The sequence below is a fragment of the Anser anser genome (genome assembly GCF_964211835.1).
Source record: "Anser anser genome assembly, chromosome: 1".
NCBI lineage: Eukaryota > Metazoa > Chordata > Aves > Anseriformes > Anatidae > Anser > Anser anser.
The window spans coordinates 104,599,104-104,669,592 of NC_139720.1; the positions used below are offsets into that span (position 1 = coordinate 104,599,104).

Below are 70,489 nucleotides of genomic sequence, written 5' to 3' on the forward strand. Positions count from 1 at the left end.
GAACATCTGCGTACAATGACACTTCTACAATGTCGGAACTCCCTGCACCCTTTCATGGAGACCACACCGTGAAGCAACACAGACTGCATTTCAGGATTTTCTTGCCTTGCTGCCTTGCTCTTTCTATGAAGGTTTCACCTGCATACAAAGGAGTCTTAATGTGTGGCTGTGAGATTCACGACATTCTTGACATTTTAAGCATTAACAACTGCATAGACCTGTATGACTAGGGTAAATGAGAGCCTGTGGTGGTTTTACACAGGTGGGCAGCCAAGTTCTACCACAGCTGCTCTCTGACTCCCCCTCCTCAAAGTGGAAGGGGGAGAAAATATGACACAAAGAGCTCAGGGGTTGAGATAAGGATGGGGAGATTGCTCAACAATTATCGTGATGGGCAAAACTGACTCAGAGTAGGGAGATAGTAAGATTTATTGCCTATTACTAACAAGCTAGAAAAGTGAGAAACAAAGGAAAGAAACAGCAGTGTGCCCTGGCAGCCAGGAGGGCCAGCCGTATCCTGGGGTGCATCAAGCACGGCATCGCTAGTCAGTCAAGAGAAGTGATTGTCCTGCTCTACTCTGCGCTGGTGCAGCCTCACCTCGAGTACTGTGTGCAGTTCTGGGCACCACAAAACAAAAGGATGTGAAACTGTTGGAGAGTGTCCAGAGGAGAGCTACAAAGATGGTGAAGAGCCTAGAGGGGAAGACATATGAGGAGCAGCTGAGGTCACTGGGCCTGTTCAGCCTGGAAAAGAGGAGGCTGAGGGGAGATCTCATTGTAGTCTACAGCTTCCTCACGAGGGAGAGTGGAGGGGCAGGCACCGATCTATTCTCTTTAGTGACCAGTGATAGGACCCGAGGGAATGAAGTCAAGCTGCAGCAGGGGAGGTTCAGGCTGGATATCAGGAAGAGGTTCTTCACTGAGAGGGTTCTCGTGCATTGGAACAGGCTCCCCAGGGAAGTAGTCACTGCACCAAGCCTGTCGGAGTTTAAGAAGCATTTGGACTGTGCTCTTAGTCATATGGTCTGAATTTTTGGGTAGACCTGTGTGGTTCCAGGAGTTGGACTGGATGATCCTTGTGGGTCCCTTCCAACTCGGGATATTCTATGACTCTATGGTTCCATGAAACCAAAAATGCCTTCCCCCCCATCTGCCCTCTTCCACCTTGTATTGGGTATGGCTGGGATGTTAACTTTCCCTGCAGCAGCCAGTGCTGTGCTCTGCACTTGCAGCTAGAACAGCACTGGTATCACACCAGTGTTGTGTCTGCTGCTGAGCAGTGCTGGCACAGCATCAGGACTCTCTCTAACCCTCCCAGAGTCAGCAGGCTGGGGGTGGGCAAAAAGTGAGAAAGGAACATCACCAGGACAGCTGACCTAAACCAACCAAAGGGATATTCCATACTGTATGATGTCACACTCAGCAATAAAAGGTGGAAAAAGGAAGAAGGGGGAGGGGTGGGCTCTGTTGCGAAAACATCTGTCCTCCCGAACACCGCTACGTGCATTGAGACCCTGCTTCAAAGACATGGTCAAGCATAGCTCATTTGTGGGAAACAGAGAGTAATTTCTTTCTTCTGCACTTTCACACAGCCTTTACTTTTTTTGTTGGTTTTTTTTTTGGTTTTTTTTTTTTTTTTTCCATTTTCCCCTCCCTTTTTCCCTTTTCCTTTTTTCCTTTTAGTTAAATTGTTTAATTAATAATAATCTTTCCTTAATAATTATTTTCCCTTTAATTAAATTATCCTTATCTCAACCCATGAGTTGTTCTTTCCTTTACTTCTTCCCCTCCTCTTCTGAGGAGGGGGAGTGAGAGAGCGGTTGTAGTGGAATTCAGCTGCCTAGCAAGGTAAAACCACCACACACCTCCTTCCCCCAGGCGGTGCGGGGGAATGAGGGAATGGGGGTTGTGGTCAGTCTATAGCACTTCATCTCCACTGCTCCTTCTCACTCACTCTGTGCCCCTGCTCCACGTGAGGTCCCTCTCACAGGATGCCGTCCTTCCTGAACTGGTCATGCAGGGGCTGCCCACAGGCAGCAGCTCTTCAAGAACTGCTCCAACATGGGTCTGTACCATGGGGTCCATCCCTCAGGAGCAAACTGCTCCAACCTGGACTCCCCACGGGCAGCAGCTCCTGACAGACCCACTGCTCCTGCATGGGATCCTCTCCACAGGCTACAGGTCCGGCCTGGAATCTGCTCCGGCAGGGGTCCTCCACAGGCCGCAGCCTCCATCAGTGCAGGTCCACCTGCTCCACTGGGGGCTCTTCCATGGTCTGCAGCATGGAGATCTGCTCCACCATGGTACTCCATGGGCTGCAGGGGGACAGCCTGCTTCACCATGGTCCTCACCACAGGCCGCAGGGGACTTCTGCTCCAGTGCCTGGAGCACCTCTCTCCCTCCTTCTTCACTGACTTTGGTGCCTGCAAGGCTGTTTCTCACTCCTCTCTCTCTCCCAGCTGCTATGTGACAGTGTTTTTATTTTTTCGCTGTCTTAAATATGTTCTCACAGAGGCGCAAAAAACATCGCTTATCGGCTCAGCTCTGGCCAGCAGCAGGGTCCTTATCTAACATGGGGCTCCTTACGACTGCACAGGAGGGTCATCCAAGACCTTTTGCTCTTCCAGAAGCATTCATCTTCAGCGTCTCTCATAATCTGTGACCATCCTTCTAGGTCCAGATATTATTTCAGCTGCTTTCAGAACCACAAAACCACTGCTGGAGGGAGGTCCTGCCCATCAGGGTCAGTCACCCAACAGACAGGTTCCTGCCTGCCTTCCCAACATGGTCTGTACTCCAGTCTCCCTTTGAAGAGTTTTTTGCAGTGTCCAGCTGTGCAGCCTAGGTCAGCCTATGAAGATACTCCAGCAGACAGGAAAAAAAAAAAAAAAAAAAAGCAGCAAAAAGCAAAAATCAGTCTTGTTACAACACTCTCTAGGTAGGGTCCAGGGAGGGCTGGCAAACTTGACTGTACTCAAAAGGAGAACATCCATCTTTGGCCTGGTAAGATGTTTCCTGTCCACATTTCCCACAGAAATGTAGAAACATGGAATAGTTTGGATTGGAAGGGACCTTAAAGATCATTTAGTTCCAAGCCCCCTGCCATGGGCAGGGACACCTGCCACTAGGCCAGGTTGCTCAAAGCCCCATCTAACCTGGCCTTAAACACTTCCAGGGAGGGGGCATCCACAGCTTCTTTGAGCAACCTGTTCCAGTGCCTCACCACCCTCTGAGTGAAGAATTTATTCCTAATATCTAATCTAAATCTACTGTCTTTTAGTCTAAAGCCATTACTCCCTGTCCTATCACTACACTCCCTGACAAAAAGTCCCTCTCCAGCTTTCCTGTAGGTCCCCATTAATTGCTGGAAGGCTGCTCTATGGTCTCTCTGGAGTCTTCTCTTCTCTAGTCTGAAAAACCCCAGCTCTCTCAGCCTCTCTTCATTGGAGAGGTGCTCCAGCCTTTTAATCATCGTAGTGGCCTTCCTCTAGACTTGCTCCAACAGGTCCATGTCCTTCTTATGTCGGGGACTCCAGAGCTGAAAGCAGTACTTCAGGTGGGGTCTCATGAAGGTAGAGTAGAGGGGGAAAATCATGACCCTCAACCTGCTGGCCACAATTCTTTTGATGCAGCCCAGGATACAATTGGCTTTATGGGCTGCTAGTGCACATTGCTGGCTTGTGCTGAGCTTTTTGTCAATCAGCAACCCCAGGTCCTTCTCCTCAGAGCTGCTCTCAATTCATTCTCTGACCAGCCTGTATTGTGCTTGGGATTGCCCTGACCTAGATGCAGGACCTTGCACTTGGCCTTGTAGAACTTCAGGAAGTTCACACAGGCCCACCTCTCAAGCCTGTCAAGGTCCCCTGGATGTCATCCCTTCCCTACAGCATGTCAACCACATCACTCAGATTGCTGTCATCTGCAAACTTACCGAAGTTTGATTCAATCCCACTGCCCATGTTACCAACAAAGATGTTAAATACTGGCAGTTCCAATACTGGATATGGAGGAACAACACCTGTAGTCACTGGTCTCCACCTGGACATCAAGCTGTTAACCACAACTCTTCGAATTTGACCATCCAGCCAATTCCTTATCCACTGAGTGGTCCATCCATCCAGTCCATGCCTCTCCAATTTAGAGACAAGGATATTGCACAGGACAATGTCACATGCTTTGCATAAGTCCAGATAGCTGACATCAGTTGCTGTTCCTGTATCCACCGATGCTGTAACCCCATCATAGAAGGCCACCAAATTTCTCAGACATGATTTGTCCTTAGTGAAGCCATGTTGGCTTTCACCAGTCATTTCTTTGTTTTCCATGTGCATCTGGTCCATGTTCTTGCTAGGCACAGAGATGAGGCTGCCTGGCCTTTAGTTCTCCAGGTCTTCCTTTTTCACTTTTTTAAAAATGGGTGTTATGTTTCCCATTTTCCAGTCAGCGGGAACTTCACTGGACTGCCACAACTTCTCAAATATGATGGACAGTGGCTTAACATCTTCATCTGTTAGTTCCCTGGGTGCCCATGGATGCATCTCATCAGGTCCCATGGACCTGTGCACCTTCAGGTTCCTTAGATGGTCTCAGACTTGATCTTCTCCTACAGTGGGTGTTTTTTCATTATCCTACTCCCTGCCTTTGCCTTCTGTAACTTGAGCAACATGGCTAGAGCTCTTACTGGTGAATACTGAACCAAAAAAGTCATTGAGTACCACAGGCTTCTCCATATATCAGGTAACCTTGTCTTTTGCTTCCTTCAGGAGAGGGCCCACATTTTCTGTAGCCTTTGTGCCCCCACAGGTGCAGCACATCTCCTTGCTGTTTAGTGCAAGTGGTCTGCAGCTTGGGGACTCCAGAAAGGACTGTCTGGCTGGCAGAACAGGCTGCAGGAGCTCAAGAGCTTCTTGGTTTGCTTCTGCCCTGGGACTCAAGTGCTCAAATACCAGAACCCAACCTTGGACACTGAGCAATCCCTTTGCAGACTCCTCCCCACTAGACTGTGCCAGTGTCACTGTTTAAACAAAGTGGCTGGCCGAGAAGGACCTGGGAGTATTGGTTGATAGTCGGCTGAATATGAGCCAGCAGTGTGCCCAGGTGGCCAAGAAGGCCAACAGCATCTTGGCCTGTATAAGAAGCAGTGTGGCCAGCAGGTCGAGGGAAGTGATTGTGCCCCTGTACTCGGCTCTGGTGAGGCCGCACCTCGAGTACTGTGTTCAGTTTTGGGCCCCTCGCTACAGGAAGGACATGGACATGCTCGAGCGAGTCCAGAGAAGGGCGACCAAGCTGGTGAGGGGTCTGGAGAACAAGTCTTACGAGGAGCGGCTGAGGGAGCTGGGCTTGTTCAGCCTGGAGAAGAGGAGGCTCAGGGGCGACCTTATCGCTCTCTACAGTTACCTTAAAGGAGGCTGTAAAGAGGTGGGGGTTGGTCTGTTCTCCTACGTGCCTGGTGACAGGACGAGGGGGAATGGGCGAAAGTTGCGACAGGGGAGTTTTAGGTTGGATGTTAGGAAGTACTTCTTTACCGAAAGGGTTATTAAGCATTGGAACGGGCTGCCCAAGGAGGTGTTGGAGTCACCATCCCTGGAGGTCTTTAAAAGACGTTTAGATGTAGAGCTTAGCGATATGGTTTAGTGGAGTACTTAGTGTTAGGTCGAAGGTTGGACTCGATGATCTTGAGGTCTCTTCCAACCTAGAAATCTGTGATACTGTGATACGGTGAAAACACTTCACTGATGGGTACTCCCTCCTGTTGGTGTGAAGTAGTTGCTGTCCCCCAGCCTCCTTCTTCCCACTTTGCTGCCTAACACTTGCAAGGCATGTCTGGGGCACAGAATGGCATTGCAATGGCTTTTATTGGACCATTAGACCATAGTGGTGGTTTTGGCAAGAGTCTTGCCTTTCCTTGGTGATGTGGAACAAGAGTTTCTTCTTACTTAATGGTGACACTCCCACATGCAATCATTATGGCTGATTTATTAATATTCCTTTTTTGGGGAAGTGAGACAACTGACTTCTTTCTTTGGTGTGCCCCTGTCTTGCAGAAGGTGATTTCTCCCAGGAGCTTCTTAAATTCAAACTCTCTATTGACAGCCTGGAGAATAAGCCATGGAGAAATGTTCCTTGTTATGCTTGGAAATTTCCCCATCCACGGCTGTAGTATCATATGTCAAGTACTGGAGCACAGGAGCCGCATACACAAGGGGCCCCAGCCCCAGCACCTGATGCTTATTTCCCTTTGCACAGCTGCTTGTTTTTGTGGCTCACAGATGAAAACCATCCCAGTCCTGGAGAAGAAACTCAATTTGGTCGTTACTTCCTCCTCTTCAAAAGTGCCTGCAGAAGACAATTTCATGTCCCATTTCCTTCTCAGGCATTTTGAAAGATAATAAAGCAATACTTGCTTAATAATAATACTCTGTAATAATACTTCCTTTTCTGGTGGAACTGGTTTGTCTAAACATTCTTTTCAGTGGGTAGCTCACTTCTGTCTACTTGGCATTCTTACCTATCTGTGAATTGCTTTCTCTGCTTTCTTTCTGTACCAAGGTTGTACGATGGGTGTAAGACCCATGGACTTTTATGGATCCAGGTGGAGCAGCAAATCCCGCACACATTCAGGGTCGGTTGGGAGTTTGTCATTCCAACCGTCATGGTCCTCCAGCTCAGGGCACCCTGGGTCCCAAAGCCCATCATCAGTGTTGAAGACAGAGGCGATGACATGCCGTGGGAGGGACCCCACGTGGAGCAGGGGCAGAGTAACTGAGAAGGAGCGGTGGAGACAAAGCACTATAGAATAACCACAGCCCCCATTCCCCCGTTCCCCTGCGCCACTCGGGGGGAGGAGGTGGAAGAGGGCGAATGGGGGGAAGGCATTTTTGGTTTCTTTCCTTTGTTTCTCACTTTTCTAGCTTGTTAGTAATAGGCAATAAATCTTACTATCTCCCTACTCTCAGTCTGTTTTGCCTGTCACAATAATTGTTGAGCAAACTCCCCATCCTTATCTCAAACTTTGAGCCCTTTGTGTCATATTTTCTCCCCTTTTCCCTTTGAGAAGGGGGAGTGAGAGAGTGGCTGAGGTAGAGCTCAGCTGCCCACCCGAGTAAAACCACCACAGTAACCTACTACATTATTCTTGGATATGACAATTTTTTATTCTCTCTCTATATATATATATTTAATGAAAGAGTGGAGGACTTCTGTGGGAGTTTGTATGAAGGGATCGTATAGGTACTAGTTGTTGCCAATGAAGAAAAAGCTACCAGAAAACAGCAAGACAAGGAAAAGAGTAGGTGCTGAGAGGTACTATGCAAAAACCTCCCAAGGACTGATAAACTGTGGAGTCCAGGAGTTCTGCTGAAGATGCAAGACCTGGTCAACCTAGAACACCTGCCAAATCTGTGCAAGGCCACCAGCACATACCAGCACCTGTAACATGTGTAACACTCAGACCCCTTCAGAACAGTGGGAGCTGATTCCAACAAAGGCTACAGGATTTTGTATACATCTGATGAAACTCAGGGTTCAGAAGGGACTTTCTGAACATCTGTCCAGAAGCCACTGGTGTGTCAACATGACCTTCTGCTGGATGTACTGCTGTACGTGGACTCCCTACTGTTGCTCCAGTCAGGTAGCTATGAATAAGTGTGTGAACTTATTCACACACAAGCAGATGAATGTGTTTTGTGAATAGCAATCTGCCATTAATAATAACAGCTTGTCCCTGGAAATAAAAATTGTTAATTAAAATAAGGTGTTCTAAATAATGTTGTCCGGGATCTTTGTCTCTATCAAATATGTTTATATATATATTTAATAAGTGAAAAGGGAATTACAACAGAACTCCTTTCCCACAGAAAGGCTGTTAAGTGCTGCAGAAACTCATTGTTTGCCTGAGAAGCATAGCATACTGAATCAGTTTCTCAACTTAAATGCCTCAGGGCTAGGACAGCCAGAAATTTATCCTATCCTTCAGCTGTGAAACGTGGGTCAAATACCAGTTCTGCAGTTATTTTGTTCTTTGAGCTGAAATGCAGAAAAGAGGTTTCCAACAACATACGTCATGTTATAAATACCTACACACTAGGAAGTGTGCTAACTTGCTCTGAGAAAAACAGGAAGTTCTTCATATTCAACAGCGTTCAGAAAACACTGGACCAGCCTGTGAAGAAAGGACTGAAACAGAATCACACAGAATGGCTGAGGTTAGAAGGGACCTCTGGAGGTCTTCTGGTCCAGCCTCCCTATTCAAGAAGGTACACTTAGAGGAACTTGCGCAGGACCACCCTGACAGCTTTTGTTTATCTCCAAGGCAGGAGACTACACAATATCTGTGGGCAACCTACACCAGTGCTGAATCAACTGCACAGTAAAGAAGGGTTTCCTGATGTCCAGTGGAGCCTCTTGCATTTCAGTTTATGTCTATTGTCTCCTGACGTGTCACTGGAAACCACTGAGAAGAGCCTGGCTCCATCCTCCTTGCAACCTCCCTTCAGATATTTATATATTATTGATAAGAGCCTTTGGAGCTAATGGACCATTTGTGCTAAATGGATTAGCACAAAGCTAATGGATCATTTTAGGTCTTTAAAAACATGCATGTTTTACCAAGGGCAATGACAAGTGCATTGTCATTTACAATGACAAGCTTCCCTAAAGAAGCACACGTGAGGGGAGGAGGAGGGTGGGAATGCCAAAAACAAAACAAAACAAAACAAAACAAAAAAAAAAAAAAAACAAAAAAAAAAACCACCACCACCAACGAAAAACAGATCAGGTTGATTTTCTGTATTTTTCCTTATGAATAGCAAAGTTGTTGGTGTTCTCACTGAAGTATCTCATTAAAGTTTGAGACAATATTTGCTACAATAATTGTTCCAGATGTGTTCTCTATATCAGATCAGTACCATTTAATTAGCTAATCTAACATAAGTACATTTGCAACACAAGCAGAGTTTGGTTTCCAGGAACCTTGGCTGCTTTTTCAATATTTTATCTTAAAATATAGTTTTTGGATGTTCCAACTACACAGCTGACAGAATATTCAAAAGATCTACTTTTTTTTGCTTGTTTTAGACTGGTCATTTTGATTTTAGCATTGATAAAAAGAATAATTTTTAGGTTAATTTTCATAGTATGTAAAAGGAGAAATGAAAGACTAAAATCTCAGTTGTGCGGGTCCAGAAGTTGCACTCCTAACACAGGATAGACTAGTGTACATAAGCATCATGCCCATTACTGTTATTCAATCAAGTGGTAACATATGTGCGTTCTTCATTTTTGTTAAATCGTACAAACTGTACTAGCAACTCCAGTCATCCTGTTTTCAACATGCGCATGCAAGGTTTCACAACTACAACAGCGTTAAACAACGTAATGAACAGGGGTTAAAACACCATGAGCAATCTATTCTCCTGTTCCTGTTTTCATGAAAGTGTGTACCTATCTGCCTTTCTGCTCTAGTCAGAGTCACTGACATTTCAGTATCATGTTTTGCTGTTGCTCTAGAAGGCATTGTCTTATGGTCTTGGTTATGACAGCTGTTACAAACTTTGCCCTAGGACAGTCTTTGGGTAATAGAAATCACAGACTCACAGAATCACAGAATTGTAGGGGTTGGAAGGGACCTCAAGAGATCATTGGGTCCAACCCCCCTGCCAAAGCAGGTTCCCTAGAGCAGGTTGCCCAGGTAGGCATCCAGATGGGCCTTGAATATCTTCAGAGAATATTCAGAGATATTCAGAGACTCCACAATCACCCTGGAAATAATACAGCAAAACACTGCCCTACCAGGACAGCAAAGAATCACTGTTCTCCAGAGAAGTGTAGTGACCAGTGGACCCAGGGGAGGCACAAAACAATGGAGCATCTGGCTGATTTCTCATAAAATGTAATGTGAACTCCCCCCTTGGCTAAGTAGGTCCCCCTGTTACTTTTTTTCCCCTGTAGGATTGTTAGTTCACCTCATAGAAAGGTAGTTTCTACAGCTGTGTCCATCCCTGTGAGGGAGATTTATGAAACATATTTTCCTGAAGAATCACTTTACTGTGCAGACTCAAAATCTGAGTGTTACTGTATGCTTTTCCTCATGTCATTGATCTGGAGAAGAAATGAGAAGTGAAGAAATGTATTCCAAAAATGGAAAAAAAAATGTGTCAGATTACTGAGCAAAAATAATCTTCTAAGATGTGGCCCTTGTCAGTAGGTCCTTCTAGTTCAGTATTTTCTAGTCTGAAACATCTAAAATGAGGCTCCAACATCAAACAGAAGTGCTTAGTTCTTTTTGACAACAGTGCGTCTTGCTAGCTTTAAGATACAAGTTCACATTCTGGTTTACTATTGGCACATTCTGGTAGGATACAGAAAATAAAGCATGATCACAACTCTGCTGCTGAATACAGCTGCCCAAATTAATGGACAGCCAAAAGGTTTAAAACATGTTATTCAATTCTTTGCTTCAAGGCTGAACCTGAAGTAATATGGAATTAAATGCTATCTTCCTAAAATAAAGTTCTAATAAAAACAAAGTTATAATAAAGACAGAAGAATTATAAAGAGGTATCTGTGTTTTCTTCAGTAGTAGCAGAAAGAAATATATGACAGTCAGAGAGGGTAGAAGTGAGGTAAAGAGGAAGAAAGAGAATATAGCAATCAGTGAGAGGAACTTTTGCTTGGCAGTATCCAAACTGAGGAAGCTCAGATGTATTTTGATGTCTGTGCTGTTTCATTTGTGTCTGTTAATATAAGGAGACTCTGCAAAGGGGTAGATTTTCTTCCTAGCTTACTAGCTGCAAATGCTAGTTCCTTTTTCTTCTTTTTTGTTCTGATGCTTCTCCAGCTTTACCAGCTATGACAGATGAAATAATATATGCCAATCTGAAATTTGAAAACTGCAATGAGCTGAATAATGTCCCAGAGCCTGAAGTTCCTAAGGAAAAAGGTGTAGTATCTATTAAGCTTTTATGATTTATTCTTGCTAATGTAGATGGGACGGGGAATACTTTTAACTTAATTGCATGCCCAATGGGCCTTTGTTAGCTTTTTTACCCTCAGAAGAGTTATACTAGTTATACATGTGTCCTGTTTTTTGTTGCTTTCATTTCTGCCTGAACTTTTCAGAGTTTGGAAGGTGTACCTCAAACAATTATCTTATTATTTCATGAAAATGTATATTAGTGAGAGTTATACTAAGTTCTACAAATAGTTCTAATTGTTTAAACCTCAAAAGTGTTAACTTCAGTAAATTTTTAAAGTTTATCAGATCCATTTAATTTCTTCTTATGCTTACATTCAGGTTTAGAAATCAAATAACTTTAATTGACTTGATTGCTCTCCTTAGGTTCTAGCCTGAATTAATGCAGTGGTCTCTGAAATGGTTATATTTATTAAAGCACTGAATGTATTTTAAATTCTGGGAGTTCTGCATAATTTTGTGTCAAATTGCTTACAAGTGTCTGTGACGACGAGCTCTTGATTTGAATGATGCAGCTGATGAGCACAAACGACATACAAAGTGCGAGCTGTTTGTGGAGTCAGGCTCTGGGAGCAGAGTTTTACAGATAAGAGGACAAGATACTTATGATTCAAAGAGAATTTTGTAGGGGACTTTCTGTAAAATAGCAGTGTTCCTTAAGTTACAGTTTTGAACATTTCCAAAATATAATTCAGGGGCTAAAACAAACAAACATACAAAACAAAACAAACAAAACAAAGCAAACATATAAACAAAACAAAAGAAAACAAACCAAAAAAAACCCCTCAACTCTCTTTGCATTAAGCTCTAGTCTTCTTTTTCTTTAACATCTGATGACAGCAATATCCTCATATGTCCCTAGAAGTACTCTTACTGTGTCCCAGAGTGGAAAACATATTTCATGAGAAAGCCCCATCCTGAGAGGGCACAACAAAGTCTGTCCATTATTTTACAAACATCAATATGGGGGAAAAAAGGAAAGGAAAAACAAACAAACAAACAAAAAACACAATCTATAAATCTATCCATTCTGGGACCACAAGAGGCCTACTGTAGAGGAAGGAGGACCTAGTCCAAGGATCATTTGGCTGTGCCAGATGTAGCAGTAGTAGTGTGAGGTTGCACAGTATTTTACATGGAACTTTATCTAAAGAAACTCTTAAGGCAATACTTCAAATAAAACAGTCAAAGCTAAAACTACTCCTTGGTCTTAATTCATACTGCTCTCCAGAAAATACTTTGTATTTATATATGAAACCTCATGATTAGACCATAAAATCTTTCTTCTCATCTAAATGTTTCAAGGAATGTGGGCTATAATGCTTTCAGTCTTCAGCCGGGAACTGTAACTTTGTAGGGGTAGGAGCAATTTATTTTTGCCCTTTAACTCCAATTCATGCTAGTCTACTTATCAGCCTGCCTTATTGAGTTAAATTTCTACTACTGAGGCTCTCCAGATACCTAATATTCAGCTTCAGAACATGTACAGAAGCACCTTGACTGTAAAAAATACATGTGCCAGCAGTCAATGTATCCTTATGTCTTGTTAGGATGTGAAAGGCATATGATTCTCCTGTGCAGGCTTTATCTCCAATTGTCTTTTATTGCTCACTGCCTGTGAGATCAGTCTTTGCAAAATAATGCAGAAGGGAAGAGTTTTTCTTTTGTTGTTTTTTTTTTTCAATGGCTTGGGTATTTCTACCTTTATGCAATACTAAGTATTTATAGCCCTTCTCTAGACTGGGGTTGTACTCTATGATGAAATGTGGGAGCAGGGAGAGAGGAAGATGTAATATATATTTAGCAAGACTTTTGTCAGTGTCTCTTACTGATATTGTCATTTTAAAGCTGAAGAAGTAGAGGCTGGGTAGTGGGCTGTTAGGTGGGTTGAAATCTGTCTAGACTACTAGGCTCAAAGGGGAATAAGCGATGTCTGAATGTCTGTTTGGTGGCTAGAAATAAGCAGAATACCTCAGGGGTTGATATTGAGACAATAGTGTTCAATCTAGAACCTGAAAAATGACACTAAGCATGTCCTCAGCAAATTTATAATGATACTAAATCAGGGGTAGTGGTTGACCAAATGACAGAACTTCAATACAAAGGAACCTTAAGAAACTTGAGGACTGGGTAAGCAGACACTCCATCAAATTCCACAAGGGGAAGCATGAATTTGTGCAGTGGGGCTGGACTAATCCCAGTCAGTGATACAAACTGGGAAGCAGTCTGGCTGTGGAGAGCCCTGCTGGAATGTTTATGGTGAATGGAGGGGTTAAATATGAGTCAAGCAGTGATTTATTACTGCAAACATGCTTTCATTGTAAGCTACCTACTGAGCTACATGAGCAGAATCATGGCCAGCATGTTGAAGGAAGTTTTTACTTCCTTCGATGCAGCACAAGCGGATCAACACTTTGAGTACTATGCCACAGTTCAAGACAACATCTGGTGTTTGAATTTCTTTCGATTGTTATAGTTCCTCAGCTTGGGTTTCTACAGTGTGAGGTCTTGTATTACATTCTGCCTGGGCTTGCTTCACCACAGATGTTGACCACAGATTGCACATTTTTCTGCATAGTTCCCACTCCTGTTCCTTCATCCTTTCAGTTCCTGTTCCTTGAGCACTTCACTGTCCAATTTTAAATCCACCTTTCACTTTTCTAGACTAGCAATTTCTTCTCCATGTTTCTTTTTTTTACTGACTTTATTGTACTAAGTCAAGCTGTTTGCAACTGTCCACAAAGCTTATATTGTGGCAAACTTAATATCTGCCTTGGATTTAGTGCTTTCCCATTTTTGTGAAATACTAGCTAGAAACCTTAAATACCAAGAATTGCCACGGGACTTTACTATAGCACGCAAATTTACCAGATTACCACAGAAATATACTGCACATCACAAATTGCCACAACAATATAGTACATATTTGTTTTCAGCTTTCAGTAATCTGTTTTCTAAAATTCACAATACCTTGATTTCACAGTTTATCACCTTGTAAAGGACTGAGGCTGTCCACATTCTCCACTGCATTGTTGTGGTCTCTCGCTCTCTTACCTTGTCTGGCCATCTTCTACTGTGTGCAAAGACACTCTGCAGCAGGAATATACTACCGTAATGTAGAAAGCAATGATTTATTGACTTACACATCACAAAGATCTCTGGAATTTAATGAAGCTAATGTGTGTTCACCATTCCCTTAGTATCACAATACCAATTCAACACTGAATTATTCCTAGGACTTCCCACTTCATCCCACTCTTGGTGGCCAGTAGTCCTGATTTTGATCACAATATGCCTGGCATTGCTGATGGGGCTGATGACTCTGGCAATTTTATGTAAGTATCAATGCATTTTTTTTTCGCTGGGGGGCTCAAGCTACTGAATGATATCAGACTGACATCTCCTTCAGGTGCAATTTCTGGTTCAGCTGAGAACAGGCAAACCAAGACAACAGCAAGTCAGCCTTCCCAGATATATTCACTTGCCACAGCATCTTTATTCTCTTCTAGATGTGATGAGGCTAGAAGTGAGCAATAAGGAGAGGAGCTGGAAAGAACTGGAATAGGAGATTAACTGCTTTCTGTGGCTGCCATTGTCTGGTCTCCTTAAAACTGTGTTCACAATCCTGCTGTACTGACTAATGATGGGTTAATTTGCTGTTGACAAGTTTGAGTAATTCTGGATCTGAAGGGAAGGGAAAAGCTCTGTATCACAGTAAAGAGGCTGTTTCCATTATTTCACATCTGTAACAATTCCAATGTGTGATCCAGAGCTGAAGTTCATGTTTTTAGAAAAGAAGCACAGCCTGGAAAACAATACCATGGAAATATATGCTAAAAGTGACACTGATTTTTTTTATTCATTCATGGCCAAATGAGAAATAGAATTCCACTAGTCAAACAGCCATAGCTGTAGAAATACACTATGCAAATGTTCTCCACCTCAGCAGCCCTTACAAGTAACCATTCAGGGAGGAATATCTCTCATATGGTTTATTTTTCCCTACTAACCTGCTAAGCCATTCCCTGGTGAACAGTACAGGGAGTTCTTACTGTAAGTTTCAGTTTCCCAAGGTTCCAAGGATTACAGGACACAGATTAGAGACCTCAACATGACAAAGAATGATCTGCATGCACATTTCTCAAAAATGCTGCAAGCAATTGGAAATCAGCTGTGCTTGGGAGGAAGAAAAGACCTTCAAAATAATGGTAAATTAACATGTTTCCATGAGGTTTTGGCTTTCAATGTGACAGGGAAGAAAATGAGGTGTGTCTTCTGTGTCTACTCAAGTCTGCCTCCCCATATGAGTCTGTGTCTTCCCAGATGTGACCACCTAGAAAGTAGGCAATGATCATGTCTGCCTCCATGCAGTTCCTGCGGCCCAACCTGGCCAGATGCACACTGGCATTGAGTTTGGCAGCAGTACCTAGGTATCAGGATTTGGTCTGCATAAGAAAGAGGTTCTATGGGATGCCTTGTGGACATGCCAGTTCAGTTACTCCTAGTTTGGTGACCTCTGTGATATGCTTATCTGCATCTAATAGACAAACCCAGTTAGAGATTTTACAGTGATGTCTGAGAGTTAAACAACTTACTCCACTCTATGCAAACAGAAGTCCGCAGGCAGGACAGTGTGCTAGTAGTCTCCCCAGGTAAGACAGAAATCTCCTAAAGTCTGAGATGATGTGTGCTGAAGCATCAGCTAAAACAGCCCGAGAGTTTATTTACTCTGTCTCCTGACTGTGTCCAGTGCAGAACTGTTTGTGAAATCAGTTTGCCACAGTTCAGTTACTTAAGTGGCATCTGACAACGAGCCAGTGAGAGAAGCAGTTGCCTTCAGAAACTACATTCAGAGGAGTCAGAAATCCTGTTGTGACTGTTGAGAAGGGGGATTTCATTTCATTTGTACAGATATTGTTCAACATACAAACTAACTGTCTAGGACTCCTGCTTAGTCAATGAAGAGAAACTGTCAGTGCAAGGATACAGTCCATTTCCTCCCAAGAAAGACAACTGAAATGACAAAAAAAAATGTTTTTCACACCTGTTTTTTCCATTACCTAAAATGTGAATCCAGATGGGTTCACTCACATGAAGCGAACTCACCACTGCAGAATCCTGAAATAAATCTCATCTGCAACACCTGAAGCTCCCTCAAGGCCTAATGGAATGAGATGGGCAGTGATTAAGTTTTCATAACTTTCATTACCCAAACCTTCTGGGACCACACTGAGACTTTGACTGAATTAGGACAGCCACAAACATCCCTGCTCTATAGGAATTTTGTTGCCACAGGTCGAGAATGATATTATGCCAAGGGCAGCCTAGGAGCAGCAATGAAGTGACAGTTTTCTTTTCCAGATCTAAACTGTGTGCTCTGCCCTACAAACTGGAAGTGGCCAGGTGACGGTGATACGTGTTACTACCACTCTACTGAACAGAAGACATGGCAACAGAGTAATGGGTTTTGTTCCTCACAAAACTCTACTCTTCTGCTGGTAAAAGATACAGCAAAGCTGGTATGGCCTGTTTTCTGACTCTTTAGAATGAAGGAAGCTGCCCTATTGCAAGAACAGCAATGTTAGCCTGATGAGTTTGGTAGAGGGCATAGACCCTGTAAGTTAGGACAGCCCCAGTTCTTCCATTACACAGCAGAGGGACTATGAAGTTAGCAGTTCCCTGGCACTTCACATGTCATTTTCTTAAATGGCACTGTGAGCTGAGCAGGACATTTTCTGCAGTGGTTATGTTGCTCTGGCAAGGGCTAAGACATAGGTCTGGTCACTGCCACAGAAAATGCTGTCCTTTCAGCTGCTGGTGGTCAGCAACAAAACATCTTACCATGGTTTGCTGTGGCTCTTACTACTAGAATGACTGGTGAAAGTAGGTTTATGTCTGTTTAGTCATTAATTTAACAAGTGTTATGGATCCTTACAAGGATTTGCTAAGATGTGAGTGTGAAAACCTCTTTCAACCTGTTCTCCCACCAGACAAACCATAGTTATCCCCGTTTTGTGAAAGTTCTTTCCACCAGAATTAGTCTCATTCTCAAATAAGATGAAAACACTTGGGAATGAGTTGCTGAAGTCTGGCCTAACATTTCAGTAAGTGAAAACAAACTTGGGTGGGAAGATAAAATGCCAGGTGTAGACTGAAATAATGCTTTTACCACAAGATCACAGCACACCTATTGGAAGTGAAGGCAGAAAATATATCCCAAGAGCTAGTGGTCAGAGCTTGGCCTGTCTGCCCTCCAACACATGACAATGGGGATTCTCCCCTCGCTGAGCTGCAGGGTGCAATGTTTCCCCCAGAATGAAGGGAAAGTAACTTTATTCTCATCTTCTCAAATTGGTTACTACAAAGATTGAGAGGTGCAGTTTGTTCTACCTTTCTTAATCAGGGCACCAAGAGAGATGAAGAAAAAAAGAAAACGGAGAAGTGCCATAGGAGTAAGAATGGGAAGTGAAGGAGGAGAGCAACAGAAAAAAAAAAATTCAAATATTCAGAGATTTCCCTCAAATAGGAGGGAGAAAGTCAGCATCATTTCAGTTTATCTTCTTACCTGTTCTGGTAAGAGAATTTTTTAAGAAGGGAATATCACTAACTGCCTAACTGTAAAACCTCCTCTACTTGTCATGTTTCAGCTTTTGGAAACAAGTAAATGATGATGCAGCCACATGTAAATGTTTCACAAATCAAACCCAATGGTTCCTTGGAGCAGCTTTCTTTTCACTGATGAAAATGCTAAGGGCAAAGTAAAAGGGGAGGAATGATGCATAATTAAAAGGGAGAACAATGATCCAATGTTTCTCTCAAAGGGTTTAAATCAGGTAGATAAGGGTGACATTGTCCTTCAGGATTGTAAGTGTATCTTTGTGATTAAAAGTAGCTCTCCTATCATCTCTCTTTGGACAGTAGACCTTTCCTTTAAGAGCAGAAGTGGTCATGATAGGTTAGCAATATTTTTTTTTTTATGTTCTTTGAGCAGTTTCCATCAATGCTTGCAACTTCTGTGACAATGTCTTGAATATCTATTTTGAATTATTCTTACTTTGCATAGGAACTGGTTAAAAAAATTCCTAGAAAAACATTCTGGCTTGGATTATCATTTAGAGCTGAAAAGCAAGGCTGGTTCTGGGCAGACAACACAACTGTTACAGAAGAACAAAAGTCTTGGTAAGTTTTAATAATGCAGTACATAAATTTGGTCCTCACCCATATGCTACTCCCACTTCTTCTAACATCAAAAAAAACATAGGATAGACAGCTTCTATGCAACTTTTTGTGTATTCTGGGTCTTCCTTTTCCATTTCAGACTTTTCTTAGCCTCACCCAGGACTGATTCTAGGCTGATCTAGGCACTAGTGCTGGCGGGAAAAAAGGTGCCTGGAAGTTTCTATTCACAATTTAGTTTCAGACTGACCATAAATGTCATACATTTCTCTTGTATTTGACATCTTGTCTCAGTGAGGACACATGGAAAAAACTCCAAGAGAAAAGTGTTTTGCTTTGTGCTTTTTATTTTATTTTATTTTATTTTATTTTATTTTATTTTATTTTATTTTAAGATAAGGCACCATTTATTTTCTAGAATCACTTCACTTCTGTTTAACATATTATTTCAGAAATACAATATATTTTTCTTCTTGCTTTCCAGCCTGCTTTGCCAATTTTCATTATTGGACAGTGTCCTCTTAACTGATACTCTACACTCAGTACCCAGCAGTTAGTGTTTCTTACTGTCAGGTACAGCGAAGGTTTGGAATCCAGCCTTACAGTCTGCTAGGAGTGTTTGTAGGCATATTCAGGACAAGGCCAGCCTCCTAGGTGTTGTTGCATTATGTTGCTAAACTCTTTGTTTCTTTGTTGGGGTTATGTATTCTTTGTGAAAGATAAATGAGGACTTCTTGCAAAGATGGCTCTCTCTGAAAAGTGTGAGAATGTACAATTTGAATGAGGTGAGATGAAATAATAAAGATTTTTCCATCCTAGGACAAATAATTTACAACTTCCCCACTTCTGCGGATATATTTACAATCGTGTCATATACAGCCATCGATGTGATGAAATTAATTACTATGTCTGTGAAAAGCCTGCCATCCAATTGCAGCGACGTAACAACAACCAGCAAGAGGAATGGCTTGTCAGATCAAGAGGATTATGAGAATATTTATATTTAGAAGATGTTCGACATGGCTGATTTTTTTTTTTCTAATTTATCACATGAGAATTTAAATATGTTGGGTCAGACCTAATACATTTTCCCATTTTCATTCTCTATCAGACACATGTAAAAATGTCTTCACACTAAGGAAACACTTATGGTGATGGGCTCCAGGAGCAATCCATGCCTGTTGTTCCAGTTCCAAAATGGCCAAACTATTACTCCGTTTTAGCCAACATCAGTGATGGACAAAATGGGCAAAAGTGGTTGCCCAAGAGCAAAAAAAAAAAAACAGTATCAAGGCAAATGTATAAAGATATTGCTCCTACCACCATCCACTGATAACAGCCCTAATACCACTTGTTGGTTCATAACCGTGTAGTTGTAACATAACACAAATGATGAAGATTAAATGCTTCCATTCAGGACACGCTTCTGAGGTCTTGTTGGTCTGACTGCTTTAATACACTACTAGGATGGAATATACAACACACAAACAATTATTCTCAAAAGGTGGGCCAGGGTGTTCTTGAACAATATGAATAATGGTAACTCATCATTCACATCTCTGTGGTAACATTTCATAGCCGTTCCTTTCAATTTGTTTTGTACCTGTTCCTGTCTTTTGCAGTGAAAATGCAGATCTTCTGCCCAGTGACTTCCCAGAGAGTCTCTTGGTGTTTATATTAGATATATGAGAAATCTGACATGGAAGGTGTCCTGAGCATGCCATATCCTCTCTTGCTAATGAAGGGCCTTTTGGCATAAATAATTCGCCACAAATAAATAAATAAACAAATAAGTCTGATCTTGTTTTCTCTAACAACAGAGTTACTGCAAGGTAACAGAAAAGGTGTTTCTAGGATGTTTCTTCGTTTGTGAGATAGGCCTAAGAGCAGATGGGTGAATCCTGTTTTTTTTTTTTTTTGAAAGTTTGTTGAAGACAGACATGAGCTCAGATTGACAGCTGTCCACACAATAGGAAGCCACAAGGCTACATCGTACCTTTCTGTGGCCTTGGTCTTTCAGGTGACCTTACTTCTTGTCCAAAACCACTCTGTGGTGCAGGAACTGTATCTGTTACTGCAAAGGCAGCTGGGATTAGAGTAGTTTCACAGTGCACTAGTGTACTAAAACAGAAGCAGCTAGCTTTTTCTTTCCAAAAAACAATAACTAAAACACTCAAACAATCAACAAACAAACAAACAAACAAACAAACAAAAACACTCCAGAGAAGAAGGAGGGAAGGCAGTGTCCTACCATTTACTGCAGTTGTTCACAGTACTGAAGTGAAAAATCTAGTCCAGCAAGGCTGAAGATGGCAAAGGACACATCCTGGTGGTGGTGAAACATTGTAGGATTTAAAGGTGCATTGTCTGACTGTATTTTACATTAAAAGAAAGTTTTGCTTACAGAGGGAGAGATATTAGAAATTTGCTGATTATGTATTGGTTGTGATGGCATTTTTGAATCAGTTGTACACAGCGGTGTGTTTCACTTTTCTAAAATCTACTCCTCCTGCCTCCCAAGTGATAAACTCTAGCTATTGCAATTTGCAAGGTCACATTCTAGTTAATAGAGACATTTTGTTCTGATAACTTTTACACATCTGTTATGTTCAAATGTAGACCAAAACTTCTTGTCTTAATCTATCTTCCTTGTCATTTTATTCTGAAGAAACAAGAAATTTTGCCTTCCTGGATCATTAAATGGACAGAGTGATGGCGAAGCCTCATCATATTGCCTTTGTTACAAACTGTTACTTCTATTCTTGCAGCAGAATCTATTTTAAAGGGTGACTCTGTAATAACAATAATAAAAATAATAATTCATCAGGCTGCTTATTGAATTCAGATCTATGAAAATAATACAGGAAAATGCCTTTTACATCCTGTTTTCCCTCCTGAAAATCATATGAGAGAAAAGTTATTGCAAAGGGTTTTCATTTAGTGCTTGAGAAGTTGTTGTAAAGACTGAAGAGGTTAGTCACAGAAAACTGCGGCCTAATGCAGTAGCATAGACATATTTGACTCCCAGTTATCTGCAGAAAAGCCCTTGACACTAAGGTGCCAAAACAAAATTTTCAGGGCTGATGCACAAGTATTTTTGCACCATATTTAGTATGAGGCACTCATGAGGTATTATGAAGGCATCATGAATACACACTGAATGCTACACCTTTTGTGTTTGCCTGTATAGGAAAACCAATTGGAAATATCCTTTACTCCCAGCTTTTCCCTCACACCTTCTCTTTGCATATGGATAACATAATTCAAGCATACATGCAGCCAGAAGTATTTCTGTTCTGAAAAAATCTACCATCTGCACAAGAAGATAGTAAGAACAGCTCAGTCATTATAGTGTATTTCCATTCTGTTGTTATTTTGCAAACAGGAAACTCTGAAATTTACACAGGAACAGGAACAGCTACCACAGAAATTCCTCTCTTGCATTTTCCTTCTGACTCACCATGTCGCCACAACATGAATCACCATGTCTGGGCAATTGCTCTGTTACAGAGAGTCAGTCACTGTCTGAAGATGTTTAAGGACTACAGCTCAGCACTGGAAAAAGGCAAATGACTAGAGATAGAGAGTGAGGATGGATAAGCCATTTCTGCACTCTGACCTCTGCATACCCTGCAACAGCAGAGAGATCCTCAGTGTTGCCTTGCCTTTCTCTGACCCAGGCTGAGTGGCCATATCAATCATGTCAAGCTCCTGGTTTCACCATCCTGTCAGCTCAGTTTTATTTCTCTCTTCCGCACTTTGAACTTTCTTTCTTTCTCTCTCTCTCTTCCTTCCTTCCTTCCTCCCTTCCTCCCTTCCTCCCTTCCTCCCTTCCTTCCTCCCTTCCTCCCTTCCTCCCTTCCCTCCATTCTCTTTCTCTTTCTTTCTTTCTTTCTTTCTTTCTTTCTTTCTTTCTTTCTTTCTCTCTCTCTCTCTCTTTCTCTTTCTCTCTTTCTCTCTCTCTCGTCCATCCGTCCTTCCTTCCTTCCTTCCTTCCTTCCTTCCTTCCTTCCTTCCCTCCTTCCTTCCTTCCTTCCTTCCTTTCTTTTCTTCTTCCTTTCTTCCTTTTTCTTTTTCTTTCTTTCTCTTTCTTTCTTTCTTTCTTTCTTTCTTTCTCTCTCTCTCTCTCTCTTTCTCTTTTTCTCTCTCTTCCTTCCTTCCTTCCTTCCTTCCTTCCTTCCTTCCTTCCTTCCTTCCTTTTTCTTTCTTTCTTTCTTTCTTTCTTTCTTTCTTTCTTTCTTTCTTTCTTTCTTTCTTTCTTTCTTTCTTTCTTTTTCTCTCTTTCTCTCTTTCTCTCTTTCTCTCTTTTTCTTTTTCTTTTTTTTCTTTTTCTTTTTCTTTTTCTTTCTTTCTTTCTTTCTCTCTCTCTCTCTCTCTCTCTCTCTTCCTTCCTTCTTTCATTCCTTCCTTCCTTCCATCTCAGTGCTGTATCACTCACTTCCTTTTCTGCTAAAGGGTTTCTATTAAGCTCTTTCCACCTGGCAGTCTCACCCCTCAGAAGAGAAACCCCTGCTCCTGAAATATGCTTCTCAGCTCCACATATTGCTCTGTTGTGTCTGGGGAGGAGCAAAGCTCTTTTCTTATAAAATATCCCACAGAATTGACTGCACACCTCCCAGGATGTATATGTATTAACTTGCAGACTTCCTACTTGCCTGCTCACAGCCCTTCTTAACATAAAAAAGCAAACATCATCTGTCATAATCACTCAGAATTCAGTGCCAAGATACATGGAGATCCCTGTTAGCCTTTCTTGATAAATCAGGTACTCTCATCCTCTCCACTTGTTACTTGCCTTCTAAATCTGATTTGATTATTTTTTTCAGATTCAGAGATTAGGATTTTCCCCTAATGGTTCTCTTTCTGGATCTTCCTAACTAGATCCCAGTCTAAATATGCACATGGAAGTTAGAGGAGCATGGCTTGGAGTACCATTGACTGTATTTGTAGAATTTATTTCAGTGAAAGTTTTCAAAATAATTTCATTTTTCATTTCTTTCTTAATAGCATTTGGAAATGCAACCTATTGCTCTCAATGCAGCTCTTGTGCTGTATTTGTGCTCTGATGCTTAAACAGTTATCTCTCACACCATAACTTGAAATAGCAACTATTTTGAGAGCATTGTATTTCAAGGAGGTAGAAAATCCTAATGTTTGCTGTATTTGCAGGATCAGATCAGATGGGTAGTTGAGGTAAACAGTCTTAGGCTCCAGTCAGGAACCAAGACTCCTGGTCTTCATGTTCAAGAAGAAATTACTACCCATCCTTGACAGAGTAATTGTATCTTCTTAACATGCTTTCAATGTGTTACACTTTCACTATGACACAGTAATCAGAACAGAGCCAGCTTCCTTCGTGGTTTCACTGAAAATGCTGAAATGTAAACCATTCCCATTGCTCCAGCTTTGGTCTTGCTGCAGAGTGCCCCATCTCCCAAGTACTGCTGTTGCCAGAAAAAAGTGTGACAAGCTGGAGATGGAGGATGAGGAAGGCTACACCACATTAAATTTACGACCCCCAGCTTCAGTTATTACTCGTGGATATTCAAACAGCAACAAATATCCTGCATTTAATGCTCCAGTCAGTTGTGGTACAGTAGACAGTAAGTACAGATGAAAATTATTTTTCTATCTAAGTCAGGATGTAACCTGAATTTACATAGTCTACTCTTAATTAAAGCTCATAGAAACAGCACAGAGAATAATAATGAAGTCTTGTGTGCTGTAGTGTCTGATCATAGAAGATATTTTTTCTGAAGTCTTTGAGATCTATATATACTACAGTTATTATTTTTTTCCTATTTGCTTTAATACAGAAGACAAATTTTACCTTTATATAGGTTTTTTGTTTGTTTGTTTGTGGTCTTTTTTTTTGTTGTTGTTGTTACAACTCATTTATAACAGCAGGGCACTGCAAGAGAGGAAGGCACTATAGTTTTATCAGATAATGCAGTCTTTGGAAATTGAAGCAGTTTCCTCAGCCATTGGAATTCTAAAACTACCCTGTTTATAAGGCCTAATAGTGAATGTAATCTCTTATGGGGGGTTATTTTTATTTATTTATGCTCAAAATGTTTCTATAACCAGATTGAGAGTTAACTAAGGTAGTGAATTGTGCCTATGAAATATCTGAGCCCATAAAAAGGTGAGGTTGAACACAGTTGCTGTTGCTCAGAATTTAACCAGCAGGCTTATGTGTGAAATAAGTATTATTGATGCTATTTAGGAGTAGAGTAGAGTAGTCAAAGACTAAACTAATATCAATCTGATACTGTTTGGAAAAGATCTAGGGCTATCCACTGAGAATGATTGCTTGAAAAGGAGGATGGAGAAGCTGTTAACAAGCAGGAGACAGAAAACTAAGGATGAATATTAGGAAGTCAGGTATAAAGGCAGAGTTTCCTGGAAAGAAATGAGGTGGCAAGCTCAGGAAACTCTTAAATGGCTTCTCAATGCGCATGAAGGTCATGTAAAGTAGATAGACCTATGCACAAGTTAGTTTAGGAGGGACCTATATAGCTCACCTCTCACTATTTGCTTTTTGAATGGACTAGCTGTAATGTCTGATTAAGTTGCTCAGGGTGTTGTCCACTTGAGTTTTGGAAACCTCCAGGGATGGAGATCTCACAGTATCTCTGGGCATTTGTTCCAAGTGCTGAAGGAGAATATTTTTTTTCCTCATATCTAAGCAGAAGTTTTCCTAATGCATCTTGTGACTGCTGTATTATACCCTTCCTCTAGACTTCTGAGTTGAGTCTAGCTCCATTTATAAAGCCCTTTTAGGGAGTGGAGGACTGAAATTAGGTCCACCCTTAGCATCCTTTTCACCAGGTTAAACAAGCCCAGGTACTTCAGCCACCTATCTTGACCATCTTGATGGTCCTCTGCTGGACTCTCTACAGTGAGCTGACAGCTCCCTTGAGCTGGGAAGCTCCACTTTGGACACAGTGTTCCAGATGTGGCTTCATGCCAAGTAGACCAGCAACCACTTCACTCAACGTACTGGCTACAGTCTTGCCAATAGAGCCCAGTGCTGGTCAGCTCTCACTGATACAAGGACACAGTGATGGCTCACATTCACCTTGTCCACCAGGACCCTGAAGTCCTTTTCAGCACAACTGCTTTTTAGCCTGTCAGTCTTCCACCTGTACTGGTGCATGGAGTTGCACTGTTAGAGGTACAGGACTTGATGTTGGTCTTTCCTGAGCTCTGCTACACTTACAGCTAATTTCTAACATGTCTAAGACCCTAGAAATGGCAGGTCTACCCTGCAGCACATCAGTCTGTAATGCAGTGTCATCTGTGGTCTTTTGAAATTGCATTGATCAATGAGGGTTAGGGCAATCTCCCTCAACTTTTGCTATGTACGTTTGAGTTACGGACATCTGTGCACCTCTGGAGGTTAATTCTTCTCACCTTACAAAAGGCTTTTTCTCTGGACGTGCTTGCTCTGATACACTGGTCTCAAATAATAACTGTTGATATATGCAGCCTGAACACTAGCGAACAGATTGGGAAGAGTATTATAGAAAACTGCAGAGCACCACTTCCCAAAAGAATTATAAACATATGTGAAAATATTTTAATTGGGAGAGAGTCAGCTGTGAATTTCTGGAGGACTACATTACTGGTGAGACATGGAACCCTAATAGAAATCTGAAGAAAGAGCCTGAAGAAAGATGCACAGTTTAAGGCTGAAACATTGCAAATATTTAGAAATTCCAATAACAGTGCCCCAAATTAATTTTATATCCAACACTATATGTTGTTGTGTTTTTTTGTTTGTTTGTTTGTTGGTTGTTTTTTTTGTTTGTTTGTTTTTTGTTTTTGTTTTTTTCCCATTTGAGGTGGAGAGACTTAGAGCTTGTTTCATTCTTTCCAGGACTACAGGAACTGCAAAATCTAGTCTGGTCTCCTTCCTCATGATACAAGGTTTTGCCTTGAAGCATTAGAGCCTCAGTTAATAAATATTCTCAGTGGGTAGACTAATATTTCTCAAAACAAACAAATAAAAAATTCCTGGAAATTCAGGACAGTGATAATAAAAACTTTGCAATAAGTAAAAAAGAAGCTCTGCAGAAGAGATAAATATGAAGTGGTTATGTCAGAGAGGAGGCAATATCACTGTGTGGTGATGAGAACTGTTCTTTTTGTTGCTAAATGTGTTTTTGTTGTTGTTGTTCCAGGAGTCTCTGCCTCATCTGCCAAAAGGTGGCCAGTGGCTTTTGCTTTCTTCATTTTGAGCCTGGTGTTGCTCATGGGGCTGGTGGCCTTGCTGTTCCTGTGTAAGTACTGTGCTGTCCTGGGGTACTATTATGGGAGTGAATCCCAGCAGTACTACTACTTCATCTGCCCCTGTTGACCATTCCTGCAAAGACCTGTGGAAATAGTATGGCAAGAACAGCAATTTCCTATCAAATCTCCTCTCCACTGTGCATCTGCACAAGTCACTCCAGATAACCTTGATCTGCATTTACAATCTTTACCCCATCCACACTGTCCTCCAGAAAAGCTTCCAGTTGCAACAATACTCCCATACTAACAGCCGAAACTGCATTTAAAGGAGTAAACGAGGAGTAAAAGACTGCACCCTTTCTCAGATTCCCAGTGTTCATAGCTAGAAGATTCATCCTCTCGGCTACGCTGGGTAATAGTGACCCCCTGTGACTGTTACTGTAATATTTCAGTTATCATTCCCTCTTTCTTGGATTGCAGGTTGTTGTTTTTTTTTCAGGAATGACAATTTTATGATGTAATCTATGTATCAAAGTATAGGGACTGGTGAATTTGCCCAAAGATTACAACAGATTTTCCGTAGAAACATTTCAATTAACAATTGAAGGTGAAGGCACATTGCTTATGGAAGCAGAGATAGAGTCTCCAGCTTCTTTTCAGGGGGAGGGAAACAGTTGCAAATGCCAAGGACACTCAGGGTGTTCTGTAGCATCACAGAACTGTTAGCTTAGAGGCAGTTGGACTATCAGTAACCCTAGATAATATAATCTGTAGCTTTGTCTATATTACTTTGGAAAAAATCTGAGAGTGGAGATGTTACCACTTCCTTTTCTACTGCTGAACCACACTTGTGGTGAAGAATTTTTCCTAGTGTCCAACCTGAATAGAGCAAATCTCAATTTGTGGCAGTCGTTGCCCATTGTTATATCACTTTCTGTTGTCCAGGGCAGTTTTGCTCCCTCTTTGTAAGTGTTCTTCAGGTAGTTGTGGACAGTTATTAAACGCATATGTAATAAATTTGCATTTGGCTGAAAGTGTCCTCTCCTCTCCTCTCCTCTCCTCTCCTCTCCTCTCCTCTCCTCTCCTCTCCTCTCCTCTCCTCTCCTCTCCTCTCCTCTCCTCTCCTCTCCTCTCCTCTCCTCTCCTCTCCTCTCCTCTCCTCTCCTCTCCTCTCCTCTCCTCTCCTCTCCTCTCCTCTCCTCTCCTCTCCTCTCCTCTCCTCTCCTCTCCTCTCCTCTCCTCTCCTCTCCTCTCCTCTCCCCTTTGAAAAAGGAATGAAATGAAGATGATGTACACACACAAATCAACTTGCAAATGAAACAGATAGTAAAAGAATGCCCAAAGCTACAATTTAAAACTCTTTAAAGAAAGTACTCTGATAAGAATTTTCATTCACTTCAGTTTTTCAGGTTCCCAAGGATTCTGCAGAAGGAAAGAAGCTGCAGGAAATGAGGGAAGCATTGTGTTCTGAAGGGAAAGAGAACAATGGTAAAAGTGGTTATATAAATAAACCCAAATCATCCCCTTTGAGAGCCCATTGCCTGAGAGACTATACAATCACAGGGAAAATAACCTGATCACCTACTGTTTGCTATTAACTGTGATAGTATTTGAGATGTGGATATGTGTATGTTAACATTCAAAATAACTCATCTCTCACAGGCCCCCCAGAAGCTCAGGTGATTCGTGGCTACTCTTAATCTCCTTTTCCCAGACAAACCATCAGTTAAAATCCTAGTATTCCTTGCAGATCTGCATAATACTCTCTCTCTGACTTTTAGAAACAAAATGTGCTCTCTGTCCAGCAAGCTGGCAAAGCAGTGGAGCTGACAGCTGCTTCTACATTTCAAAGCAGAAGAAAACATGGAAGGAAAGCCAGGAGTTCTGTTCCTCTAGAAACTCTACTCTTCTTGTGCTGAAAGAAAAAGCAAAGATGGTACAGCCTTAACCTCATATATTCCTTTACATCAAGTGTGTTTTAACTTCAAGAAATGTGGCGTGCAGAAAATGGTTTGGTCATTTACAGTGCCTTCATTTGTTTTTCCCTGTGTCAAGTGGTCTTCCTGCAAGCTACAGGATTTTCATGTCTTGAAACAATTTCTAAATTGTGTGTTATGAAGAATAAAATAAAACATTTTATAAAATACCTTAATTACCTCTAGGTTTTCACAGAGAAAACAAATTGCATTATAGCAGCTTGGAGGGGACTCCCAGCATGCAAAATACATACTTCTGTTATCTTTCTCCATAAGTTTTATTTCTGAGGGCTCCTAGCATCAAAACCACATCTACACCTAATCTAGAATGGCCGATTAACCATTGTGCTGTCATTCATGCTGTCTTTCACCATGGTGCTGTGCAAAGTGACAGTAAACAGGTTGGGTTTTGTCCTTGTGTTACACCCTTCATAGATTGACATTAACGATGGCAGAAAGGCTAGACTGAAGAGGATTATATTATGATGACTAAATAAGATTTAGGGAGTTAACAGTTTTGAGTAATCTTATTTATTTATTTATATTTGCTACCTAATTAAAAATCTGTGATTTGTTGGCAGGACCATATTTTCACTTATTGTACACATATACCTGGGAACTTCTGTTTCACCAGCTATTAAGCTTATACAAAGTCCAAACCTCCTTATTTGCTTTTTGCTACCTAAAACTTTTAAAAGGAAAGACGGTTCCCTGAAAATTCTTCTTTTTTCCATATGGAGTCAGTTTCAGATGGGGGTTCTCAATTCTCTTTTATTTTAAAGCATAAAGGTTGCCCATTTGAATTTTTTTTTAATGAAAATCAGATAGGTAGACACAAAAGTGGAGAAGTGGTTTATAACTGAGTCTACCAACACTGAAGAACTGCAAAGCTGGTGAAAGGGCTAGAAAACAGGAGTTTTCTATAAGGAGTGTCTGAAGACACTGGTGCTATTTAGTCTGGAAAAAAAAAAAAAGAAAAAAAAAAGCTGAGGAATGACCTTGTCCCTCTTTACAACTACCTGGAAGGAGGTTGCAGCAAGGAGGATGTTGGTCTCTTTTCTCAGGTGACAAGGGACAAGATGTGAGGAAACAGTCTCAGATTGCACCAGGGAAGGTTTATATTGGCTATCAGGATAAATCTCTTCACAGAAAGAGTGGTTAGGCATTGGAACTGGCTGCCTAGGGATGTAGTGGAGTCGCCATCTCTAGAGGTATTTAAGAGACGTGGTTGGGGTGCTTAGAGACATGTTTTAGTGGTGGACTTGGTAGTGTTAGGTGATGATTGGGCTTGATGATCTTAAAGATCTTTTCCAGCCTAAGTGACTCTATGATTCTGTGATCCTGAGCTCAGAATCCTGGTTCACACTGCTGAGCAACACCTGAACACCACACCTTCAACACTGAGTTCACGAGATAATTTTGGTATGAAATATAAATCCCTGGGTCATTGGATCTCAGAAGTCTAGGTGTTTGCTTTTTCTTCCATGTTTGGTATATGCAACTGGAGTCAGACTGAAGCTAGCCCAGGTTAAGCCACCTGTAGATTTTAGATTTTGAATGAGTCCCTAAACATGCTAATAAGCAGTAGTAGAGTATATGGAGGATCTGAACAGGCTAAGATGATGAGGAACCTCTTAGGTAGTACTTGGACATGTAGGGAATGATCCAGGCTCCTAGGCATAGGTGTCTAGTGCAATCTGAGATGACCTGCATTGTCCTCTTTCACATTCAAGTAGTGCTTCATAAAGACACAGGTTCTGGGTCTTGTCAATCAGCCATATGTGAAAACTTGAAATTTTAAGCTATCTCAAATGGTGTTAAAGGCCTATGTTTAGGCACCAGAATCTGCCCTCTAGGCTGGGATTCATCTCACCTAACATCAGGCATCTATATTGTAAGTGGTCTGCAACTTCAAAGCTACTTTCTTAGGCTCCATTGCAGCCAGTGGGAGATCTACAATACAGTCACTATTTTGTACCACTCCCACTGCATGAGATGAGTCATATCTCAAGCTCCACTGGCTCTGTTGGCCATATCTTTGCAGACCTTAACTGGGGCCTTGACAGTGTTCCCATGTCTATATCCAAACTGTAGATACATAAAGGCAGTGTAGATACCTAAATGCAGGCGAGACAAAACATTTTTTTTCTTTATAAAAACAGTTCTTTTGCAGATCCGGGGTACATTTGTCTTGACACAGTTCAATAACTGATATTTGAATGATTCTATAATCAGAGCAGTCAGCACTGTTTCATGGAAAACAAGCATAGAAACAGTTACCTATTGAGTAAGAGTTGTCTCCTTTGGCTGCAGAACCTTCTCAGCTGGAAGATATACAGCTTGGGTATTATTTTTGAAATATTATTGTGATGATCTTCCCATTGCTACAGGTCTCTCTGCCACAGGATTCACAGTTTTATTGGGTTGGATTATCATACATCTCTGAAAGGAATGGCTGGTACTGGGAAGATGGAACAGCTCTTTCAAGAGAAGCCAAAACTTGGTAAGCCTTCGTAACTTAAGACCAGCGTGGTTCTCTCCTCTGGGCTCCAGTAAACTCCATGACATTTATGATTCCTTTTTCCCATGTTTGCCACATGTGCAGTGATGAAGGAACATGGATATCATTTAATCTGCTATAGGACTACAAATTCCTGTCCTGTGTAAGGAAAAATGGGTAACAAACTATAGCTCAGTCACACGCCCTGGACCCCAAAAGGCAACATAGTAGAAATAAAATATCTCCAAAGGAGAAATAACTCTACATTCCAGTGGCAAATCATTATGACTACAAATCCAAATATAGAGATATACAGTACATGATGTCAGTAGGACATTATTAATCCATATCTTTTAATTTTCTAGGACAGTGTTATATGAACACATCTTCTGCGCTTCCTTATATGGACGGATTATTTATGCCAGTAACTCCTGTTTGACAAAGCAATTCTGGATCTGTGAGAAAGGTGCTATTCATTTTGCCTGAAGAAGCACTGCAAGTAGGGATGCAGGTTCTGTCACTGTTATATATCATTTCTAGGAACCAGATGTTTTAAATGTATTTTTATTTTAGTTTGTTTATCATACAGCTTTCTCAGAATGGTGATTCAAATAGATAGATTGGTAGAGACAAAACTTTCTCTTTGCCTGCATTTTATCTCCTAGGCTTATGAATGAGAGAAAAAATCTACAAGCTAAAAGCTAAAAACATAGGAGTTACTTTTAGAGAGTTAGCTACAGTCAAGAAATTATACTTGCATGACTGTCTAGAAGGTCAACCACACATTCTCTTAGATCTTTATATTTCTTAAGCCTCACTCAGAATTTCTTCTTTCCTCAGCATTTTACACCTGCTAGTCATAAACCACTCCAACTACATTCTTGATGATTTTACCCACTGAATTACTGTACATACTAACTAGTACACCCATAAACCTTTTTTTTACCATTTTGCCTAGTCAAGCCCTCATTCCTAAATCTGTTCTTCCAGCTCTTCCCCTTTTTGAGATATAGGAATAGAGAAAGAACACAAGTGTCTATTTACCCATAAAATTCTCTTTGCATGTGTACTGATATTTATAGAAACAAAAGGACATTTGTTAGTAGAGTACAGGGAATCCCTGGAAGCAATCTCTTTGAAAAGTAGAGCCAAATGTCATAGTGAGAATAAAATATTACCCAAATATAATTTCAGTGCTATCGTAAATATAATTGCTATACAAAAATTGCTATACAAAAAAAAAATTGTTATACAAAAAACAGCAAGGATAGCAATGACATGCTCCATTCAGAGCTACATTCAATGAGAGCTCAAGCTAATGTGCAATCTATCGCCACAAATTTTACTTATGTTCTTCTGTTGTATCTACATTGTTTGCGATCTCTGGAGCCCAAGGAACATACTACATGACATGTATTATCAAAGTACTTGTCATACTTCCTAGAATAAAATGAAATCTCCAGATTTCTCAGTGGAGTTTTGTTGCATGACTTCTTTGAAGTTCTGTTTATGGGAATAGACATCTGTTTAGTATCACATATGCAAACTTTCCTTGTATATATATGTATATACACCTTGTATGTATGTTTGTTTGTTTGTATATGCCTTAGTACTTGGAAACTTTCCCTAAAATAAATGAAAAAAAAAATGCTATGTCATTAATGTTTATTATTTAATTTGAAAATGATCTCAAAGACTGAAGTAGTTCCTTAGTTAAAAAATAAAAAACCCTCTACCTAATGTGCTGAAAGATGTTTGTAAACTAAATAAATTCACAATATTCAGTAGAGCCAAGTCCTAATTTATGGGTACTAGAGGTTTTCAAGATGGTTCTGTTCTGTGATTCTGTTTTATGAGCTACCAAGCTACCAGCCGAACTAACTAGAATTCCTTACTATTGCAATAGGAAGTGCATGCCTGAAAGTGAGGTACAATGTTTCATCTGGTAGATAGGGAGTCAGTAGGTGGGGACAAGGAGTGGAACGGAGCCCTCATATTCCACGAGGAAATGGTTAGCAAACTGCTACTCCACTTAGATGTATGCAAGTCTATGAGGACAGACTGGATCCACCCGAGGGTACTGAGGGAGCTGGTGGAAGTGCTTGCCAAGTTGACTTCCACTATTTATCAGCAGACCTGGCTATCAGGGGAGATCCCAGTTAACTGGTGGCTAGCAAATGTGACACCTATCTACAAGAAGGGCCAGAAGGAGGATCTGGAAAGCTACAGGACTGTCAGTCTGACCTTGGTACTGGGAAATCTCATGGGGCAGATGATCTTGAGTGCCATCACACAGCAGTTATAGGACAACCAGGTGATCAGGCCCAGTCAGCATGGGTTTATAAAAGTCAGGTCCTGAGCAATGAACCTGGTCTACTTCTACAACAAAGTGATGCGCTCAGTGGATGACAGATAGGCTGTGGATGTGGTACCTAGATTTCAGTAAGGCTTTTGAAACCATTTCCAATGGCAGTCTCCTGAAAAAGCTGGCTGCTCAAGTCTTGGACGGGTGTACGCTTTGTTGGGTTAATAACTGGCTGGGTGACCTGACCTGAAGAGTCACGGTGAATAGAGCTAAATCCAGATGGAGACCAGTCACTAGTGGTGTCCCCCAGGGCTCAGTATTGGGGCCAGTTCTCTTCAATATCTTTGTCAGTGATCTGAACGAGGGGATCAAGTGCACTGTCAGTAATTTTGCAGATGACACCACGTTAGGTGTAAGCGTTGATCTGCTCCAGGGTAGGAAGGCTCTGCACAGGGATCTGGATAGGCTGGAGTGATGGGCCAAGGCCAACTGTATGAAGTTCAACAAGGCCAAGTGCTGAGTCCCGCACTTGGGGCACAACAATCCCAAGCAGCGTTACAGGCTGGGAGATGAGTGGCTGGAAAGCTGCCTGGCAGAAAAGGACCCAGTGTATTGGTCAATAGCTAGTTGAATGTGAGCCAGCAGTGTGCTCAGGTGACAAAGAAAGCCAACAGCACCTCTGTCTTGTCCCCCCAGATTCATACTTACTTTCTGCCAGTGCTGGTTAGAGCACTGGAGGCAACTAACAGAAACTGTAATAAGGGAAATCCTAATAAGACATAAGGAGAAAATTCTTCACAGTGTATGTGGCCAAACAGGAATGGGTATCCAGAAAGTCTTGGAGATCTCCATTCTTGAAGACTCTGTGAATTTGACTGGACAAATCCTTAGAATCATAGAAACACAAGGTGGGAAAGTACCTACAAGATCATCTAGTCCAGCTGTCCTCCTATCACTAATACTATCCACTAAGCTATTAAATCACATCTCGTAGCACCTCGTCCAGACGCTTGAACACCACGAGGGACGGTGACTCCACCACCTCCCTGGGCAGGCCGTTCCAGTTCCTGAACACTCTTTGAGAGAAAATGTTTTTCCTGCTATCTAATCTAAATCTCCCCAGGCACAACTTGTGGCCATTTCCTCAAGTCCTATCATTAGTTACCTGGGAGAAGAGGCCAACCCCCCCCTCATCACAACCTCCCTTCAGGAAGTTGTAGAGTGCAATGAGGTCTCCCCTGAGCCTCTTCCAGACTAAACAATCCCAGCTCCCTCAGCCACCCCTCATAAGACTTGTTCTCCTGACCCCTCACCAGCTTTGTTGCCCTTCTCTGGACACATTTCAGGTCCTTGATGTCTTTCTTGTAGTGAGGGGCCCAAAACTGAACACAGTACTCGAGGTGCGGCCTCACCAGAGCCGAGTACAGGGGGACAATCACTTCCCTAGACCTGCTGGCCACACTGTTTCTGATACAAGCCAGGATGCTGTTGGTCTTCTTGGCCACCTGAGCACACTGCTGGCTCATATTCAGCTGACTATCAACCAATACTCCCAGGTCCTTCTCTGCCTGGCAGCTTTCCAACCACTCATCTCCCAGCCTGTAGCACTGCTTGAGGTTGTTGTGCCCCAGGTGCAGAACCTGGCACTTGGCCTTGTTGAACCTCATCCCATTTGCCTGAGCCCAGCAGTCCAGCCTATCCAAATCCCTGTGAAGGGGCACCCTACCCTCAGACAGATTGACACTACCTCCCAACTTGGTGTCATCTGCAAACTTACTGAGGGTACACTCAATCCCCTCATCTAGGTCATCAATAAAGGTATTAAACAAGATAAGCCCTACTACCGACCCCTGGGGGACACCACTTGTAACGGGACGCCAACTGGACTTAACTCCATTAATCACTACCCGCTGGGCATGGCCTTCCAGCCAGTTCTTTACCCAGAGAAGAGTATACCTGTTCAGGCCACGGGCAGCCAGTTTCCCCAGGAGAATACTGTGGGAGATGGTGTCAAAGGCTTTGCTGAAGTCCAGGTAGACTGCATCAACAGCCTTTCCCTCATCTACCAGTCTGGTCACACGGTCATAGAAGGAGATGAGGTTGGACAAGCATGACTTGCCTTTCATGAACCCATGCTGGCTGAGCCTGATTCCCTGGATGCCATGCACGTGCCATGTGATCTCACCAAAGATGATTTGCTCCGTAACTTTCCCTAGAACTGAGGTCAGGCTGACAGCCCTGTAGTTCCCTGGATCCTCCTTATGGCCCTTCTTGTAGATAGAGTCACATCGGCAAGGCTCCAGTCCTCTGGGACCTCTCCAGATAACCAGGAACGCTGATAGATGGTGGAAATCGACTTGGCAATCACCTCCACCAGCTCCCTCAGCACCCTAGGGTGGAGCACATCTGGTCCCATGTTCTGCTCCCATGGACTTGTGACATTCCAGATGGAGGAGCAGGTCTCTAACTGTCTCTTCCTGAATCACAGGGGGCGATTCTCTACCTGAATCTAAAGGGACTTCCAGGTCAAGACGTAAAGTACCCTGGGGATAACTGATCCGACTATTAAAGACAGATGTCAAGAAGGCATTGAGAACCTCAGCCTTTTCCTTATCCTTAGTGATCACATCCCCTGCTGCACCAAGGAAAGTATGGAAATTCCCCTTGGTTCTTCTCTTACTTTTAATATATTTGTTAAAGGATTTCTTGTTCTCTTTTAGTGCAGTGGCCACTCTGAGTTCAAGCTGGGCTTTTGCCTTTCTAACTTCCTCCCTGCATATCTTAGCAACTTCTTTGTAGTGTCCTCTAGTAGCCTGTCCCTTCTTCCAGAGGACGTAGATTCTCTTTTTCTCCCAGAGTCTCAACAAAAGTTCCTGGTTCATCCATGTCAGTCTTCTCCCCCTCTGGCTTACTGGACTCAGGAACAGCCTGCTCCTGGGCCTTTAAGATTTCTGTCTTGAGGAGCATCCAGGCTTCCTGGACTCCTTTGTCCTTAAGGAGTGAATCCCAAGGTACCCCTGCAACAACTGTCCGGAACAGGTCAAAGTCCACCCTCCGAAAGTTCAAGATAGCAGTTTTGCTAGTCACCCTTCTGACATCACCAGGAATAGAAAACTCTACAATTTCATGGTTGCTCTGACGAAGACAGTCCCCAACCTTCACATCTCCCACCAGTCCTTCTCTGCTAGTGAAGAGCAGGTCTTGTGGGGCAACTTCCATGGTAGGCTCTTGTGCCAGCTCTGTCAGGAAGCTATCTTCCACACACTCTAGAAACCTCCTGGACTGCTTCCTCTGTGCAGTATTATACTTCCAGCATATGTCAGAGAAGTTGAAGTCTCCCATGAGAACGAGTGCTGGTGATCATGCAACTTCTGTGAGCTGCTCGTAGAATGAGCAATCCATCTCTTCATCCTGATTAGGCGGTCTATAACAGACCCCCACCAAGATGTCACCCCTACAGGCCTTCCACCAATCCTTATCCATAGACACTCAACTTTATCACTCCCAACCCCAAGCTCTTCAACATCAAAACACTCTTTAATATAAAGAGCCACACCACCACCCTTCCTTCCTTTTCTATCCCTTCTGAAGAGCTTGTAGCTGTCCATCACAGTACTCCAATCGTGGGAGTCATGACACCATGTTTCAGTTATAGCAACTAGGATAGTTAGTCTTCCACACAATCGCTTCCAGCTCCTCCTGTTTGTTGCCCATGCTGCGTGCATTGGTGTAGATGCACTTCAGATGAGACATCTGCCTCACCCCCAGCTTCAGTATTGTTCCCCTAGGCTCTTCTCTGGTGAGCCCTGTTTTATCCCTTTCCCCCCATCATAGATAACTTAAAGCTCTCTCGACATGTCCTGCTAGCTTCTGTGCTAGGATTCATTTCCCGCTTTGAGACAGGTGAGTTCCATCCATCTACAACAGGCCAGGGGTTGAGTAAACTGCCCCATGGTCAAAGAACCCAAAGTTCCTGTCCTGACACCAGCCTCTCAGCCAATTACTCATTACCTGTGTTTTCCTAGTCTGCCCCATGTCCTTTCTTGAGCAACTTTACCATTGCTTGATGCTGGCAAAGCTTTGAATAAGAAGCTGAACCAGTTGACTTCCAGAGGCTCCTCCCAAAGGTACTTAAGACAAAAGTCTTAAGACTTAAGACGCCAGAGTTTTGCCATGCATCTTTTATTGGGGGGTACCCAGACTCCTTGACACAGATTTCAGTCCTGGTTCATGCATCTGTAGTGACAGGTTTAAAATTACAACATCTCACTGTCACCCTACAAATTCCTGTCACTTGAACTGGTCTTTCCCACAGTATCTTCTTTCCTTAAAAGTCCTTCACTCTGTTCCTGCCTTCACTCGGTCAGGATTTGCAATTGCTTTGTGTTAAATTAAATAAACATGCACTCATTTGAGATACCTGAGGCAGCAGGTAAGGTGCAATTTCACCAACCGTTCAGAACTTTCTTACTCGGCTTTCATGGCCTTAATACATCCTATGTTCTCCTGGCAGGGGAACTTCCAGAGAATAAAGGAGGGAGTGCGCAGCACTGTGCAGTACGCCAGCAAACAGTAAGCTACAGCTTTGCAAAAAGAAGAATGGGCTCCTACTGTAGTTGGATGATGTAGAGAAGTTGAAATATAAAGTAGTATCCAGACTGTTTTGTTTCTCACTTGCTAAATTTTTCTAATTTATAAGAAAGAGGGGCAGATGATGCTATTTCAAGTGATCTACTGTTGTTTCCTTGGTCATTATACCTTAAAAATTGTAGTGAGTCTTCCCTTCATACTTATAGATCACGGAGTCATGGAAAGATTTAGCTTGGAAGGGAGTTCTCAAGTGAAACTGTTCTAAACTGTTGCTCAGCAGAGCTAATTTCAAAACTAGATCGGATTGCTCCAGCCTCTGTCCAATCAAGCTCAGAAAATCTCCAAGGACAAAGCTGCCACACCCTTTCCAAGCACCAGTTCCAATATTTGACCACCTCAATGTGATTTTTTTTTCCCCATGTCAGATCAGAATTCCCCTTCATATAATATACTCCCATTGCTTCTTGTCTTCCATTGTATATTTCTGAGTCTGGCTTCATCTCCTTTATACCCCGCTTTATGCAGTGACTCCAATTAGTTTGTCAGTAGCTTTCTTCTTTCCAGGCTGAACAAATCCCTGTAAATCATGTGCTGCAATTCCTAATTATCTTTGTGGCTACCCCCTTGACCAGTTTTAGTATTTCTGAGGTTTAGAGGGGTTTTTTTGTTTGTTTATTTGTTTTTGTAATTTTTTCTTCCTGGGGTGCCTGAAGCTGGACATAGTACTCCAGCTGTATAGGCACAACTGTTGAAGAGAAGAGAATCATCACCTCCTTTGCTCTGCTAGCTATGCTCTTGCTAATTTTGTCTGATCTGTGGTTAGCCTTTGCCACAAAGGCTTATTTGTTAAGTGCTCTCTGTGTCTTCTTTTTCCACATTGTGATTTCCCAATTCTCCCTCTGAGAAAATGACATTAGATTCTGGACAGTGTTTCCTGTGTGATTACACAGTTTCAGCTACTATTTACAGCGGTGAATTTTGGTCTGAATTGAATACAAACACCTGGATTTGTAGCCCTTAGCAATGAATAATGAAAAAGGCACAGAACTGAAATCAGCCTGTTGATTGTTCTGTTTCAAAATGTGAAAAGTTCAAAGGAGATGAAGGCTCACTGGAAAAGAGTGATACTATGAAGCCATAAAATGACTGGGATCATGTCATTTCTATGTGTCTCTAGACCTGCGGAGGCAGAATCTAGCTGAGATGTGTTGAGCAGAAAGAGAGGATTCCTTCCCCTGAGGGAGGAAAAGGAGGAGTCACACATAGTACTTGAATATGAATAACTTGACTCAGGAAACTTGAAGTGTGACTCATTCTCCTCTCTCTTCCTTCTTTCTGCTTTTCTCTTTGCTTCTCCTTCACAAAACATTTGGTCTGTCTTTTAAGAGGATCATTATTGAACCACGAATGAGTTCTCAGATACTGAACATGAACACAGAAGAGGACGGATACTCGCATTTAAATCATCTGCCACAGCATCCATCCAGACACTATATGTCTGTGAACATCAACCAAGGTATGACTGACACCTGTTCTTGAACTTTCTGTGCTATAGTAGACAACAGGAATGATCTCTCTTGTCCAGATAAGTAAATGAGAAAAATATGTATTTATAGGCTTAATGTTTATTTCTGTGCACTATTTATATGGTTTTGTCCGATAAAAATAAGCGTGCATGGATGTGAAAATACATAGAATGAAACTACTGCTGTTACTTGCCCTAAATTTCTGTAGAAAAAGACAGATGGCTTTGGGTTCAAACTCTGGAATATAGGAATCAGTGCTAATGTGATTAGTTTTATTTATTGTTTTATATTATTTCAGGAAATTGCTACAGAGATAAGATAATCTGACTAAAAAAAAAAAAAGAACAAAACAAAAAACGCTTCCATGTTTTGTCATCTGAACCTTAAATTTTTAGGAAGCTTTTATGATTAATAGCTTTTGAGGCCAGAAGGGGTAAGGTAACAATGGGCCTGAATGCACGTCATATTATTTCTCTTCTTCAATTCCCATATCTCCATATGGGCTAAACTAGGTATTTCAGTCCTGAGTTAAATATTTCATGTGCTGAAAGGTCTGTCATATTGCATTCCCATGTCTATTTGTTGATGGAAACATTCAGGAACTTTTGCATACAGCATAACTTCAGTAGATGTTTTCAACTCCAGGATTTTCTTTAACCAGACTTCAACCCAGAGCTAGCATGCAGTCTGAGAACTGTGTACACTGAGAGTAGAAAGGATTTGTGCAAAGTGAAAGATGATATGGATATACTTCCTTACTCTATTCTGGCACAGAAGAATAATAAATTATTGCCAGGGAGAGCGGGAACATCACCTAATTCTAAGCCATAGGATCACTACAAGTTTTCATAGTCTCATCATTTTCTAAAGGCAAGGAATCCCCTACCTGTTCTGTTTAAACTATATACTTCCAGTGACTCATTTCAAACAGAACGCTTTAACAGATGCACTGCAGAGGGCTTCATGTTCTTCACAACTTTTATTTGAGCTGATCCTTAAAATATAATATATTCAAGAAGGGTCAATACTTTGAAAGCCAACAAATGGCTTTTCCTGGAAATGGGGAGGGTTGTGAGGGTTACTGAACAGAGTGCCTGCTATCACGTAAATTTTTGGTTTCTCCCAGGGCGATCTCTTCCCTTTGCTGTATGGTTGCCAGCTATCTTCACTTTGTTTGTACTGTGCCTGGCCCTCATCACAGGAATGATAGTCCTAGGTAAGTGCTGAAACCTACTGTATTCCTTTATTCATATTAACACCTTAGGAATAACTGCACTGAAGAAAAGTGGCAGACAGACTGCAACAAAGGACAGTCATAATTCAACCTCCTCACATACACTGTTCTTCCCCATCATCCTATTTGCCTGCAATAAACACTGCAGCTTGGTGCATAGGTCTTTGAGGAAGTATTTTTAAAGGCAGTTCTGGACCTGTGCCCAGAGCAAGGATATAGAAATCAAGGTTGTGTATTTTTGAAAGAGTGGGAGAAATGGATTCTACCCTCATCCATCTATCACTCATTTATTTACTAATTAGAATTCAATTATGAAATTCTAATGTTGACTTTTATAAATCAGTTTGATGTTTCTCTTTTCCTCTTCTCTTGTTGTTCAAGCCACTTTACTGGAACAGCAGTTCTTTTCTCCTTACTTGGAGATCTTTTGTGTTGGAAGACTACTATCTTAAATTAGTTCACATAAGTATGTTAAAAAAGGGACATATTTCTAGCACTCAGATTCATGAGGAAATCTCACTGTCTGTCTGTTTCACTCTGTCATTCCAGCTTACCTGAGATGTGCAAAAGAATTGAAGACCTTCATATTTTATATTAGCTTTTATCATGTGACATGACTGTACGTAACTTCTTGTTGCAGAACCTGGACATTGTCATTCTGACCCTTTACTGCCAAAAGCTAATATCTAAGTACTCCTGATATACATATATATATATATATATATATATAAAGCTCCTGCCTTCCTCAGAAAAGTTTAACCAAGAGTTAAAGGTTTTTTCAACATGAATTATATTTAGAACTTTAGGAGTTTTAGGGTGTTTTTTTAAAGTATCAAAAGTCTTCCTTTAAGAACAACATGATTAGTTCAAGATGCTCCTTGCTAAGCATATTCTTTTGCATTGTTATAGTTTTTTATTAGGTTGTCAAGTGACCTGTAATGGAACTGTGATTAAAATACATTTAAAACTTGGGAATCTTTTTATCCATTGTTTTCACATCTGTTAGTTTCCTCACCATATGTGACACTGTAGCATCAGATTTGTATGTAAACACATAGCTGCAAAAAGTAAATTTGCAAAATATGATGATGCATATATCATGCAGCATCATCACAACTTTTTTTTGTCTGACTGGAGAATATCTTTATAAACTTCAGGTCTCAGAGGTTCTCAGGCACCTGTGGAACATAATGAAAACTTGCGAGGACTAAAAGAGAGATTATGCTCGGTGGGTGACATGAACATTAAGAACAACGGTAAGTAGAACTATCGTTCACACAGCCTAAAGTGCATGTTAAGTCTTATATAGTTAAATAAGGGTGTTATATATTATATGAAATTAAATAATGAACTAAAAAAAAAAAAATTAAAAAATAAAAAATAAATAAAAAAATAAAAAAATGAGTGTAGATATGACCCATAAAGTGCCATATACATTTCAGCTCTACGTATCTTTGACTTTCCAGGCCTATGAGTGTACATTTCTCTACTCTTCCTTTGGTTATTTATAAGGGACTGATGGTTTCTTACTATTCTAGGACCAGCATGTTCACTGTGCCCTGTAAACTGGAAATGGATTGGAGGTGACACCTGTTTCTACATTTCAGAAAAGAAGGCAACATGGCAAGAAAGTAAAGACTTTTGCTTTTCTCAGAATTCCACCCTTCTTACACTGAAAAGGAAAAGCAAGTTGGTACGGTTCCTATCATACAGTTATTTCTTTGCAATGGTATCAACTATTCAAAACTCTTCACCAGTCAGCAAATACCTCTTTAAGATATACATTAATAGACATACTGTCCCCAGGGTCTGAGGCAATGTGGACTGAAGAGCATTTAATCGTAAAAGTATAATGATGAGGAAGCTAATAACATGGGATGTTATTCAGACAGTCATTGGATGTGAGCGTCTTGAATCCTGAGAAAGTTAGAAGTGATGATTTTCAATTCAGAAAATCTCTTTGAATACTCTAAGTAATAGAGTTCTAGAGAGAATTGTTGCCCTGGTCTTATATTTTGTACAGATGCCAGACACAAAATATTCCTGTTTGCACGTCAAATAAAGACGCTGTCTCCTGAAAAGTATCTGACGAAGTTCAGAATGTTCAGATGACGAGTTCAGAATATCATTGTCAAATTACCTACCTCTTTTGGTTCTTTCTTTGATTACCTCTTCTCAGGAGAAGCTATTTAGATTTAAGCAAAACCACACCTACAAACTCCTTGGTGCTAAAGGTTTTGCATTTTTCATAGATCAGAATGTCTCATATATTACAAAAACAATCGTATTGGATTGGATTATCCTATGGAGTTGATGGCTGGTCTTGGATGGATGATACAAAACTTTCTACACAGAGGATGGACTGGTAGGTTTTCTGAACTTATATGGTTGGTAGTTTTTAATCTCTTCTTGCACAATATCATCCCTGTGCATTTAGGGAGGAGGGAAAAATAAATAAATCCTATTAATGGCAAAGTTTTAATGCAGAATACAGCCACAGACACTTTCAGAATTAAAATACTATTATAGATTCGGAATCCCTGAAAAAGATAGAGTTTTAGAAAACTAGAAGTGAAAGCAAGAGAAAGAAAAAACGAACCAGTGCAATCAGTGACTGCTCTCACTGTTTAAACCCATTCTCTTTATGAAACATCCCATGAGCTCTAAAGCAAGTAACCCACACTTCTTTCAAGACAGACTGCCTCATGCACAACCTTCCTGCACATGCCTTTTCTACTCAGCCACAGTTATCCCAAATTCACTTATCTCTTTCATCAACTTTTCAAACCCTTATTACATAACAATAGTCAATGTGAAAAGAACCCATTTACTTTTTCTGTAAATTATCATCAGCTTATTCAACCTTTTTCTCCTTTATTTAAACTGTGGGGAAAAATGGATTCCTATTCTGTTCTACATGAAGTGACCACTGTATGCAGTAATATGAGAGTCCTCATCAAACTGGAGAGCTGTCACAGGCAGGATCAACATTTTCTGACTGAAAATTCTACAGTGCCTCCTGAGGAGTATATGCTCATTTTGTCTTGCAAACTCTTGCAATTCCTGTGGCTAGTAGATATCAGGCTGAATGATCTGGCTTCTGTTTGGGCAGACCACTGTCATTCAGTTTTCAGACTCAAATTACCACTGTATAAATCAACTGTTGGAGGGTCAATAATGACTGGTGAGGAATTAGTGCTATTTTCTGTTTTGAGTATGCTCTTTTTTTTTTCTTTTTTTTTTTTTTTTTACATCTTTGCACTGAAGGAAGGTGGGAGACTGCCTTGACTTGAGTTTTATGTCATGTTCTTCAACATTTTGTAGAAGAACTTGCATGACTGTGCAAATTTTGCAATAATGTATGATCATCCAAAAGGGCTTTATGCTTTGTACAAAACACGTATGTGTGTTTTTAACAATATGGTGTTTTTTTTCCTTTTCCTAGGATTGATTTGTCCTCTAAGAAAAACTGTGCGTACCTATACTATCGTAAGTTAAAAGTTTACAGTGAGGATTGTTATGAGAAATATCCTTGGATCTGTGAAAAGGCAGCAGTCCAGTTGATCTAAAAATATTCTTCTGATCAGCAGAAGGAGAACTGGAAGCATATGAAGAAGATTGTCATTTTCAGATTTTTAAAAAAGATGATGTAAAATAATGTTTAATAGAAATTCAAAGCAGAGTCTATCCTTCACATACACTAAAATATAACAGAGAAAGGAAGCCTTTCCAGATAAATAGAATCAGCAATAACAAATATTTATGAATCAGAGACAAGATATTAGCCTCATCTGTCTAGCTCAGAAACCTGAACTTTAGCAAAGCTGTTAATCTCAAGCATGTCAACATAGCCAAATAACTCAGAAGCATAAAGGCTTGTGGGGCTACTTCTTGTCACTGGTTAGAATTTCTTATATATCCATTTCTACCAGGGCTCTCCTTTTAGCCCATTTGACTTTACTCAGATGATGTCTTCTCTCACTTCTATTTACAAAGATACATTCACCTCCAAAAACTCTTAACTATTTACAGTTTTCTCTTCAATGCACCAACTTTCAGTTATTCTAAATTACTCTAAAACTCCAAAGCAAACACTCCGCTCCTTTACTACTCAAATATGTGTGGCTTCTTTGTTTGCTGCTTAGCAGCAAAACATCAGTTAGCACCCTCATCCTCCTCTTGGCTGGGGAATATGAATTTTAAGTATGTTCAAATTTTAGATCCATGTAATGACACTTTTCCTCTACATGCAATAATGTGATCTTCCAAGAAGGCCCAGAAGTCATTGTTAAATAAGTGTTAATAAACAGTACGCTGTTACCATAATTGCCATAGCCATTATGCAGGGAGAATGGAAATACTGATTGGATATTTCCAAGATTGCCATCCTAAGATCATTGGTCTTCAACTAAGAGGGAATATCTCCATCTCTTTACCTAACACATAGGGCCCTAGAGGGAAGAGGGATCCAAAATACCTAGTTGATATTCAGCTGTCACCTCCTCCAAACTCAAGAGAGGTCTGTCCCAATGAGCAGAAATTCAGGCAAAAATGCCAGGAGGCATTTGATGAACTACAGGTTCCTGGCCAAATTCAAACACAAAAAGAAAGCATAGAGAGGACAGATACATGGATGTGTAACCTGGGAGTAATACAGAAACAGGGATGAGGTTAGGAAATCCAGAGCCCATTTGGAACTCACTCTGGCCAGTGATGTCAAAGACAACAGGAAGGGCTTCTGGGTGACAAAATGTAGATGGAAAAATATGGACCCACTGCTGAAGGAGACGGTGGACTCGATTATATAAGAGGTGTAAACAGCTGAGGTACTGGATGCCTTCTTTGCTTCAGTCTTTACGAGCAAGATTGGCCTTGATGCATACCAGGCCCCAGAATGTAGAGGGAAAGTCTGGAGCAAGGAAGAAGTTCTGGTCTGGGAACACAAGCACACTGTACATACGTAAATCCATTGGCTCTGATGGGATGCACCCATGAGTGCTGTGGGAGCTGGAAGATGTCACTGTTGCAAGATCACCTTCAAAAACTCTTTAATGATCATGGTTACTGAGAGAGTGCCTGAGGACTGGAGGAAAGCAAATATCACTCCTATCTTCAAGAAAGTCAGGAAGGAAGACGCAGGGCCAGTCGGACTCACCTCAGTCCCTGGGAAAGTGATGGAGCACATAATCCTGGAAACAATTTCCAAGCACATGAAGGGCAAGAATGTGATCAGGAATACTCAGCATGCATTCACCAAGGGGAAGTCATGCTTGAACAACCTCATAAGCTTCTACAATGGAATCACTGGCTGGTAGATGAGGAGAGAACAGAGGACATTGTCTACCTGGACTTCGGTAAGGCTTTCAACACTGTCTCCCACAAGATCCTCATAAAGAAGCTATGTATGGGCTGGATGAGCAGACAGGGGGGTGGATTTAAAACTGGCTAAACAGCCAGCCCAAGAAGAAAGTAATCAGTGTTGTAAAGTCTAGTCAGAGACCACTAACTAGCAGTGTATGTCAGTGGTAAATATTGAATCCAGTCCTGTTTAACCTCTTTATTAATGATCTGGATGATGGAGCAGAGAGTACCCTCTGCGTATCTGAAGATAATACAAAACTGGAAGGAGAGGTGATCATATGGTTGTGCTGACAGTCAGAGGGACCTCAATAAGCTGGAGAGAGGGGCTGACCTCATGAAGCTCAAAAGAGAGATGCAAAGTCCTGCACCTGGGGAGAAACAACCAACCCCATGCACCAATATATGCTGGGGGCAAAACAGCTGGAAAGAAGCTGGGCAGAAAACGTCCTGGGGTCCTGATGGACACCAAGTTGAACATGAGCTGGAAATGTGCCCCTGCCACAGAGAAGGCTGTTAGTATCATGGGCTACATTAGACAAAGTATTGTCAGCAATTTGAGGAAGGTATTCCTTCCCCTCTCCTCAGCATTGATGAGGCCACACCTGGAGTACTGTACGCATTTCTGGGCTCCTCAGTACAAGAGACACATGGACATATTGGGCCATCCCATCAGAGGGCCGCAGAGATAATGAAGGGACTGGAGCAACTCTCCTATGAGGAAAGGCTGAGAGAGCTGCGACTCTTCAGCCTGGAGAATATAAGGCCTATGAGAATCTTATCAATGTATATAAATACCTGGAAAGATACTGAAAAGAAGACATAGCTACACTCTCTTCAGTTGTACCTAGTGCCAGGACAAGAGGCAACAGGCACAAACTGAAACACAGGATGTTCCCTCTCAACATCAGGAAGCCCTTCTTTACTATGCAGGTGACTAAGCACTGGTGCTGTTTGCACATAGAGGTTGCAGAGTCTGGCCCTTTGAAGATACTCAAAAGCCATCTGGACATGATCCTGGGCAATTGTCTCTAGGTATCTCAGCTTGAGCAGATGGGATGGACCAGATGGCTTCCAGAGGTTCCTTCCAACATAAACCATCCATTGATTCTGTAGCTCTATGGTTGATTCAAGAGCTTAAATTTTATATACATTAGTCTCAGAAAACCTCAGTATGATACTCATGTGGCTGTGTTCAAAAGAGGTTGATCAGTTTAATAGAGCTTGCTACTTTTGAGTAGGAACGTTGATTAGGGAACTTCCTTTGGTTTTGTTCTAAGTTTGAAAGTGACTGAGGTTTTTTCTTCATGCTGGAAAACAGATTTGAGCAGACAAAATTGAAAATATATTTTGATGTATTTCTATGACACTTACAGTCTACTAGAAATTTGATTTGTCTCCAGTGTGCATAGGGATGCAGCTTGAACCACCACATTCAGCAATGACACTTCTTGGTCTACGAATGTGTGATGACGTTGGTGGTAGGGGAGATGGTTGGACCAGATGATCTTGGAGGTCTTTTCCAACCTTAATGATTCTATGATTCTATGATACTCATGACACAATCATACAGCAGAAGAAACTGCTCTCTTTCCTTGGGTTGCAACATTGTACTTCAAAATACAGATTTTTGAAATGCATAAGATTTTTGCCTTCATAGCATAGGCAAGTTGATGTTAATTATCTACTTACTTTCTGCTACGAAATACTGGTTTTCATGTATACTGTTCCCATTAAATATTTGCACCATAATTTGTGCTGTGTCCAGAATTCAACTTTATTTGACATTACAAACAGCAGTAAATATGATTGCAGCATGGTCATTTCAGCATCCATCTCCAAGAAAGGTCCTACCCACAAAGGTCACCTATGCACCTTGCACATTTCAGTGTGGTCTAATTGTGTGTTCCAATTCCACATTTCGGTTGAGTTTGTTTGTTTGGTGTTTATGCAGGAAAAAGTTCAATAAATCTAGAAAATGAGAGAAATAAAACACAGGAAATACTGAATAGGGAGGAAATATTGACTCTTTTGTTGATAGCTTAATCAGACTCAGGAGGTCTTTCTCTGTGAAGGAATATTTTGCAACTCTTTGTTTGAAATCAGAACAAAAGGGTGGCCTTTCTACAGATAGAGTAAACATTTCTTTCTTCTCAATTTTCTGATGGGTTTTCAGAGTGGTGAGGAGTAGAGTGGGTACGTAAGTTTTCAGGATAGCAGGCAGATGTGTGATTGCAATCCAGTGACTCCACATTTCCCCCAAAGAAATATGCATCTGTATTTACTCATTCTTCTCTTGTTCTTCTGCAATTCAGCAGTTCATGAAGGGAAGTTACCTAGGAGGAATCAGTACAAGTGAGAACAATACAAAGATCAAATATTAGGGATTTTGTATTCTCTTCTTGTGGCCAGATAAAACTCTTATATTGACTTTTTATCATTGTAAGCCAGTGACTTAAACAGTGACATCTGGTTTATGCTGAGTGACGGCAAATCAAAACCACATTTACTAAGATATGGTTGAAAAGTGTTAGGCTAGAACTGTTGCTTCTTTGACTGCAAGAAAGGTTGAGTGAATCACAGCAGCCAACTTTTAGCACAACACAACTGAGTGTACTGCTTCTCTTGTAGCACTATTTCTGCAGCTTAAAATTAAATCCCAGTTTCACCCAATCCTATCAAAAGAAGTTTGTGCAGTTAAGCTGATTTGCACTCACTGACTAATGGACAATGAACTGCGGAACAGGATATGACCGTCTATGTTAGTTTGCACAACAGCTTATGACCAACAGTCAGTGTAGTCAAAGATGCTGATCACGTTTGTCCTTCTACTCAATAAAATGCTTGTTAAATGTGAATATTTTAAAAGACATCTGTTTTGTTTATTTGTTTGTTTGTTTTGTTACTTGATGAACCACTGAAGCCAAAAGTCTCTATCACATTCTCTTCTGTCTAGACACTAATTCTGAACTGGCTATAGTACTCATTTCAGTGATTTCAAGGATAATCTGTTCTTTATCTGGTGATTAATACTAACAGTGGTAGACTCTTTCTGCTTCTTAAACAAGACTGCAAACAAGTATGGTGAAGATATGTTATTCTTTCAAATCCATGACAAAGCTTTGCTCACCACTGCACAGTCAGGGGCTGGTTACAGAGCATATTAGCTGTAATATGCCACATTACCCATCTACTTTTTGAAAAAATTGCTTAGTGATGGCTAACTTTGTGCGGACTGGGAAGCAGAAAATAATTAATTTTGCTCTTGCATTTTTTAGTGTTAAAAAGATAAATTAAACAAATGAAATACAAAGACCTCTATATATTTCTCAGAAATACTTTTTGGGATGCATTAATAACCTCTATAAAAATCTCTGCTTTGACACAAGACTTTGTTAACCTTTATAGATAAAGCAAGTGGGTAATTTGTGGGTTAACCTTATATTTACAAATCGTTATATATTTAGTGGTTTGGCTATGACTGCAGAGAATTTGGATTGTCTTTGTGTTTACTTCACAATGACTAGACACAAACCCAATTCTTTTGCCATGTAAATGAAAATGCCAATATCTGTAGGGTAATTGGTTGAATAATTATATTGAGTATGGAGTGACTAACAATTAATTGGAGATGTTCAGATACAGTTCTGCAAGAAATTAACTATATAACAAAAAATAAATTATCATCAGAAAAAAAAAATATATATATATATTACTCAGGAAATTCCAGAGATTTATAAGTTCTGAGGTTGCAATTGCAAGATGCTTAAGATAATTTTCCTCTGAATAAAAATCTATTTGCAGCAGCAAATTCAGAACATTTATGGGAATCATGATGTCTAAAAATTAGCACACTTGTAAAGCTACTTTAAAAACCCAAATTTTATAAGCATGCAATACTTGCAAGTTCCCTATAATGAATATGTAGGGGAAATAAGGTGTGATATATTCAGTAATTCATTTTTAACAAACTAATCGCAGCATGGAAAATAGATCTAAAATACTCATCCTCAAAGTCATGAAAAGCAGTTCTGTTTCTCTCAGTAAGACATGAAAAAAACAGGTCAGTTACAAGTTTGTGGGTTTCAGGCCTGGATAGATGATTAAGTCAACACTTAATTGTGTACTTCTACCCTTGTTTCCTTGTTCTTGCAGCATTCCTTAGAAGAGTTGACTGAGAATCATTTTCCATGTACCATGTGGCTGTGCAACTTGAAAAATGGCAGTGTATTTTGCAAGTCCTGATGTCTGAAGGCAACAGCTTCTGTTTATAAACATGAATTCAGAGACATATTATCTCTGATAATGTGAGAACTGGAATCTTGCTGCAAGAATATATTTCCCCACTTGGATTTCTTTATGTTTTTATGATCCAAATGGTTTACTGTTTGTCTGTCAGCAAGGGTAAAGAGGAGGACAACGGAGAGAAGAAAATTCATTAATAAGTAAAACTGTGACACCTTATTCTAGGTTGCATCTCTGAGGTTTGCCAAGAAATAAGACACTTGTGCAGCTACATGTCAATACAATGCAACCAAAATAAAAATAAGAAAACAAAGTCATCAGAATAATTTGTCTTTAAAACAAATAAGCACTATGAAGAAAAACACCTATGAGCAACTGAAAGCAATATGACACCAAGCTATGTGGTGCGGTTGACACGCTGGAGGGAAGGGATGCCATCCAGAGGGACCTTGACAGGCTTGAGAAGTGGGCCTGTATGAACATTATGAGGTTTGGCAAGGTCAAGTGCAAAGTCCTGCATCCTGGGGCAATCCCAAGCACAAATGCAGGCTGGGCAGAGAATGGATCAAGAGCAGCTCTGAGGAGGACTTATGTGCTGGTTGATGAGAAGCTCAATCTGAGCCAGCAATTTGTGCTTGCAATCTAGAAAGCCAAACATATCCTGGGATGCATCAAAAGAAGCATGGCCAGAAGGTTGAGGGAGGTGATTGTCAGACCCCTCTACTCTGCTCTTATGAGACCTCACCTAGAGAACTGCGTTCAGCTCTGGGGCCATGAGGAGGGACACGAAGATGATCAGAGGGCTGGAGCACTGCTCCTATGAAGACAGGATGAGGAAGTTGGGGTTGTCCAGCCTGGAGAAAAGAAGGCTCCAAGGGAGACCTTATAGCAGCCTAATACCTAAAGTGGGCTACAGGAAAGCTGGGGAGGGACTCTTTGTCAGGGAGTGTAGTAATACGACAGGGAGTAATGGCTTTAAACCATAAGACGGTAGATATAGATCAGATATAAGGAAGAAATTCATTGCTATGATGGTGGTGAGGCACTAGAACAGGTTGCCCAGAGAACTTGTGAATGCCCCATCCCTGGAAGTGTTCAAGGCCACGTTGGATGGGATTTTGAGCAACTTGGTCTAGTGGGTGGCATCCTTGTCCATGTCAGGAGCGTTGGAACTAGATGACCTTTAAGATCCGTTCCAACCTAAACTGTTCTATGATTCTATTATCATAAGAAAACAAAGTGAGAAGAAAAATTTGTCTTTAAAACACATAAGTACTATGAAGTTGATTAATTTGGTAGATCTATTGAGATGAGTATTCAGGCTGGGTACAGTAAGGAAATAATTTACCAAGAAGCAGTGAGAGTGACTTATGAGCTGAAGGTATACTTTTTGACAAGGTGGCATGCATACAGTGTTTATAGTCCTATTTTAATGGACATCATATCAAGCTGAAAAGGCTAGTCATAGACTCAAGATTTTGTTTATCAAAAATTAACATCGAGGATACAAAAAATTTAAAGGCTCTAGCTGTGCTAATACCATATGGCTACAACAAACAGCAATTACTATTCTAGTGGTGGCTATAAAAAATCTTTCTCCTTCTGTCTTTTTCAGTGTGTAAAAAAAAAATTTGTCTAAGAGCATTGTATTAGACTTGAAATGACTCAGTCCACTTGAAGATATGATTGGATTCTGCCTTCTGATCTTTGCCAGTTTTAAATGCTTTCTGCACTCACGTGACTCCATCTTACATATAAGAGCATTTTTTTTCTCTCCTGGATTAAGCCAAAATTCAAGAACTTGTTTATACTACATATAAAGGAAATTCAAGGTTAAGTGTTACTCAAACATAGTAAGAAGTTGTACACTACACACCTTAGGGCAGACAGCATTGTGTTACTGGATGCCACAAGCTCTTCTATTCTGTGTAGCTTGACTCATCATGTAGCTGTTATCCTCAAATGGACCTGGGAGGTCTTCATGTATGTCAGAAAACCTGGAGGCAGACCTCTGCACAAGGACAGAAATCTGCTACTTGGAAGTCTGGGAACAGCATTTATGTCCTGTACAGGGAAACCCAAAGGACATCTCCTCCTGAGCACTGTACAGAACAACAACTTTTCTTTGAGCATCACCCTTTATTTCCTTTAGAATTTAACTGCCAGCAGTAGCCCATAGTACCAGTGCTTTTCACTTCTCCCTCAGCCAGAGCCCAACAATCAACCACTACTCTGACAGAAAGTCTTTGCATGAGTTCCCCTCCCTGGTTTTTGACCCTATGTCCAGACAAGCTGCCCTTCCTGGCCTGATGATGAATTCCTGCTGGTCCTCTCCCCAGTGCTCTCGCATCAGTTTTGCTCACTGGTTCAGCTCATAGAATCATATCATAGAATCACAGAACAGCTTGGGTTGGAAGGGACCTTAAAGACCACCTAGTTCCAACCCCCCTGCTATGGGCTGGGACACCACCCACTAGATCAGGATACCCAGGGCGCCATCCAGCCTGGCCTTGAACACTTCCAGGGATGGGGCATCCACAGCTTCTCTGGGCAACCTGTTCCAGTGCCTTACCATCCCCTCTGAGTGAAGAATTTCTTCCTAACACCTAATCTAAATCTCCCTTCTTTTAGTTTAAAGCCATTCTCCCTTGTCCAGTCACTGTCTGCTCAATGAAAAAGTTGTTCTCCATCTTTTTTATAAGCCCCTCTAACAGATCCACATCCTTCTTGTGCTGGGGGCTCCACACCTGGGTGTAGTACTCCAGGTAGGGCCTCACAAGACAGAACAGAGGGGGACAATCCCCTCCCTCGACCTGCTGGCCACCCCTCTGTTGATGCAGCCCAGGATGCATTTGGCCTTCTGGGCTGCAAGTACACACTGCTGGCTCATGCCGAGTTTTTTGTCTACCAGAACTCCCAAGTGCTTCGCTGCAGAGCTGCTCTCAATGAATTCTTCTCCTACTCTGTACTCATGTCTGGGATAGCCCTGAAGCAGCTGCATCACCTTGCACTTAGACTTGTAGAACCTCATTAGGTTCATGTAGACCCACTTTTCACGCTTTTCCAGTTTTCTCCTCATACCAGCCCCCTCAGTGAGGGCTCTCCTGCTTCCTCGTGTTGTGATCCTTAGGAGACTCTTGTATAGTCAAGGGCTGTAACATGGGGCCTCGCAGCATGTCCTAGTACAACAGTCCAGTATGGATTACTCCTTCCATCCTTCACATCTTACCTGCATCCCCTGTAGACAGGTAAGTGCTGGGATCCCAGGTAACATCTCCACTGCTGCTGAGGCCCCGTGCTTAGACTTAGAATAAGCAGCATTTCCAGACTATGAGATAACTGTGACACAAGACACTCTGTTGTCCTGGCTCCTCTGAATTACTTCTTCATACCCATAATTAAGATAACTAAGATCATTGCCATATCTAGTGAGGGATGAAGCACACTTGTTGGCTGTTCTTACTGCAGAGTTCCGATGCACAGCTTCAAGTCTGAAATAATCATAATTATAAGCCTGCTGAGATACCGCCATATCTAGGAACTTATAGTCCAATTTTCATCAAATGGCTCAAACTAGAACAAAATACACACAGGAACAGAAGTCCCAAAACATAAACTTGTCTGTTCCTGTGGGACTTCAAACATCTCTGCTGCATCATTATAAAGGCCCTGTTTTGGTGGTTATTCAGCCTACTGTGTGCAGTGACATACCAAGAAGACACTACAGAAAAGGTCAGTTGTAGCAATATTTATTTCAGTTGTGAAATTCTAGAACAGGATAGAAAATGGATTTGGGATATCAAAGAACTGGATCAGATGTGAGACAGATAATTATTAACACAGATGTCTTGGAGGAATGTGCCTTCTTCCCTAATACCTGATGAAGCAGAATCCACTAGCAGTTGGACTGGCACCCTTGGCATTAAAAATTGGTGACTTTCCTCAATAAAGATGTATTCTGTATTTGCTTTCTGGTTTATGAGCCTATAGGGGATGCAATCTCATTTCAAAACTTTACTCTCTAACCAATAGAACTAGTAGTATTTTTATTTGTCTTTTAATACAGTCTCAGATTTCTTTGTACCACCCAGTTGCCAGCTGGTAGGGACTGAAATTAAATCAAATATTTGGCAGTTTATTGTAAAATGGGCATTTGTGTCAGTCATGTGTGATTACCCAATGGATGCATTTTGAAAACATGTATGTGCTGTCCTAGCTAATGTACATTGATTACAGATTGTGGGTGATATGAATGAATCTATAAAATTGAGTTCTGGAATCGTACTTAATTTTGCTTCACTTAGAATGGAATATATAAGAAGTGGATAGAACTGGTTACACAAGAACACAAGGCCTGAAAGAAAAAAGAGGGAATTAAGTTGCTGGGGAAAAAAAAAAACGCACAAGGAGCCTGGCTGATGTGCATCACCAGAGGACAAGTTTATAGTATCCCTGACATTATGCTAACCTGAGCTCAGACTCTTTATCTTTATTGCAAACCCAGGGTCAGAACTTGTCCCTGCAACAGCATATCGCAGGATGGGGCTTTCTGCAATGCTCTGCACACTACTGCCTGTCTAAGTAGTTCACTTGTTCAATCACTGCAGGATCCACCATTTTCTCACAAATGCAAAATTTGTATTCACCACACTGTGCAGTGCCTATGTTTGAACCTTGAAGCCACACACACTCTAGGAAAGGACTTGAGCTGACTTCTTGGATCTGAAACCTGTGAAAAAAATAACAAAGATTTTCACCATCCCATGAAAAATTCCACAGACTAATATAATAATTCATGATGGCTGCTACCTATTTGACCCACACTAGCATATAAACTCTTTTATGGAGGCTTGTCTGGATGAATAAACAAGTGATGAGCAATCTGATGACAAACTGTGGGGATGGGCAGCTGAGTACTAAGTGGTGGCTAAAGGCTCCTGCCTTTGATTCACAAGAAATATGCATGGACTTGGTCTGTTCCTATCTGCATAGTCACTTACAGATCCGTGGAGAAAGCTGATCCATCCTCCCATAGCCAGGGCCCCTCAGATCCATTGTGAGACAGACCAGTCCAGAAAGAATACGAACTGTAAGACTGTGCCGATTGCATTACGAAGTCCTGTACAGAAATAAATATGAAGCCTGTGAATCACATCCCTGCTTCATTCATAACGGCGTATGATTTGGAAAAGGAAAGAAGGAAATTAAAGTGAAGTATTCACACCTGTGTGTAATAGACATTGTTTTGCAAGTGACTCTGGGCAGTGCCTCCTACACCTGGCAGTTAAGTGCTATTTTGGAGATAAGAAAAATGAACCTGCTGAGAACCTTTAGCAGTTATCAGCTAAAATGGTCACTGAGATAACCACAGACTGCACATAGCTGGGTAAAGGATATAGGATAATGACTCCGTTCTAACACCCTTCTAAAGCTAACGAGTACTAGCTCAATCATATTTGACCTGAGGTGGGATGGGGCTCTAGATGTAGACCCAAGCTGGTGTGTCTCAATGAACTCTCCTGAAGTCAGTGAAGATGCATAAGAGAGAGTACAGCCACAGTACAAGCAGAGTGACTTCAAAGAGGCGGGGACCAAGTTTTTGCAACTTGGTCCAGCACATGCATGCCATAGCATACTGCTCCAGTAGAAAGATGGAGTGACTGTTCAGACCACATTAGATGTAGTGCATGTACTTAGAAAGAGGAAAGAACAACAAAAAAGAATCTTTACCAGCTCTTTCTTACTCTCTATCTTAAGAAATCTGGACTCCAGAGCAGAGCACCGAGCCTTGCTTTCTTGCCAAGTTTTCCATTCCTTTGAAAAGTAGTAACAGTTCTCCCCATACTGCAGCCAGGTCTCAGGACAAGGAGTACATTTATATCCTTGAAAACAAAACAGCACCTGATCAGCTTTGTCAGCGATGGCAGTCTCTTCTAGTCTAGTGGATTTCTGCAAGATCACAAGAGCAGTGCACAGCCTCTCTACCACAGAGAAGCAGCAACTCCTCTTTCATTCTGCAGCTAAATTCACGTCTTCGGGGAGACTTTATAAACACAGTTGCCAGAAGACCAGAATAACATTTCAAAATTAAAATCAGATAAACAAATACTAAAGATTTTTGGAATATGAGCAGAAAGCCTGTGAAAATATGTGTATGAAATCCAGAACTGTAGAACTGATAATGACTGATTTTTGCACTGTATTTGAAGCCTTCCAGCTTCACAATGAGATGGAGTGCTGGGCTACTCTTTTTTCTTCTCCATGCAATGGGATAACTGCTGGTAGGAGAGTGCTAGTACAGCACAACTAGAGGAAATTTTGACGATTGAGTTATGTTCACAGAGACATGGATCTAGGTGGACATACAGGTAGAGGGAACCTAGACTTTCAGTCATATGGGGTCATCTCTATTCATGTGAACTTTCAGTTTCTTGCTAACAACTTAAGGGTCAGCTCTTCCCTCCTATATGCTTTGCAAAGCAACTTATACTGGAACTTCTCTAGCAGCATTTCATATATGCTATGGATTCAGCATGCAGATGGCAGATAGTGATGGCCAGCCAAAGTGAAAGATATTGCACCCATTGTTCTTCCAAAAATACCTTTCTGACAGCTGGACTTTGTCTCATTCTGCCATATTATTCTGTTAGCTGCTTGTTGGGACCCTGGGTAATACTGAAGCCAGTAAGAATTCAAAATATTCAATTTTTCCACCACTCTTGCACAATCTAGAAAATCCCTTTTCTAGTTGGAAACAGAAATAATCACAAGTGGCAAAAAGACCTGCCAGATAAAATATTTTGGAGAACTTTGGGAACTGGGTCCAAACTACTGGGTGGATCATGACTATTGTTTTGCAGTTCACAAGGCAATTTGATATTATAACAACTCAGTACCAGCTGGGAATATGGGGACTTGATGCTGGATGGCAACAGATAGCACAGCACAGTGCACTTGATTCTTACAAGTAGCTTCTGGTTTCTGTTAAATTCAAATGCAGACTTTTACAAAGACAATAATTTTGTCACTCTTTCACAAGCCTTTCATTTATAATGATTCTCTTCCCTCCACTATGTGATAATCTAGCATATTAAGCCCACTCAATATTAAAGATTCAAACCATTATTTTACACAAGTTAAAATATACCCTCTGGATATGGTCTGTAAACTGTTAACACCAGTGATTCCAATCCTATTTGGCAGAGGTCAGCACTATTTGATCTGCTGCATCCACTACTATGTAACAGACTAAAACTGTCTTGAGCAGTCAAAGCATTCCAGAAAACTAGCGCTAGTAGGAATTTTCCACCATTTTTTTTTATCATAATTCGCTGAAACTGACAACAACAAAGGGGAAATGGTGGCATCAATGAATTTGCCTATTGAAAACACATTTTTTTAATATAAAAACAGAAATATCATCATTGGGAAGTAATGGGAATTGTAATTGGGAATTAAAATTGGGAAGTAATTGGGAAGTAAAAAACAGAAGTATCATCATCATCATCATGAAGTCTCATCATCAATACTTTCTGAATTAAAATGTTTATTTGCTTTAGGATTTAAAAACGCTCCATTACAAAAATTCAATAAGCATACTTCAAAGAGACTGATACTTAAGAAATGGAAATGCAGTCTTTTCATTGATTCACCAGAAATTAATTTTCCAAAGAAATAATTCAGAGCAATTTTAGAGATTTTGAATTTTCCTTTCAATATTTTTGATAGAAAACAATCATATTTGTGGTTACCATGAGGTGGAATCACCTTCTTCCCACCAGTATGTACCTCTGGAGGTGGCAAGTTGCTTTACAGTTTCTGACAAGTTCAAATTCTGAGCCTGGAGGTGCTCCAACTGCTGGCTGAGGTTTTCCATAATTGCCTTTTGCAGGGTGAAGTTTTCATCCCTTTCACGCACAGCATGGCAGACCAGGATGACTTGAATGACAGTGAAACAAGAATGAATTTGTTCCATTAATATTAAAGGCAAAGAGCTCAATGTCACCCAAATAAACTTACCAAAGACGCATATTTCTCCCTAAAACCAAATATACTTGATCTACCTACACTTTGTGTGTACTACATATCTACATCCTGACACATACTACATCATGATTTTGATGTCTGTGGAGTCTCCTGGGTGGGTAAATTCTTCCAGAAAGGGATCATTTTTTTTCTCCATTAATTCTTTAGGCTAATCATTTTCCTTAAATTGCTTCTAGTTGTTCATACAGCTCTGACCACCCCTTCTGTGACCATACTTACACTTGGCTGCCAAGACTCCTGTAGCTGCCACTGAACTTAGGCAGACAACCCCAAGCACCATTGTAGCCAGTTGCCAACAGGAAGATCGACTGCGAGAATCTGAGATACAAAAAAAGAAGGAAAGCATCAAGAACAGGCACAGAATCAATAAATGTCTGAGGCTGGCAGGGACCTCTAGAGGTCGTCTGGTTCATCCCCCTCTGCTCAAGCAGGAACACCTAAAGCAGGTGACCCAGGACCATGACCAAATGGCATTTGAATACCTCCACAGGAGAAGTCTCCACAACCTCTCTGGGCAACCTGTGCCAGTGCTTAGGCACCCTCACAGTAAAATGTCTCCTAATGTTGAGAAGAAACTTCCTGTGTTCCAGTATGTACCCATTGCCTCTTGTCTTGGCAGTAGGCACCACTGAAAAGAGCCTGGCTCTGTCCTGTTTACAGCTTCTTTCCAGGTATTTAAATACATTGAAGAGAACCACACAAATACACACCACCACCCCGAGCATTGTCTTCTCCAGGCTGAAGAGTCCCAGCCTTCTCAGCCTTTCCTCATATATAATACACTTCATTCCCTTAATCCTTTTCATAGCCCTTCTTCGGACTATCTCCAGCATGTCCATGACTTTTGTACTGAGGATCCCAAAACTGGACACTGGCACCTCTCATCTTTATGTCTCCAGATCCTACATTGCACAAGACAACATGACCAGTACTCTGCCCAGTAAATTGCTGAGATTCCAGTATACCAGTAAGTGGTATTACACTAAAAAAAATGTCCTGCCATTTGGCCATGACCAGTTCTCCTCAGGAATTTGGGGCTAAGAAGTGAGTAGGCCATAGAGATTAGCTTAGCCACGAAGTATTAAGAGAATACAAATTGAACAAATAAAGCTAAACAGCATAGACTTTCACATGTGTGAAAAGACCATCAAGGAAACATTAGGGCTCAAAACATGGTCAACATTTTCATATGCTGCGAGGTATTGGTGTATTTTGACTTTTGGGTGCCTAACCTGCCAAACTGGGAATGAATCTTGTGATTCATGACTTTTGTCTTCTTTTGGTAGACTCCAATACAACACTTCAGTGAGAATACTTAAATTATGTTGAAGTCACCAACAGAAATAACTGGGATACCTGCCTCTGATACTTCTGTCTTTTATCTCCTGTGTTCCCTAACCCTCTAACCTAACAGTTGGGATTAACCCTACTAGACTACTAGGAATTCAGCTTCAACCTCCAAATATAAAATACAAAGAACCCTTGAAAAATGAGTATGAAATAATCACAGACTAGCTAATAAGGGAAAATTTCTTTCAGAAAGAGCTCTTTAATCTGCTAGCCTAATAAATTCATTTGATTATTCAGGCTGGAACATAAAATGTCTTTGTTTTTCTCATATCTTTCATACAGAGCAATTTTAAAACACTAACGTGTAGAGTACAGAATACAGATTTGGGATCAGCCACATTCCCACCTTCCTCTGTGTCCTCTGTGAAGCTATATAGCATATTTTTTATGATTTTTAAGTACAAAAATGTATTTGTCCATCCATTCCTCCCCCTGAGATATAACCTGCTTTTCTTAGCATTTATTTCAGTTACTCATATTTAAATGATTAAAGTTGAAAGACTTTCACAGGGTTCCTTAGACAGATTACTTCACTAACTTCCAGGACCTGACACTTGATATCTAGCCTGAACATGCCTTTTTTTCCTTAACTGCATCCCACAACTTTAATTAAGTCTCTCAAATTTAAGCACTTCTTCCCCTTTCTCCAGACTTCCATTCTTTTTAACATCCTGCTCTTTTTCTGTCCCTTCAATTTCTTTGAAGATTTGAGTCCAAAGGTCTCCCAGAAACTGAGCTGAAACACGTAGGTGGCAATCTACTCTGAGTGCCACATGAAAATATTATCCAAGGTGAAAGTTTGCCCTGTGGAGAACTGTCCCCAACATCAACACTACCTTTTGCTCTGGCAGTCTGGATGTCCTTGGTTTGTAATTTTTCCAATGTCACGAACTTCAGGTCTGCGTATGTCACTTCTTCAGTCATTTCTGAAGGTTACAGGAGAAATCAAAGTTTGGGTTGATTCCATAGAAGAAACAGAGCTTAGGTTCTGGCTGGGATCAGATATACGCTCAGTGTCACTGGGAGTTGAGAGAGTGATTCATATAGCAGTCAGAAGGGTTTTTTTGGCTCATTCTCAAGGACTTCATGACACAGAGGTGCCAGGGTTATTTACATGCAGCAGAAGCTTCTAAAATGGAGTCCCGGAATAGTATTTAACTCTCCTGTGTATGCAGATTGCAATGGGGCGTGGAAATCTCCAGTTTTCAATTCATGGAACAAATGCATAGTTACCCAGGTTGGGAACTGCATCCTTTCTGTAGAAAGAAAAAGAAGGAAGACAAGAGTTGAAGAGGAACTGATGTTAATTTTGGATTATGTCTAAACTATTCCTTGAAGTTTTTCAGCATCAGGAATATTTGTTTCCTGGCTTTATTCTCCGTGATTAATATTCAGAAAATTTAGCCAAAATTGCTCCCCAGTCTTACTTGCTATGAGGAGGAATGGAGGTAAAATTAAGTGGGAACTATTCCTTTGCTTATTGTCTATGAGCACATCTCAGTTGTCCTGATGGGGTAGCACAGAGGTTTGTTAAAACCATTGCCCATTCCTGGGACATGAAAAAGTTTGTCCTTCCAGCTGTCCTTCCAGTTATGTCTGCACTGTAAAAGGGAGTGAGCTGAAGAAATCAGCTAATGGAGAGTCTAGGTAGAAAATTCACATGCCAGGGTATGATGCTGTGCTCCTATACTAGCTCAGGCCTAGAAGCAACCTAGGCACAGTCACATGTGACACATCACAATTCCCTCCTTTTAGCAAGAACAACTAACAGAGCACAGCAGCAAGTCACTGTGCTGGGAGTTGACACTGCATCCAAGGAGGAGTCACCCATCAGCTTGAGAGTCTGCCCCATGGTCTCTAGAACACCGAGTGCTGGTAGTATGATGGAGAAGCTGAGCAAGTTTACCAGTATTTCTATGTCTGCTGAAAAAAAGGCAGGAATGAAACCTGAACCTTCTGTTTTATTGCAAGTGGCACTGCTGCACACAGCTCAAGAACTGCTGGTCTCACCAGCTGTGAATCTCTGGGACAGAGGAAGAGCACCAAGTAGCATAGAATCCCAAACTTTTATCTTAGAGTGGAAGAAATGAGTACAGTAACTTAGACCACAGCATCTGGGCAGAAGACACAGATAGGCCAATAGATGTTAATTTCCAGGAGTGTCTTGGCCTGTCCCCGGTGAGATGGTGCTTGTGAATCTTCTGTCATACCTTCTCTCAATAACCATTATGTCATCAGTGGAAGGAACATGAAATGTGGAAGTGTTCTGCTCCTTTGCACCTAGTTCATTTGATAAAGATCCAGTTTTGTTTTACAAGTGACAGAACCCTTTTGGATTATCATCATCCATTGTAAAATACATAAAAACCTTCATGATGTCTTGCTACACCAGCAATAGTACCAGGGGTCCTCATGAGTCCCAAATTTGTTCTGTATTTTACATTTCTAAATGTCCCTGGAGAAGTATTGGGTATGACTAATCAAGCTGGCTTTAGTGGAATACTCATCTGAAGAATAAGAGGGAACAAGCAGCAATTTCTGAAAGATTTCCAAGAGTAAGCAGTACAGCAGCACTTTTTTCAGTGCTTTAAGAAGTTTTACTCCCAGTTAAAATCATGCTACCTAAGAAATAAAAGAACAGGCTTGACATCCATCCCTTGATACAACCAGAACAGGATAGCTAGACAGGACAAGAGTATCTTGTGCCCATGCTCAGATCTGCTTTCTCTAGAATCCAAGGAAAGATGTGGAAATCACATAGTTTACTGTTGCATGGACTATTAGATTTTAAACTATGTCAAAGAACAATGAAAAGTCAGTGATAGGACATTTTTGTTTGTTTTAACAATTCTGTAAGTCTGATCACATTTTTAGAACCTTTTGAAAGGTGCCAAGGGAAAATATGAAAGACAACTTTTACTTCAATAATAAAATAAAATAATAAAATAAAGCAAAGACAAATAAAATATAGAGATAACTGAGGCAAAATATCAAGGGAAACTGGAGAAATTGAAATCATTGTTGGATGACAGCCACAGACGGGTTATTAGAAACACAGTATTGATGGCAATGCCACATAAATAGAAAAAGAATGATCAATGAAATTCAGCAAGAGTGAGTTATGGTATGCTTTTGGAGGGGTCACATCTTCACGTTGCACTGATGCTTTTTCATTAGATTTTTTTTAACCACTCTATCTGATATTTCTTCAGTTTGGTCCTTCTAGAATTTGAAATTCTTATGAGACTGAATTTCAGCTAAAAATCAACTGGTAATCTATTGAATTATGAGCAAAAATCCCCTGAAAAACATTGATAATTTGCTCTTCTTTTCCACATTTTATTCTAACAGTTTTTAAAGTTGCACATACAAGAAAAGCTATTTTACAGTTCTTTTGTGTCTTTTCTTCTAACTTCCATAGATCCATAGAATAGTAGAATGGTTTGAGTTGGATAGGACTTTAAGGATCATCTAGTTCCACCACCCTTGTCATTGGCAGAGATCTTCCAATAAAATTCTTATAATACACAAAAGAATTTAAGGCGAAAGAGAAAAAAGAATATTGTCCACTTCCCACATAAAAAGAAAGCCATTAGCTCGTGTTTCTATATTTCTTATTTGTCCACCAGGATGCAGAAACATTCTTCCAGTAGCAGACTAATTTAGAAACAAAAGCAATGAGAGAGAGAAAGAGAGAGAGAATCATGCTAAGGAATGTTTACACTGCACCACTTTTATAATTAGAGAATGGTAAATGTTTTTTAGCGTGCCTTGTAAGAATACATTATGTTCATGAATTAATTGGTTCTGCTCTGCAACTCTAAAATGCATCACCAAGGCTAATGATTCACCAGCTTAACGTGATTGCAACATGGAGCAACAAGTCTCTCTAGTTGCTATCCTGCCCTTAACATACACTTATACACCAGTCCCAGGTGGTTCCCAAACACAAATAGTAACACATTTTTCCTGTTTTAGCTGTTCAAAGAGAAAGAGAACATGAACACGATTTTATGCAAGTAATGATATTCTGAGTAGTCATAAGCAGAAACAGAAATCCAAGGCAGCTCTACAAAATAAAGAAAATTAACCGGTTGTTGAATGGAACCTTCTAATTTAACTAATAGTAGGACTTATTGTATCCAGATAGGAGAATCAACATGTATCCCTTATGATGCAAAGTATTTGGGGAGATTTGGCTGGCCATGCAGGACTTTCAAGACTGGGACCTGTGAGAGAGAAGTAAGCAGACCGGTAGTTGCAGGACTGACACAGCAGGAGACTACCAGGTAACAGGCATGATGGCAGAGCCTTAAAGTGGGAGATCCAGGAGGCATAGTATATGCACATACACATATGCGCACAATTATTTATTATATTGCAAGCTCTTTCATCTAGCAGGAACTTCCCAGTTGTAACACACTCTAGACATTGATCACATGGATAAAGTCAATAGACTGAATCTGCAGAGGTAAGGGGCAGAAAAAGTACTGGAGGAGGGAGAAGAATCTGATACACATTTAAATAGGTCAATAACATGACCTTCAACCCACTCCCCTCAGGGTAGGGGCGGGGAGAAGAATAATTTGTAATGAACAAACTCAGACCCTTTCTGCTAACAGAAGGGAACGTTCAGATCTGCAGAGATCTCTTGATGCCCTTCATCGAACTAGTTCAACATCTAAAGTAAGAACTCATAAGTACCGCTTTTCTCCTGATCTGACTGGAAGGTTTCAGAGAACTCTTCAAAAGAGAGGAAGAAGCACATCAAGAAAATAACGAAAGGTGACAGGCAGAACCAAACAGGAGTTGTCAGTGACAGAGAACAAAAGAGTAAAAACAAAAACCTGAAGGGCAGAGACAAAGGACAAATCCAGAGGCAGATTAAAAGAGGTAGAGTGGGAAGAGACTGGATTCAACATACAAGGAATGTGCTCTTTATTCTAATCAGTGAATGGGTGAGGATGAACAGAATCTAACAAGAAGGAAAGTCATCGAGTAGCTTGAGACAGCAAGAGGCCACAGAACCACCCCTTCAGGATGCATAGCCTTGTCATGATCTGCTTTGTTTTAGGGTGTTTCTTATGGGTAAGTCACATCAAGTTCCTTTTCACGTGGTCTCTACTTATTTGTGGAGTTACCTTGGAAAGCTGGACGGCTGTTAGCAATTGATAATAACAGGAATTTCTGTTATACTAGAAAGAATTGGGCATATCAAATGCAGAAGAGAAGAATATTTGCTGTTATTCCAGGGATGATAACCCAGAGGTCAGGGTACCCAAGGCAGAAGAATGAGAAGGGTAGGAGTGCTGGAGAGAAAGAGACGAATTCAAATCGATGTGAGTGTAATATGTAATCCCCATATATATACACTCCCAATATTTGAGCATGGAGAATGATTTACATCTGTAGTATGGCATAGCTACAGATAAGGGAAAAGGGAAACTTGTGGTGAGTGCAAAGGGAAGTTGGAGTCTGCGCTAGAAACAATGTTAAATAGGATTTTATTGACTATGTGAAGTTAAGAATGTGAAATGGTGAAGTTGCCATCACAGTAACTTTAAATCTACAGCAGAATATACAGGGAAATTGTTGAAGATAACAGCAAGACCTTTCCATAGGAAATTCAGACTGGTAGCTGTCTAGGTGACAGAGATAAATGTTGCATATCTTATTTGTTTTTCTCCTTCTAGTTCCCCCAAGTGAGGGGTGAGGAAGGGTGTCTCAATGCTGAATTGTGAGTATTTGGAGATCTTGCACTCTTTTAAGAAAACTGTGAAGGTCAAAGTTAGTAGTGGACATCAGTGTTATAACATGGTGACAGACATTTTCCATAAAAGCTTACTTTCATTTTGACTACTGAAAACTTACATAAAATACCCATTGCTTTCAAGGTTAAGTGCATTGATTGCTACCTATTCAACATATTCATCATGCAGTACTGTTTCTGCTCCCTATTTGGATAACTGTAATGATTAATAGTGTTCTGGTGTAATTTTGATTAGCTGAGATTATGAATTTGTAATTAACCTTTCCTTAAAAACTTTTTTTTAAAATATATTTATTTGCTGAATGGTGGTGTTATTTGTAAGAATAATAGAAAATAAGGCAAATGAAGGGCACACAGGAATGGCACAAAGCTACGCCAGGGGGGGTTCAGGCTGGATATCTGGAAAATTTTCGTTACCATGATGGTGGTCAAATACTGAAGCATACTTCCTAGAGAGCTGGTTGATGTCCCGTGACAGTCAGTGTTCAAGAAGCATTTGGATAATGACCTTATTAATATGCTTTAACTTTTGTTTAGCCCTCAAGAGGTCGGGCAGTTAGACACGATGACCTTTGAAGATGCCTTCCAACTGAACTATTGCATTGAATTCTATTCTATTCTGTTCTGTTCTGTTCTGTTCTGTTCTGTTCTGTTCCTTTCCGTTCCGTTCCATTCTGTTCCGTTCCATTCCGTTCTGTTCCATTCTAAAACAAATGTGAAAAATGTCCTACGAGGATTCTGATTTTACTAAATAAATATCTTTAAAAATGCACAGGCAGGTCTACTGACTGAAACTAAAGGAACATACAACACAGTATCCAAAATGTACCCACAGGGACAGAAAAAAATCAACGAGAAAGTCAGAAAAAAAAAAAGAAAAAAAAAAAGTGAAACATAATAACATTGGTCAGACTGAACTGTGAAAAAAAGCAAGGAAGTTCAGAAATTATAACATGATGCAGTTCCTAAGGTTTGCAAACCAAATTGGTCAGGCACAATTATCAGGGGAACAATAAAGAGATAAAGCCAAACAGAAGGGAAACTCACCTGACAAGATTGATGAGGTTGGACAACTGCCTCCTATGTGAAATACTGTGTTTTTCTCATATTTTGTGTCATTTACAAGCTGGAGTGTAACTCAGGGGTGTGAGGGAAGCTGGAAGAGGATACAGTGGGGATCTTTCCATTTATTTGTTGTTCTATGTCTAACTATTTCTTGTACCTCTTCTCAGCTGTTCAGGTACGGAGTGGGTCCGTCTGTGGTATATCTGGTAAGATGACATATGATTACTTTAAAGATCTGTATCACTGGACAATTCCAGTAGCAAATAGTGGGATTAAATGTGGTCTTGTAACTCACTCAAGGGTGATCCTACCCCCCACATTCCCTTTACACCTTCTAATGTTCTGCAGTAGTAGCAAACCAACCCCTAGACACTGCATTGTCTTTGGCAAACATTGACTTACAACCACAGGCCTCCTTTTTTATTCCATGTATACTTGCAAGTGCAATATTAATAAAGCCTTCCTGTCACTGTATGCCTTTTAAAAGGCTCATTTTTTTTTTTTACTAATTTCAGTCCATTTCCTTAGTAATTAAGGATGGGATTAAAAAGTGTGGCAGTTGTTGGGCTGCATTAGTAAGATTGTAGCCAGCAGATTGAGAGGTATAATTTTTCCTCTCCACTTGTCACTCATGAGGACACTTCTGGAATATTTAGTCCAATTTTGGTCCCCCAGTACAAAAGAAGTGTTGATAAACTGGAGCAAGGCTCCTGGAAAGCCAACAAAATAATCAGAGGACATGATGTGTGAGGAGGGGCTGAAAGGACTAGGTCTGTTCAGACTGGAGGAGGCTAAGAGGCAGGGGGGAAAGGGACCTAACTGCAGTTTTCTACAAGCTAAAGTGTATCTGAAGAGAAGACAGAGCCAGGGTTTTCTCAAAGTTGCACAGCCTAAAGATCCCAGACCATGGGCCAAGCTGCATCCAGGGAAGTTCTGATCAGACAGAAGATTAGGCAGAAGATCAGATAGAATAAAAAATGTTTACCCTAAGGGTGATGCTGCACTGGAATGGGTGCCTGAAAGGATGGGATCTCCATCTCCACAGACTGTCCAAACTCTGCTGGACAAAGCCCCAGATAATTGTGTCTAGCTTTGATATTAGCCCTGCTTTAAGCAGGGAGAGATCTTAATATGCCCTCTCTAAACAAGATTTTTCTGCTCAAATTCTGTTTTCTCTCCCCTTCCAGGCTGGTGGTTGTGATTGGTGGACTGCTTCTTCTGTGTGGCCTGGTTTCTGTCTGCATGAGATGCTGTTTTCATTGCCATCAAGGAGGGGATGAATCAGGTCCTCAGCCCTACGAGGTCACCGTCATTGCTTTTGATCATGACAGCACCCTCCAGAACACCATTACCTGTGAGTTGGCTTTGACAGAGGCTGGGGACCTCAGCACACTCAGCTGTGAAGGGATGTACTGTAAAAAGCCCAGGTTGGGGCATCTCAAGGTCCTCCAATGGGCTGACAGAGGGAAATCCCAGGCAGGATGCTGGGAAAGTGGCATCTGTAAATACTATAAATTAAGGTGCTCACCAAGCCTCATGTAGCAAATATGGTCAGATGGTGAATTGGTTGTAAGATGTGTTTGGGTGAACTAAGGGCAGCTACAGGTGTCTTGGAGCCATTTGATGAAGGAACAATTATGGGATATTGCTTAGGGGGCTTCATTCCTCCCCAGGATGAAAGGGTAGGAAAAGGAAAATATTCAGGCCATGGGGACAGAAAACCTGTGCACTGTGCTCTAATCGTATGGTGCTTTCAGAATGAGGCAAATGGCTTTTGTGTCCTCCCTTCCAGCTCTCCATTCGGTGTTTGGACCTGCTGCCAGGAGAATACTAGCAGTGGCACACTCCCATAACTCTGTGCAGGGAACATCACCCCTCTCGGCGTCAGACACCCCTCCAGTCTACGAGGAAGCTCTGCACATGAGCAGGTTCACAGTCGCCAAGGCCGGGCTGAAAGTGACAGATGTGGATCCAGTGCCCAAAGCAAAACTGCAAACATCTGCTGAGGTCAAGGATGCCCAGCCAGCCCTTCCAGGACGCTAGTGCTTGTTTTTACTGAATGGCAGTAAAATAGAGAATGATTTCATTCAGAGGCTAGTTCTTCTGGGCAGGGCTAGGAATACCAGATTAAACTCCTTAGTCTAATGACAAAGGCAAAAAAAGATACTAAAATTCCAAATAGTTCAAGATCCAGCATATTTTGATGGTTCCTTTTGATACCTCCTTGAGATAATCAACCATTGGCATTCCCCAGGTCCATTTATTACACACAGATGTCATTAGAATCACAGTTTGCATGTATAATCTAACAGGCAGCAGGATCAAGGTGCTGAGATACTTTGCACGCTGGTGCTGGAGACCTGCAGGGAGATGGCAGGTGTTACCTCGTTGTACTTGCCTCCAGCCTAAGGTTCCTGGAGATGGCAGAGCTTTTCATACCAGGAAAAACAAAAATGTGAAAAGGCCTTACTACGCAGTAATAAAACCAAACTCTAGGAAGGTGCCAACAATTCACAGTAAATTTTATAAAAAATAATAATAAAAAAGAGCTGTGTAGGAACACAGTCTGTATGTAAGCAAATGATAGGATACACTGGTAGTATGTGCAGTGCAGTTCCCTAAATGATTTATAGGATATATACAGCGAGCATGCTCTGGTCCTGAATAGGATGTATAGCACTTCTGAAACAGCAGTTACAGGCTCTGGCATTTGAATTAAACCTATGATATATGTGATAGCAAATCAAACAATGGGAGGAGCAGGAACACAACTGCTGAAATAAAATTCAATCATAATTTAGTTACCTTCATATTGTATTTTATATTAGTTATTCCTACTGTTGCAGTCAAAAGCAGATCAAGCTAAATAAGATCATTTAAAACATTTAAGCCATTTCTCAGATAGAGATCATTTGTGAGTCTTTCCTGATCCATACATATATGTTGAATCATCCAGAAATCTTCATCAAACTGTTTGGATGAGCATAGTTATGGATCATCTCTAAATGTTCCTCGGACTAGGGAATCATGACAAGGTGACAGTTGAATTACATTGGTATTGTCTCTATCCCAGGTTCAGCAACAAAAACATTAAAAGATAAGAAACATCCAATATCAAATAATAAGCAGTCATGAATTAACTGCATGTGTGTGTTGATGTTGATGTGAATGCACAGATCATGGACTTCACATCTGTTTGAAGTGCCTGCACAGCCCTTCCTGCTATAATCCTCACAGACTTTAATATGTTGATCTTCACAATACTCCTGTGAAATACAGAAACACGTGGTCATTTTGCAAGATAAGAAGAGAAAGAACCATGTTGCCAAATGTGTTTAAGAACGTAACTGCTGTTGAAATTAAAACCATGGAAAATTTTAGAAAGGAATTTAGAGAAGGTTGCTAAGATACCTTCAGGGACAACATAAAGCAGAACTGAAAAACCAAAACATCTTTGATGACGTCCCAGACCTTGCCCAGTCACAGAAATTTTATATCCAAGAAGAGAATTGAAAGAGGGTCTCGATTTCCTAGATCGCAAACTTTTTCCTGAATTACATAGTCGTTAGCTAATTGTACCATTAATGAATGATAATCTAGAATAAAATAAATAAGTGACATATAAGGTTATGCCTTTTCTGCTCTACAACACGTCTGAAATAATAGTAACCGTTTGTGAAACATCTAATAGTGTGACCTATTTCATCAGCTGGTCCCTGAAGTCCAGTTCAAGACTGACTTCTCCAGCAAGCTGCAGAACGTTTCCTGGAAGGCTCTTGTTTACTTTCCAGTCAGAGCCTGAAGCAAGCAGAGACATTTGGATCTGCTGAACATGTGTCGAGCACTATCAAGACCAGAAACTTCCTGGAAGTCTTCACAATCATTTCCACTGGGAACATACCATTCCTCCACTGCCTCCACCCCTTTCTTCCTGCCTGTGAACACAGGTGGCCGAGAACTGAGCTGTGCGTGCATTTAACATGAGATGGCAGACGTGCTCCACAGGGCAGCAATCCTGCTGCTGGAATTCCTCCCATGACTAGTAGAACAGGAATTAATAGTTTTTAAGAATTTTAAATAATAATTACACTGTAATTTTGATAAGATGTGCAATAAAAAGGGAAGATTTAAAATTCTTGAT

At 41.0% G+C, this 70,489-nt stretch overlaps 4 protein-coding genes across 9 annotated transcripts; 3 read left to right on the forward strand and 1 right to left on the reverse strand.

The window, feature by feature from the left end:
* Positions 1-10,617: 10,617 nt before the first annotated feature.
* Positions 10,618-32,511, forward strand: LOC310891627 (natural killer cells antigen CD94-like). 4 transcript variants are annotated; one of them, XM_083819428.1, is made up of 11 exons: positions 10,618-10,939; positions 14,209-14,307; positions 15,037-15,180; positions 16,334-16,491; positions 18,036-18,151; positions 23,553-23,751; positions 26,335-26,433; positions 27,785-27,871; positions 28,165-28,319; positions 30,750-30,862; positions 31,225-32,511. In XM_083819428.1, exons 6-11 carry the CDS (start codon positions 23,625-23,627, stop codon positions 31,343-31,345), a joined length of 702 nt encoding a protein of 233 aa, XP_083675554.1. In that variant the 5' UTR covers positions 10,618-10,939; positions 14,209-14,307; positions 15,037-15,180; positions 16,334-16,491; positions 18,036-18,151; positions 23,553-23,624; the 3' UTR covers positions 31,346-32,511. The 4 variants fall into 4 exon arrangements, with proteins under 4 accessions (XP_083675554.1, XP_083675555.1, XP_083675553.1 ...); XM_083819429.1 differs by lacking the exon at positions 15,037-15,180; XM_083819427.1 differs by lacking the exons at positions 15,037-15,180; positions 16,334-16,491; positions 23,553-23,751.
* Positions 32,512-38,794: 6,283 nt separating this feature from the next.
* LOC310893149 (C-type lectin domain family 1 member A-like) lies at positions 38,795-46,529 on the forward strand. Of its 3 annotated transcripts, none has more exons than XM_083821745.1 (6): positions 38,795-39,270; positions 40,407-40,496; positions 41,672-41,770; positions 42,059-42,207; positions 42,767-42,879; positions 43,960-46,529. In XM_083821745.1, exons 1-6 carry the CDS (start codon positions 39,162-39,164, stop codon positions 44,081-44,083), a joined length of 684 nt encoding a protein of 227 aa, XP_083677871.1. In that variant the 5' UTR covers positions 38,795-39,161; the 3' UTR covers positions 44,084-46,529. The 3 variants fall into 3 exon arrangements, with proteins under 3 accessions (XP_083677871.1, XP_083677872.1, XP_083677870.1); XM_083821744.1 differs by having other exon boundaries at positions 38,796-39,270; positions 42,053-42,207; XM_083821746.1 differs by lacking the exon at positions 42,767-42,879 and having other exon boundaries at positions 42,053-42,207; positions 43,960-44,083.
* A 7,277-nt stretch (positions 46,530-53,806) lies between these two features.
* Positions 53,807-66,348, reverse strand: LOC310891740 (C-type lectin domain family 1 member A-like). Its single transcript, XM_083819437.1, has 7 exons — positions 66,331-66,348; positions 60,350-60,769; positions 58,383-58,481; positions 57,906-58,055; positions 55,848-55,999; positions 55,118-55,236; positions 53,807-54,846 (listed from the first exon to the last, which is right to left on the reverse strand). Exons 2-7 carry the CDS (start codon positions 60,435-60,437, stop codon positions 54,684-54,686), a joined length of 771 nt encoding a protein of 256 aa, XP_083675563.1. The 5' UTR covers positions 60,438-60,769; positions 66,331-66,348; the 3' UTR covers positions 53,807-54,683.
* On the forward strand, positions 63,950-69,973 carry LOC310891751 (transmembrane protein 52B-like). Its single transcript, XM_083819438.1, has 5 exons — positions 63,950-64,601; positions 65,207-65,250; positions 66,516-66,554; positions 67,536-67,702; positions 68,141-69,973. The coding sequence occupies exons 1-5, from the start codon at positions 64,554-64,556 to the stop codon at positions 68,389-68,391; spliced, it is 549 nt and encodes a 182-aa protein (XP_083675564.1). The 5' UTR covers positions 63,950-64,553; the 3' UTR covers positions 68,392-69,973.
* Positions 69,974-70,489: the final 516 nt, after the last annotated feature.

What these genes read in the sequence shown, in the direction of transcription:
- LOC310891627 (XM_083819426.1), top strand. Translation starts at nt 10,849, where the DNA reads ATGACAGATGAAATAATATATGCCAATCTGAAATTTGAAAACTGCAAT. An exon ending in TAAAAGATACAGCAAAGCTG is followed by an intron (nt 16,492 to 18,035) that starts GTATGGCCTGTT and finishes TACTTTGCATAG; the next exon opens with GAACTGGTTAAAAAAATTCC. An exon ending in ACAGAAGAACAAAAGTCTTG is followed by an intron (nt 18,152 to 18,967) that starts GTAAGTTTTAAT and finishes TTTCCATCCTAG; the next exon opens with GACAAATAATTTACAACTTC.
- LOC310893149 (XM_083821744.1), top strand. Translation starts at nt 39,162, where the DNA reads ATGAGTTCTCAGATACTGAACATGAACACAGAAGAGGACGGATACTCG. An exon ending in CATGAACATTAAGAACAACG is followed by an intron (nt 41,771 to 42,052) that starts GTAAGTAGAACT and finishes TTACTATTCTAG; the next exon opens with GACCAGCATGTTCACTGTGC. An exon ending in TGAAAAGGAAAAGCAAGTTG is followed by an intron (nt 42,208 to 42,766) that starts GTACGGTTCCTA and finishes CATTTTTCATAG; the next exon opens with ATCAGAATGTCTCATATATT.
- LOC310891751 (XM_083819438.1), top strand. Translation starts at nt 64,554, where the DNA reads ATGCATAGCCTTGTCATGATCTGCTTTGTTTTAGGGTGTTTCTTATGG. An exon ending in TTTTAGGGTGTTTCTTATGG is followed by an intron (nt 64,602 to 65,206) that starts GTAAGTCACATC and finishes TTCTCCTTCTAG; the next exon opens with TTCCCCCAAGTGAGGGGTGA. An exon ending in GTCCGTCTGTGGTATATCTG is followed by an intron (nt 66,555 to 67,535) that starts GTAAGATGACAT and finishes CTCCCCTTCCAG; the next exon opens with GCTGGTGGTTGTGATTGGTG.
- LOC310891740 (XM_083819437.1), bottom strand. Translation starts at nt 60,437, where the DNA reads ATGACTGAAGAAGTGACATACGCAGACCTGAAGTTCGTGACATTGGAA. An exon ending in GCAACTTGCCACCTCCAGAG is followed by an intron (nt 56,000 to 57,905) that starts GTACATACTGGT and finishes TTTGTTTTCAAG; the next exon opens with GATATAAATGTACTCCTTGT. An exon ending in TCAGCTTTCTCCACGGATCT is followed by an intron (nt 54,847 to 55,117) that starts GTAAGTGACTAT and finishes TTTTTTTCACAG; the next exon opens with GTTTCAGATCCAAGAAGTCA.